The sequence below is a fragment of the Microtus oregoni genome, unplaced genomic scaffold (assembly GCF_018167655.1).
Source record: "Microtus oregoni isolate MIOR12 unplaced genomic scaffold, Mior012 000007F_ref0000211, whole genome shotgun sequence".
In the NCBI taxonomy this organism is placed as follows: Eukaryota; Metazoa; Chordata; class Mammalia; order Rodentia; family Cricetidae; genus Microtus; species Microtus oregoni.
The window spans coordinates 26,711,715-26,783,803 of NW_024543066.1; the positions used below are offsets into that span (position 1 = coordinate 26,711,715).

The 72,089-nt window shown below is 40.5% G+C and overlaps 1 protein-coding gene across 1 annotated transcript; it reads right to left on the minus strand.

The window, feature by feature from the left end:
* Positions 1-24,137: 24,137 nt before the first annotated feature.
* On the minus strand, positions 24,138-55,920 carry Lgsn (lengsin, lens protein with glutamine synthetase domain). Its single transcript, XM_041655927.1, has 5 exons — positions 55,708-55,920; positions 40,548-40,680; positions 39,684-39,845; positions 31,382-31,548; positions 24,138-25,331 (listed from the first exon to the last, which is right to left on the minus strand). Exons 1-5 carry the CDS (start codon positions 55,918-55,920, stop codon positions 24,138-24,140), a joined length of 1,869 nt encoding a protein of 622 aa, XP_041511861.1.
* Between the last annotated feature and the right edge of the window lie 16,169 nt (positions 55,921-72,089).

A 72,089-nucleotide genomic window follows, 5' to 3' on the forward strand; every position in this document is an offset into this window, starting at 1 on the left:
TAGCCTGTGGTCATTATTCATCACAGCAAACTTAGAAACCACTGGGTAAGCAGAACTGATGGCCAAGAGTTCTCACAGGCCAAGGACAAGCGACACTCAGCTGCCCTTCCGATCACCTTTCAATACTTTCAAAACCCTGATCCTGCTCAGACACTGGCCCAAATCAATCACTTCAGGATGTCTGGAGTGGCACCTGAGCCTCAGGACATTTTAAAAGCTCCCTGGGTAACCACATGTGCAGCTGGGGTTGAGAACCACTGCCTTAGTGATGGGAATAGGCCATCTGACTGTTTCATTTTTATCTCCTGGCTCACCTCTCTGTCCCTCCTTCTGTCTCTGGATGATGATTGCAGAGACATCACATGAATGTAACTATATGATTACCATATCCAGCTTGAACGTCTAAGTGACCTGTCTACTACTTAATTAAAGTATTTAAGCATACAAAGCTGAAGTATGGAAGAAAAATAATTTGCCTTAATAGCTTTTATTTACCTTAGTTGATACTTAAAGTGACTTTAAACATGAACTCACTTAAAGAAATTTGAATGACTTGCTATTCCTATTTCAAAATATTTTATTTTGCCGAGAGCAGCAGTGTACACCTTTAGTCGCAGCACTCAAGAGACAGAGGCAGGCAGCTCTTTATGTGTTCAAGGACAGCCTGGTCTACTTAGAGAGTGCTAGGACAGCCAGAGCTACATAGTGAGAACCTGCCTCGAAAAAAAATCAAAATAAAAAATGTATATACTTTTATTTGGAGAGGGACTGGAGAGATGGCTCAGTAGTTAAGAGCACTGGCTGTTCTTGCAACGGACTTGGGTTTGTTTTCCAGCATCCACATGGCAGCTTATAACTGTCTCTCACTCCAGTTCTAGAGGATTTCCTTCTGACTTCAGTGAGCACCAGGCACACATGTGGTGCACAGACATGGTGTGGGGGGTCCTTCTGTCTATGTGTTGCTTTTATTGGTTAATGAATAAAGAAACTGTCTTGGCCTGTTGGTAGGGCAGAACTTAGGTAGGCAGGGAAGATGGAACTGAATGCTGGGAGAAGGAGGGCAGGGTCAAAGGTGCCATGGAGCCACCAGAGTCAGACATGCTGAAATTTTGTCAGTAAGCCACTGCCACATGGCGATACACAGATTAATGGAGATAGGTTAAATTAAGATGTAACAGTTAGCCAATAAGAAGCTAGAGCTAATGGGCCAAGCAGTGTTTTAATGAATACAGTTTCTGTGTGATTATTTTGGTTTTGGGTAATCAGAACAAAAAAGTCGCCCCCTGAAACACAGATATCACATGAAGACTAAACAGCCCCCAGCTCTGGTTGTTTCTATCTGGGAAGAAAGAATCTTGCATTTTTTATTAGCTTTTAATGACTAAGCCATCTCTCCAGCCCAGGAAGAGAGAATCATAACTGAGAAAATATACCTCCATTGAGATTAGCTTGTAGATCAAAATGTAGGACAATTGCTTGATTAATGATTGATATGGGAGGGCCCCAACCACTGTGGGTGGCCCTATCCATGGGCAGATGATACTGAAGTACATAAGAAATCAGGCTGTGTGAGCTCTGAGGAGCACATAGTCAGAAGCAATGCTCCACAGCCTCTGCTTTAGTTCCTGCCTCCAGGTTCTTGCCTCAAGCTCTTACTCTAGCTTCTTTCAGTGATGGAGTGGAATCTGAAAGTTGTAAGCTGAGATAAACCTTTTCCTACCCAAGTTGCTCTTGGTCTGGGTGTTCTGTCACAGAAATGCAATCTATAACTAAGAAACTGCTCCCCGATTATGAGCTATTGCTGAGGCAGACCTAACCACAGTGTTGGGGGCAGGCATGTTTGTAACTTAGGGTGGGAAAAGCCAATGAGTGCTCAGAAATCAATAAACTAGTCGGTGGGAGCTTGGAAGATGAGGAAGCTGCCAGAAATGTAGACAGTGCAGGCCTATCTTGTGAGGGTCATTGGAATATAAAGACCAGAGCCAGGTGTGGTGGCACACATCTTTAATCCCCGCACTCAGGAAGCAGAGACATGGTGGGTCTCTGACTTTGAGGCCAGGCCTGGTTTACAGTCTGGTTTTCTTGAACAGTCAGAGCTATCTCAAAGAAGAAAAATGTCCACAACAAAAAAAATTACAAGTTGTTAGAGCGATATTTTAACTTAAGAATCTGTGGTTGTTGTCAGCTGGGACTGAAGAATCTATTGTGGTTAAGAAAAATTCAGCACTGTTTGTCATGGCCAGAACCGGAAAACAACCTAAATGCTCCTCGACTAAAGAATGGATAAGGAAATGTGGTACATTTACACAATGGAGTATTACACAGAGGAAAAAATAATGACATCTTGAATTTTGCAGGCAAATGGATGGAGCTAGAAAGCATCGTTTTGAGTGAGGTAACCCAGACCCAGAAAGACAATTATCATATGTACTCACTCATAAGTGGTTTTTGAACATAAAGCAAAGAAAACCAGCCAACAAATCACAATCCCAGAGAACCTAGACAACAATGAGGACCCTAAGAGAAACACACATAGATCTAATCTACATAGGAAGTAAAAAAAAAAAACAAGATCTCCCAAGTAAATTGGGAGCATGAGGACCTTGGGAGAGGGTTGAAGGGGAGGGGAGAGGCAGGGAGGGGAGCAGAGAAAAATGTAGAGCTCAATAAAAATCAATAAAATTTAAAAAGAAAAGAAAAGAAAAAGTCAGCATAGTTGAGGCAAAAGCTTACAGGAAGTATTTCCTCAGGTCTGGCACACAGAAGCTGTGGTCCAGATAGGGCTAACACTGTATGTACATTATGCTGGCAGCCAATATTGGTAATGTGTAAGAGGTTTCCAGGTGGTTCTGGTTTTGAAAGCATGACAGAGTCATAGAGAATAATGGAGGCTTGGAGCCACGTGAGGCCATTGGTTACAACCTCAGTTGCAATAGAAACCCCAAGACTAAGGGAGTAGCGGGGAGAAATTGAGGCTTTGCACCGCGTGGAAAAGCCAAAGTCCCTGTAGTTATTAGTGAAGCTGTAGCCCAGTTGCAAAAGAGACTTCAGAATTCTGGAGATGCCAGTGCTAAACCATGAACACTAAGTACTGCAGCAACTGTGGATTGGAGCCAGCCTGATGTGCAGTGTGTGTTGTGAATGGCAGACATAGAGGTGGAGCTGCTCCAAGACCCTGGAGATTGTGAGTACCGGAAGTCTTAGTCTGTGGGACTTTGGCTTTGGTTTGTTCTGATTGTAGCTGAACCCCCATGCTTCCTTTTTGAAATAAGTATGTAATTTATATTTTATTTCACAGGAGCCCACAGGTAAGAGTCTTTGGAGTTTTGGAGAGATTTTGAACATTTAGAGACTTTGGATGTTTTAAACAAACTGAACTCTTTTATTTACTTATTTATTTATACTTAAAAATTTCCACCTCCTCCCATTTCCCTTCCCCTCCCCCCATTCCCCTCTCCCTATCCTCTTCCCCCTCCCTCTCCAGTCCAAAGAGCAGTCAGGGTTCCCTGCCCTGTGGGAAGTCCAAGGACCTCCCCCCTCCATCCAGGTCTAGGAAAGTGAGCATCCAAACTGCCTAGGCTCCCATAAAGACAGTACATGCAGTAGGATCAAAACCCAGTGTCATTGTCCTTGGCTTCTCAGTCAGCCCTCCTTGTCCAATATGTTCAGAGAATCCGGTTTGATCATATGCTCCATCAGTCCCAGTCCAGCTTGCTTTGGTGAGCTCCCATTAGATCAGCCCCACCGTCTCAGTGTGTGGGCGCACCCCTCGTGGTCCTGACTTCCTTGCTCATGTTCTCCCTCCTTCTGCTCCTCATTGGGACCTTGGGAGCTCAGTCCAGTGTTCCAATGTGGGTCTCTGTCTCTAGCTTCATCCATCGCCAGATGAGGTTCTATGGTGATATGCAAGATATACATCAGTATGGCTATAGGATAGGGCCATTTCAGGCTCCCTCTCCAATTGAGCTCTACATTTTTCTCTACTCCTCTCCCTGCCTCTCCCCTCCCCTTCAACCCTCTCCCAAGGTCCCCATGAACAGACTAGACTTTTAAAGGGTTTGAATGTGTAAAGTCTCTGGGACTTTTAAAAGCTGGAGGGCCCTTGGAAACCAGTGGTGTCAGATGCCCCTAACCCTAGAGTCAGATGTGGGTCCAACAGCCGTGCGCACTTTACTGCTGAGCTCTGAGAGTTTCTATTTCTCACTTACTTAAACGCATCTACGTAAAAACTCTGAGACAGAGATGTGGAGTTTATGTAACCTTTATTAAAAGTCTTGCTTAATGACTTACTCCTTCCTAAAGCAGTTACCTCGTCTGTAATCTCGGCTGTAGAAGCAGCTGCTCTATGTTTCCGGTTTTAAAGACTGCATGGGCAAGACAGCAAGACTCCACTTCCAACACTTTGTTTTTTAATTCCTGTATGTCTTTCAGAACAAAATGGATGAAAAGAAAGCAAGGAAGAATTATTAGGAGCCCTAGGCTCCAAATAGCTTTGCCTGTTTTTGTTTGTGTGAGAGAGACTAGACATACCACAGAAGAAAAATCTCCAGTGTTATTGAAGATTGGAAGTAAAAGTACATGAGCTGGATATGGCCTGTTTACATCGAACTGCGCTGTTACTCCGCTTCCCAAAGGGCATTGTCGGTAAACTGAGGATGATTCGGGATCCTGAGAGAAGAGGGAAAGCCAGCCGCTAGCACTGACAGCAGAAAACATCCGGGTCAGGCAATCTGAGCTAATAAGGTGGTAACAGAATGAAGGGTCCCGTGTTGTCTGTCAGCACGGGCTGGCATCTTTTTTTTTTTCTTTCCTGGAACAGGTTTGAATACACTTTCTATCTAAAACCTACCCTCAGTCTTAAATTTTTTTCCTCTGAATGTGTTTGAATCTGGGCCAAGGTGCTCTCAAATCCTCTCAAGGGTTGAGCTGTTGACCCAAGTTTCTGTCACCAGAACATAAAATAGGAAGGCAGCAGTCTGGTGACCAGAGAGCAGAGAAAAATTGAAAATTATCTCCAGCTTATGTCTAAGTCAATTTAAGTCTGAAGACGGGCTCAAACTGAAGCAGGACAAGCTCACAGGTTTATGAGCCAATTCAAAGTGAGTTTTAAAACAAATTTAGAACCTAAAAGGCAATTTAATTCAAAATTCCTCTAGGCAGAAAACCAACGGGACTGTAAAACAGCAAAATGCAAATAACAGGGCAGAATCGGGGGCAAAAATACTTTTCAAGCTCCAATGACAAGACAAAAATTCTATTTAAATATCAGGTAGTGGGAAACTGCTGTTCTGTTGTGTAACATAAATATGGGTGTGTGTATACATATATATTTAATTTTTTAAGCAATGAACTAGGAATTAGCAGATTCTGAGAGAGTTGTAGGTCTGCCAATAACTCATCCCTAGGTAAGACAGGTTATTTCTGTGGAGATATATATCCTTTAAAAAAAAAAAGTGGTAAGTTGGTCTTTTGGTCACAAAGCAATTGGTTCTATATCTACGCACAGCCTTCAACTCCAGCCTGAAGTGAAAGACCTAAGCATTTCATTATCTCATAAGTAAATTGCTTTAAAATCAAACTTCTTCCTTATAATTTCCTGTTGCTATAACAGATGACAATCAGCCTGAGCTTGCCCTGGAGACCATATTTCACTGGATGTCATGTATTACCGGGTGTCAAGCATCACTGGATGTCCTATAGTACTGGATGGCAGTAATATAGCATGGGAAGGTGACATGTTTCAAAAGGTTGAAAAATGTTTCAAGGTTGGTAAAATATTCCCAAATTGTCTCTTCCTGAAGCCACATTCCTAATACTGTTCTAATTATAGTTTGTGAAACTAAGAAACTATCTCTGGCAAGGAAAAATAATTTTTCTAAGTGATAAATGGGAACATTTGCTAAGTAACGAGCACTCCACGTCTGCCCTCCTGCAATGCCCTTATTCTCCCTAACCCATTTCCCACCACCTCGCCTTCTAACTATAGGAGCTCCTTTCTTACCCCTCAGGTTTTTATGCGTTCATGATTTCTAGGATTTCTTGCCTTCCCAGTGTTGGGAGCAGGGAGACCCCAGATCCTAAATTTCTTGTAAACAACTTGTTTTCTCCTGATCTGAGTGCCAACAGCTGCTCTGAGCACGAGAACCTTCAGGAGTTCCTGATGGCAGGAGAGTGGTTTCTGGTGGGTTTGGCTGGGGCATGGCTATCTCTATACACCTAAACACCTGCCCCTGAACACAATAAAGGGGGCATTCTTGGGGGCTTTTGGTACCCGTGTTCGAAGGTCTGTGTGTCGGTCTGTCTCTGCGTCTGTATTCTCAACCTCCAGCCCCTTGCCCGAAGCTTGCCTACTGAGTAATAGCGCACCGAGCACAGACACGGGGGCACGGTGTGCAGCACCCAGTAATTTTTACTCCTTTCCTCTAATTGATGCTAATATTTGACTTTCCAGTGACCGTTTCAATTATTCGTGAAATGAATTTTGGTAGTGGAACTCAGTCTTATCCGAAATGATATACTTCCAGGTATATTGTCTAACTTCATGACAACTGCCCAGTTTAAAAGAGAGTCAAGACTGCTGATTTACCATACAATTCATGGAAGCTAAAAGGTGAATCCCATAGTGAGTCTTCATTGATCTAGAGTAAAACTCAGAGGAGCTTACCATGTAATTGTGCTGCAAACGCTATTGATTTACTGCATGATATATAGAGGCTCCTGTGGGGCTCAACTGTGAGACTCTAACTCGCAAGCAACAGCATGAAACAGAGTTACCTGATCTGAAACCCAGGCTTAATCTGCATCCCAGTGGATATTATTGTGGACCCAAACTTAAAGTTTTATTAATTCGTTGTGATTTTCTTGAGAAACCCTTCCATAGCATTAGGAAACTGAGCAACTTTATGTGCCCATGGATAAGGGCAAGCTGGTACTAAGAAATCCTGAGAAAGGACGCTTAGACGATTATGTACCAGCTTCTGGTGTGTGTGCTACAGATTTTCCCCTCATCAAAAAAAAAAAACCACTAAAAGACTAATGTTATGAAGGTAAGTATGCTAAATTGGAGAGGAAATAATGCCATGACCATCTGTAGTGTTTATTCATCTTAAAGTAAGATGAATTTTATAAGTACCTTGAGAATGCTTTTGAGGAGTTTGATTTTCCCACATCTTGTTTTCTATTTCAAAAAGTCTATGCATCACTATTTGATCTAAAAGCCTACATGTGGTAGTAAAAATAAATTCCTATTCTAGAGGTGTTTCATATTCGGTAGGAAATACATATCAACTTTGGCAGGATTTTCAAATCTGAAATTGTGTTGACAAAGCCTTAACATTATAAAATGTCTGAGATTTCTGGTTCTAAATAACATTATTAACTTCATGTTTTCATTCTAAATTTAATTATAGATACACTTCTTTAGGAGATGTTTTTATTTAGAAGGTTATCATAGTCTATTACGATTAGAAGAAGTTGACTTTACCAGAAATCTAATAAAATAAGTTTTTTTAGAAAATGTCTGTCAAACATAATTTTTCTATATGCCACATTTTTGTTCTCTGTATAAATTATTCAACTATGTCTTTTTTTTAACCTTGCATATTTCTCTTCCAAGATTTCAGCCTTCCCTATTGTTTAGGGAATGCATTGTGATTTAGTATGGTAGTGAGATTCATTTTAACTTTACAGGCAGATGAAACCCTATACTATGCAAGATTATTCTAGAGGGTTCTACTTGTGAATGCTGGCATCCTCTCTTATATTTGCAGAGCATAATTATAAATAATGATGTTTGAGGAAATACTTAAATCTCATTAATGTTGCATACACGATAAGTAATAAATTAACTCTTAAATCGCATGTGCTGGGATGGATGGTTACTGTTAAGATGGACAGCTGATGTTTTGATTCCCAGAATCTACTTAGTAGACAGAAAGAACTACAAGGTTTCCTCTGCCCTCCACACATGTGCCATGATATATATACTCACATATGTGCACACAAGCACACACAAATAAATAATATATGCAATGAACAAATAGATGTAAAAGTTTAAATAGCCTATACTAAAAGAACAACTGTTTCCTTATCCTGCCTAAAGTAAACAGTAGCTGTAAGGAGGACAGAAAAGTAGAAGTCTACATGACATAGGATTGAAAGACTACAATTGTCCTTGCTCTTGCTTTCTGTGCATTTTCCCCACTATGACCATCCACAAGGAAAGTTCTTTTTTAAACCATAATCTGCAACTGGGAAAATCCTAAACTATATAGACAAAGAAAAATTGCACATTGCCCACCTTGTCACAGAAATAAGTAATTCTGTGGTTCATTTGCAAACAGGTAATACATACTTTATAAATGCCAGGCACTATTCAAGTGACTTTTCACATCATGTCTAATCTTACCTGCTATGGCCTTATTATCATCATAAGTCCACTAATGCAGAGACTTAACATCATTTAAAACCCTTCCCAGCATCTCTGAGATAGTAAACTATCGTCCTGGGACTTAAACCAGACAGCTAATTTCAGAATCCATACTCTAGAACCCCCACCCTCAACTGTGCTTCCCCAGTAGACTTAATGACCAAACTCTTTTATTTTGCAAAAAAACTGTGCCTTATGTATGAGTTTTATGTAGTGATCTAAATCTACTATAGACCATATGTACTTTTTCCTCTCTTGAAAGAAAAAGGAGAGAGAGAGAGAGAGAGAGAGAGAGAGAGAGAGAGAGAGAACAGAACAGAGGCTAGAGGACAGAAATCTACTCTCTTTTGATCATGTGGTCTCAGGACAAACACTGCCTCTTTACCCTCTGAGCTGTCTTTTAGCCGCCCCCTCCCCCCCCCACACACACACACATCCTATTCCTAAAAACATTTCAAACTAAGTAAGTCAGAAGCTATTCCATCAGAGGCCTTTTTCATAGTGTCTTTCCAGACGAGAGTTTGTGACAAAGTAAGAACACTCCCATGTCAAGAAGCTTTTAATGCTCCAACTGCAAAGCTGATTAATAGTCAACACGGTGGACCTAATGGCACTGCAGATAACACACTCTTTCAAAGCCCGTCAAAAGCCACCCTCCTACATTAGGATCCTGGCTGTTAGAACAGCTGTGTGACTTCTGCTGCAGTTCAGAATGACAAACAAAAGCCCAGGGGCATAAAACATGGAAACATAGAAAAGGCTCTAGAGCAAGCAGAACCTTTGAGATTGTCTTTCCCTAGAATTTAAGCCTTGTGAAAGCCCCTGTGAACTGCTGGACAGGGCTTATTAGTGCTTCTTGGTCTTAGACAGGCAGAGGTACTGCCTGGTATACTTGTGAAATTGCACACATCTGGGCCTGAGGTTCTGCCTTTCTAAAGGATGCAGAGGTGATGCTGCGGCTCCTGCAAAGAGGCACTTGTTACGTTGAGCAGTGGCATTTTTGCAGTCCCTGTCATCTCTCGCCCTGCCTTGTTTCCTCGGTATTCGTTTCTTTCTTTCAAACACATGAGGCTGAGAAACAGCTCTGGAAATACAGAACATGCAAAAACAACCTTCTCCTAACCAAAGGGATCAGAAATATTCTCTTAGGTCTCTCTGTGCAACACAAAACTTACCTGACACAGGGCGTGAGCATGAAAAATGAAGTGTCCTTGATGCGCAGTGTTTTTAGTCTCATCTCCACAAGGCTCTACTGTAGTAGATAAACTTACCAGCTAAAGCTTTGATTGTTACACGATACTGATAGTATTAAAGACTTAATGCACTATGCATGAGGAACACAGTTCATATACACTGCAGACTTCAGCCAAAAGCTCCTTAGCCTCCACCTACCTTTAAGTTTCCATTAGTCTAATTCAGAGCAAAATTAGATTAAATAGGACTAATATCTAATGTGATGCTTTTAAAGGAATGTCCAAAGTAATGGTTCTCAACCTGTGGGTCACAACCTCTTTAGGGTCAGCTAAGACTATCAGGCTTAATGACAGCAGATGACCAAAAATTGGACACAGGGAATTCTAAAGAGAGGCCAACAAAAGGAAAGAATAGAAGAGGAGCAATGTGTAAATGTTTTAGCTTGAAAGAGGCCACAAATTACACACTGGATGTGTTGAGGACACAAAATCTTTGGAATATTCAAGTGGAGGTGTGTTTTTGAGAAACAAACCTAGCAATCATTTGCCTGGCATCATAAACTCAAGATATGGGACTGACCATTGGCACCTCCTGGCTCTTCATCTCACAAGGATTCCTCCTGCCTAGAGTATTCATTATAATGAAGATAGCCTTGTGGAATAAGAGTGTGAACATTTCCTAAGCTAAACCGAGAAATTTAGAGTATGTGAGTTCAACTTCATACACATGGCAAGTAATCATAAAGGATACATATTTGAGCTGCTATTTTTACACACGTTTTCTTTTTTTCATTTCTACCTTTTATTACAGAGAATAATTTTTCATTATTTATGTTACTTTACAGCAACTTTGCAATTAACTAATGTAATAAAATGAGCTACATTTTAATGCTAACTTCATCTATCAAGTGAAAATGTAGATCTTCTATTTTTTTATTTTTTTTAAATTTATTTATTTATTAAAGATTTCTGTCTCTTCCCCGCCACCGCCTCCCATTTCCCTCCCTCTCCCCCAATTAAGTCCCCGCCCCCAGCGCGAAAAGCAATCAGGGTTCCCTGTCCTTTGGGAAGTCCAAGGAACCCCCACCTCCATCCAGGTCTAGTAAGTTGAGCATCCAAACTGCCTAGGCTCCCACAAAGCCAGTGCGTACAGTAGGATCAGAAACCCATTGCCATTGTTCTTGAGTTCTCAGTAGTCCTCATTGTCCGCTATGTTCAGCAAGTCCGGTTTTATCCCAGGCTTTTTCAGACCCAGGCCAGCTGGCCTTGGTGAGTTCCCAGTAGAAGATCCCCATTGTCTCAGTGTGTGGGTGCACCCCTTGCGGTCCTGAGTTCCTTGCTCGTGCTCTCTCTCCTTCTGCTCCTGATTTGGACCTTGAGGTTTATGTCCGGTGCTCCAATGTGGGTCTCTGTCTCTGTCTCCTTTCATCGCCTGCTGAAGGTTAATATTCAGGAGGATGCCTATATGTTTTTCTTTGGGTTCTCCTTATTTAGCTTCTCTAGGATTCCTAATTATAGGCTCAATGTCCTTGGTTTATGGCTAGAAAACAAATATGAGTGAGTACATCCCATGTTCCTCTTTTTGGGTCTGGCTTACGTCACTCAGGATAGTGTCTTCTATTTCCATCCATATGTATGCAAATATCAAGAAGCCCTTGTTTTTTACTGCTGAGTAGTACTCGAATATGTATATATTCCATACTTTCTTCATCCATTCTTCCATTGAAGGGCATCTAGGTTGTTTCCAGGTTCTAGCTATCACAAACAATGCTGCTATGAACATCGTAGAGCATATACTTTTGTTGTATGATAAGGCCTCTCTTGGGTATATTCCCAAGAGTGGTATTGCTGGGTCCAGGGGTAAGTTGATCCCGAATTTCCTGAGAAACCGCCACACTGATTTCTAAAGTGGTTGCACAAGTTTGCATTCCCACCAGCAATGGATGAGTGTACCCCTTTCTCCACAACCTCTCCAGCAAAGGCTATCATTGGTGTTTTTTATTTTAGCCATTCTGACAGGTGTAAGATGGTATCTTAAAGTTGTCTTGATTTGCATTTCGCTGATCGCTAAGGAAGTTGAGCATGACCTTAAGTGTCTTCTGGCCATTTGAAGTTCTTCTGTTGAGAATTCTCTGTTCAGCTCATTACCCCATTTTATAATTGGGTTGATTAGCCTTTTATGGTCTAGTTTCTTGAGATCTTTATATATTTTGGAGATCAGACCTTTGTCAGTTGCGGGGTTGGTGAAGATCTTCTCCCAGTCAGTGGGTTGCCTTTTTGTCTTAGCGACAGTGTCCTTTGCTTTACAGAAGCTTCTCAGTCTCAGGAGGTCCCATTTATTCAATGAGGTCCTTAATGTCTGTGCTGCTGGGGTTATACGTAGGAAGTGGTCTCCAGTGCCCATGTGTTGTAGAGTACTTCCCACTTTCTCTTCTATCAGGTTCAGTGTGTTCGGACTGATATTGAGGTCTTTAATCCATTTGGACTTGAGTATTGTGCATGGTGATAGATAAGGATCTATTTTCATTCTTCTACAGGTTGACATCCAGTTTTGCCAGCACAATTTGTTGAAGATGCTCTCTTTTTTCCATTGTATACTTTTAGCTCCTTTATCGAAAATCAGGTGTTCATAGGTTTGTGGGTTAATGTCAGGGTCTTCTATCCGATTCCATTGGTCGACTTCTCTGTTTTTATGCCAATACCAAGCTGTTTTCAATACTGTAGCTCTGTAATAGTGTTTGAAGTCAGGGATGGTAATTCCTCCAGACGATCCTTTGTTGTATAAGATTGTTTTGGCTATCCTTGGTTTTTTGTTTTTCCATACAAAGTTGATGATTGTCTTCTCCAGATCTGTGAAGAATTTTGATGGGATTTTGAAGGGGATTGCATTGAATCTATAGATTGCTTTTGGTAGAATTGCCATTTTTACTATGTTGATCCTCCCAATCCAGAAGCAAGGGAGATCCTTCCATTTTCTGGTGTCCTCTTCAATTTCTTTCTTCAAAGACTTAAAGTTCTTGTCAAATAGATCTTTCACTTCCTTGGTTAGATTTACCCCAAGATATTTTATGCTGATTGTGGCTATCATGAAAGGTGCTTCTCTAATTTCCCTCTCTGTTTCCTTATCCTTAGTGTAAAGGAAGGCCACTGATTTTTTGGAGTTGATCTTGTATCCTGCCACATTACTAAAGGTGTTTATCAGCTGTAGGAGTTCTTTGGTAGAGTTTTTGGGGTCGCTTATGTATACTATCATATCATCTGCAAATAATGAGAGCTTAACTTCTTCTTTTCCGATACCCTTGGTCCCCTTATGTTGTCTTATTGCTATTGCTAGAACTTCAAGCACTATATTGAAGAGGTATGGAGAGAGTGGACAGCCTTGCTGTGTTCCTGATTTTAGTGGGATGGCTTTGAGTTTTTCTCCATTTAATTTAATGTTAGCTGTCGGCTTGCTGTAAATAGTTTTTATTATATTTAGGTACGACCCTTGTATCCCTAATCTCTCCAAGACTTTTATCATAAAGGGGTGTTGAATTTTGTCAAATGCTTTTTCAGCATCTAATGAAATGATCATATGGTTTTTTCTTTCAGTTTATTTATATGCTGGATTACATTGATAGATTTGCGTATGTTGAACCAGCCCTGCATCTCTGGGATGAAGCCTACTTGATCATGATGGATAATTTTTCTAATGTGTTCTTGGATTCGGTTTGACAGTATTTTATTGAGATTTTTTGTGTCGATATTCATGAGTGAGATAGGCCTGTAATTCTCTTTCTTGGTTGGGTCTTTTTGTGGTTTTGGTATCAGGGTAACTGTAGCTTCATAAAAGGAATTTGGCAATGACTCTTCTGTTTCTATATTGTGAAATACATTAAGGAGTATAGGTATTACCTCTTCTTGGAAGTTCTGGTAGAATTCTGCATTGAAACCATCTGGTCCTGGGCTTTTTTTGGAAGGGAGGTTTTTGATAATGGTTTCTAGTTCTTCGCAACTAACAGGTCTATTTAGATCGTTCACCTGGTCTTGGTTTAGCTTTGGTATGTGGTACTTATCTAAAAAAAATGTCCATTTCTTTTGCATTTTCTAGTTTTGTGGCATACAGGATTTGTAGTAAGATCTAATGAGTCTCTGAATTTCCTCTGTGTCTGTGGTTATGTCCCCCTTTTCATTTCTGATCTTATTTATTTGTGTGTTCTCTCTCTGTCGTTTAATTAGTTTGGATAGGGGTTTGTCGATCTTGTTGATTTTCTCCAAGAACCAACTTTTTGTTTCGTTGATTCTTTGGACTGTTTTCTGTGTTTCTATTTTGTTGATTTCAGCCCTCAGTTTGATTATTTCCAGTCTTCTACTCCTCCTGGGCGCGTCTGCTCCTTTTTTTTCTAAAGCTTTCAGGTGTGCTGTTAAGTCTCCGATGTATGCTTTCTCTGTTTTCTTTTAGTGGGCACTTAGTGCTATGAACTTTCCTCTTAGCACTGCTTTCATAGTGTCCCATAGGTTTGAGTATGTTGTCCCTTTATTTTCATTAAATTCAAGGAGGACTTTAATTTCTTTCTTGATTTCTTCCTTGACCCAGGTGTGGTTCAGTAGTTGACTGTTCAGTTTCCATGAGTTTGTCGGCTTTCTGGAGGTAGGATTGTTGTTGAATTCTAACTTTAATCCGTGGTGATCTGATAAGACACAGGTGGACACTGATTTTTTTTGTATCTGTGGAGGTTTCCTTTGTTTCCGAGTATGTGGTCAATTTTCGAGAAGGTTCCATGAGCAGCAGAGAAGAAGGTATATTCTTTCCTATTTGGGTGGAATGTTCTATAGATGTCTGTTAAGTCCATTTGCTTCATTACCTTCAGTAGTTCCCTTACTTCTCTATTAGGTTTCTGTCTGATTGACCTGTCCATTGCTGAGAGAGGTGTATTGAAGTCTCCTACTACTAGTGTGGGTGGTTTGATGTCTGCCTTGAGTTTTAGTAATATTTCTTTTACATAAGTGGGTGCTTTTATATTAGGGGCATAAATATTCAGGATTGAGACGTCATCCTGACAAATTGTTCCTGTTATGAGTATAAAGTGTCCATCTCGATCTCTTCTGATTGATTTTAGTTTGAAGTCAGTTTTGTTAGAAATTAATATGGCCACACCTGCTTTTTTCTTAGGACCATTTGCTTGAAAGACCTTTTCCCAACCCTTTACTCTGAGTAGATGCCTGTCTTTGTGGTTGAGATGTGTTTCTTGCAAACAGCAGAATGTTGGATCCTGTTTTCGTATCCAATCTCTTAGCCTGTGCCTTTTTATAGGTGAATTGAGACCATTAATATTAAGTGATATTAATGACCAGTGGTTGTTTACGCCGGATATTCTTATTGTTTTTGGAAGTAGAAATTGTGTGTCTCCCTTCTTTGAGTTGTGCTAGTGAAGGGTCACTAGATGCCTCAGTTATTGTAGGCAGTGTTGGCAATGTTGGATTCCTTGGGTTGCGGTTTTCCTTCTATTATTTTCTGTGGGGCTGGATTCGTGGCTACGTATTGTTTAAATTTGTTCTTATCCTGGAATGTCTTGTTTTCTCCATTTATAGTGAACGAAAGCTTGGCTGGGTATAGTAGTCTGGGCTTGCATCCATGGTCTCTTAGCTTCTGCAGTACTTCTATCCAGGACCTTATGGCTTTTATTGTTTCCATAGAGAAATCAGGTGTAAGTCTGATCGGTTTACCTTATAAGTTACTTGGCCTTTTTCCTTTGCAGCTCTTAGTATTCTTTCTTTAACCTGTATATTTTGTGTTTTGATTATTATATGGTGAGGGGATGTTTTTCTTTGATCCAGTCTGTTTGGTGTTCTGTATGCTTCTTGAATATTCAAAGGAATATCTTTCTTTATGTTGGGAAAGTTTTCTTCCATAATTTTGTTCAAAATATTTTCTGGGTCTTTGAGCTGTGACTCTTCTCCTTCTTCTATTCCTATTATTCTTAGGTTTGGTCTTTTTATTGTGTCCCATAATTCCTGAATGTTTTGTGATGAGAATTTGTTGGCTTTGCAGTTTTCTTTGATCAGAGCGTTTATTTTCTCTATGGTGTCCTCAGAATCTGAGATTCTTTCTTCTATTTCTTGTATTCTATTGATTATGCTTGTTTCTGTAGGCTCTGCCCGTTGACCTAAATTTTCCATATCCAGCTGGTCCTCAGTTTGTGTTTTCTTCATTGCTTCCATTTCAGTTTTCAATTCTTGAACTGTTTCCATTACCTGTTTGATCGTTCTTTCTTGGTTTCCCAGGGTATTATGTATGTATTTACTCATTTCTTCAAATTTTTTGTTATACTTCTCATCCATTTCTATAAGGGCATTTTTCACATATTGTTTAAGAGACTCTATTGCTTTCATAAAGTCAATTTTTTCCACTTCTTCTGTGTTAGGGTGTTGAAGACCTTCTGTTGTAAGATCATTGGGTTCTGGTGTTTTCATGCTGTTTTTCAGATTATTGGGTGAATTCTTGCCTTGGCGCCTGCCCATCTCCTCCTATCGATGCTATCTAAGGGGTCTGTTAAAACTGGTTCAGGTTTCCCTGCTGGCCAGGGGCTCCTTTTACAAAATGCCCTTGCTCTGTTTCCTGGTTCCTGCGGGGGGAGGGGGGGGGGCACGATCCCTCTCACCCCTCAGAAGGGTCTTCAGGAATAAGACCAGGCTCCTCCTTTGCCAGGGACCTCCCCAACCGAAGGCCTACCTCTTTGATTTAATTGTCGTGGGGCAATCTGCTCTCAGTGTTGCGTTTGGTCCCACGATGGTTCCCTCCGCCTGTGGCCTGTGTCCTCTGCTGCCGCTCCGGTCCCAGCCGGTCCCAGTCGGTCCCCGCTGACTGCGGAGGGTGTCAGTTCCGGCGGCCTCTGCTGTCCGGTGTTCCGGCCGCCTCCGCCTTCTGGTCGATCTTCTATTTTTGTATCCATCATGCTTTCTATTGCCAAGTTCTGAGTCTCCGAGCCTGAGGATGTTAGCACACATTTTCTATCATGCCGAGAAAGCAACAAACAGAACCAACATATACAAAACAAGAGACAGCATGATAGCGGCATAGAAATGAGCACAAGGAGAAAATTGTGCAAGGTTGCCTACCACGCTTCAGTCCCTGCTGAGATCAATGTCTTATTCTCCTGCATCTAAAGTCTAGGATCTTTCAATAACATTTAAAAAAAAATCCACAAATTTAATCAAGTCTAATTTGGTTTCTAGTCTAACCAAGAGTCTTGAACACTGAAAATTTGAAAATTAATGCAATTCATACTTACAAGAACACTTTTTTAAGTAAGAAGAGGACTAAAAGAGGAAGGATCCTAAACAGTAATCAACATTAAGTTTCAGAATAAAGAAAGGAAACAAAGGAAGATGAGAAAGGTAAACCTACACCATAGTAGTTTGCAAATCAAGAGAAAACCATGTCAATAAAGAGGCAGAAAGCAATCACGTGCAATTTTGCTGTCCTACTACTTATGAAACTGAGAAGAGGAGCTGTGGCCGGGGCTAACAGGAGCATGGTCACTATTAGCTTCAGGGGCAGTTGGTTTGCATTGGTAGAGAAAGAGCAAGAATATTTGGAGTCCATGTTGAGAAGCTGTAGGTAGTAATAGAATAGAGAGAACAAGATTGCATTAGCACAGGAGTAAATTTTAAAGAGAGGAAAATGGATAAGGTTGCATGAAACTGTAATAGACATGGATTTGAATGCAGGTGTTGGGGCAATGTGATACACATATTAGAAAGACGTCAAACTGCTAAACTGTAGGTAGATAAGGATATCAAGAGATGGACATACCACAGAGCAAGACATCTGATGCACAATTAATAAAAGCTCAGAAACAGATAGTGGCATTCAACCTAAAGGTCAGAAAAGCAAAGCAGCCAGTCACTGGCTCTTACCTCGACCTCAGTCTGAAATGGTGATCCTGCCTCCAGGAATCTCAGAATGAGACTGAGAGTGGGAGCTGTCTCCTCCTGTTTTATAATTCTCTCTAGTTCTGGCATTAAAGGTGTGCACCACTACTACCTGGTTTATCTGGCAAACTAGTATGGCTACTGGGATTAAAGGTATATGTCATTGCTGCCTGGTCTGTAAGGCTCGCCAGTGTGGCTGTTTTACTTTCCTGGTTCCCAGGCAAGCTTTATTTATTAAAATACAAACGAAGTGCCTCTATGGGCATCTGAGGAGCCAAGAGGGACTTGATGCTGAGTAGACCTGAGGAACATAGTGAGGCTGAGGGAAGATGGCAGCTCCATGGATGGGAAGGGAGGAAGCAGTTGCCTGGCTGCTACAGCCCTGCTCTTCCATCTTCAAGTCCACAAGTCATGGGCTTTGGTTGACCCCTGCCATCCAGGAGGAGATATGGTGGAGTCAGGGAAATCTATAACCCAGGAACGGCCTTGGTGTCATTTGATGGAAGATGCCTCTACACTGTTTTCTCTACCTTCTAACGTTTAAGCTCTGAGCTGTTTCAACATATCGGCTCATAATACAATTCATTTAAATGAAGCTCCAGCTAGGGAAAAGTAATATCCATGGTTTTCTATCATCTTTTCCACATCTTAGATGGGAAACATTAAATGATAAAATGTTTTTAGATTGGTAGAGTAAAAATGTTTAGTCCTTTCCGGACCTAGGTGCTCCAGATCCAGTGCAAATCCATCCAGAACTTAAGAAACCTGGGTTAACATCAAAACATCACGTAATTCAACTAGCATTTCTGTGGTTTCTTATTTTTAATATCTCTGGAATATGCCCTGAACCATCTCTGATACCATAGCCTTCAATTGCTACTGTTTCTTTCTCTTGTTGTACGTATTTAATATCTATTAAGCACAATGTATTCAGATGCGAGTCACGTGACTGGAAATTTCTTTCTGATGTTAGACCACCGAATACATTTTTCCATTTTCATTCATTAAAGCTTTGCTGCCCTCAATAGTTGTTTAACAGTGCCTTACTGCCCTCTAGCGGAAGTTTGAAAATTAGCGTGCAACCATTTGTTCAACTGGTTTTCGCCCAAGCCTCGTAAATGGATAACCATTGCTTTTTAACTGAATTACAACTTAGCACTTGCATAGAGCTGAATGTTTTGGGTTATGGATTAATGTCTTCTCTAGATAAAATTAACATGGTCAACTGAAAAATCTAAGAAAGAGAGCACCTCTCCTAGCCTCTTTTTTGAGTGAGTGGCAGCCACCCCCCAACACACACACACACTTTAATTAACATGTTCCCCCTTCCTTTAGGCTATGATTGAAATTTTGTGTCCTCTCCTAGCCTTTTGGTTGGGTTGTAGCCCCTCTTCCCCAATTCCTGATTTTAACACACTTTTCCTCTTCAATTAGGCTATTATCAAAATTCCGTGAATACTCTTTTTTTATTTTTTTTAATTTTTCACTTTTTTTTATTTGCTTGCTTGATTGTTTATTTTGGACGAGGACACCGGCACACATGTCCTGGCTCACATGGAAACCAGAGACTAGCCTAGCAGCTGTGACAGTCCATTTTCTCGTTCCTCCATGTGGGTTGTAAGGTCAAACTGATGCTCTCAACCTTGGCAGCAAATGCCTTCACTGGGCCATTTGGTTGGCCCCTTAGCAAATGACCTCATCTATCACTCCTTAAACAGTCAGACAGAAGATTTGGATCATTTATGCTCTCAATGAGTGCTGGGCATTTGCTTAAGATTATTTCTAATGATGAAGACACAATTGAAATTGAATCAAATCAAATTCTAAAAACTGTCAGAAATTTCAGCAAAGTAATTTTCTGTTCAAACATTTATAAAATTATTTGAGACATGAATTTCTATTCTTTGAGAGATGTCTGAAATGTTTCCATAGCATGTTGTCCCTCTGTGATGGGCTTTCTGTCCTAGAGGGTTACCTGGCAGAGAAGAACTTACTGGGCAGCTCCGTTTCTTTTAGAGTCTAGCATATTGGTGAAAGCTGGGGAACCCATGTTTAACTGGAGAGCGTATTAATAAGGAGAGGTTCAGCTAGTGGGTGGTGTTTAGAACCTCAAAATTGACATAAAACCCTCAGGATAATTTTTAGTACTGCTTGCACTATATAGTCAATGGCATTTGGAATACCATGAAGATCAAGAAAGAGACAGAATGAACATGAAAATTTAGTTCCAATGCTTCCAACCTCCCCTGAGCCTTACATTTTGACTTCAAACATATACACACACATTTCTCATAAAACTGTAGGGCCAATGAAGGAGAAAGCACTTAGATGGCAAATATTCTATCCTCAGAACTAATAGACCTTCATTTATTCTGAATCTTGAGTGAGCATTAAATTATTTCTTGTCTTCTGATTAATGAGCATCTTTTGCTTCTTGCAACTCCCTTTAGAAACTATGCTTCAGCATATATATTTAAGATACTTTAAATAGGAAGGAACATATTCTTTGAAATATTCAATAATTCAGTCGAATGGTGGTGGCGCGCGCTTTTAATCCCAGCACTTGGGAGGCAGAGGCAGGTGGAGCTCTGTGAGTTGGAGGCCAGCCTGATCTACCAGAGCTAGTTCCAGGACAGTCAAGACTATTACAAAGAGAAACTCTGTCTCAAAAGAAACAAAAAAAAACAATAATTCATAGAACATGAAAGGCCCAGAAATGCAGGTTTGGAAGCTATGTTTGATGTTGCAGAGAGATCCACAGAAACCATCACTGGCCAGTTGCACCACCTGATGTCAGCACCACAACTCGTTAACACTCTGATGCCTGTCACTCCTCCATCACCCAAGCCTACTAACTGTGGGGTTCACATAGGCTCCATGTCTGCCCCTGACATGGCAGTTTCATGCCCTGGCTGCAAAAGAAACTAAAAAGGTGGGATTCTGATATCTGTTCTGAGAGACAGAATCAACAGGGAGGCATTGCACAAAGTAAGGAAAACATTGAAAGGTTTCTTATGCCCACAATTATGACTATTCCCCTCCAACCATTTAATATAATCTCCATCCAGCTAATCAAATTTAGTTTCCTCTACAGTTTCTAGAAACAGAATGATTCTAGGGGGAAAAAATCTGTCTCAGGGACAATAAAATCATAAACAGAAGCTTCTCATAGTTGTGTCTGTGGCTGTTTCTTCATTGTCTCTGGACATATGAACATGTATACATTGTGTGGTTCCAGGACAGTAATGTGATATGGTTTTCTTCATGCTCTCATTGACTGACATCTCCAAGCCTAGAAACTCACTCAAGAAATAAGGTCTAGAAAGACAAATATGGAGAGATGTGTATTCTTCATCTGATCAGGAAATTCTATGTGAAGTCTGCTTCAAGCAACAGAAGAAGGAATCATTGTTAACATCTAAGATGTTTAGAGACAGATGTTCTAACACCCGGAACAGGAAACCCTCTGCTAATGATTCTGACCAATAACCCTGCATTATAAACATTGCTAATACTGCTCTGACTACCAAATGACTGAAGGGACATTATAAGATATAACTACTATGGGTTGCCAACACATTCAGTATTTACTGTGCGAACTTCAAGTTTTATTCAGACTGAAGTTTAGATCTTTCATTACATTCAAAATCACCATTTCGAGCTTCACTTTTTACTTTATATTCAGACAATATAAAATGAAATTTTAGATTATAAGATATCTTAGAAAATGTAATTTTTACTATGCTACTAATGTTTTAGGTTTTTACTCTTGAAGCATAGTTTTTAATTTAGATTCTTATGTATACTCATTTAATAACCAACTTTAAATTCAGTAATCACATTTTCCCCTAAGCTTTGATTAGAACAATTATGGTAAATGAAAATAAGAAAGTAATTTCTGTAAAGAGATTCAAAAGGCATCCTTTTTAAGCCATAATGCAGCCATATAAATAGGTTGTGTTGGTTTTTTTTTTTTATTGTATAGAGCTTATATTTTAAAAAAACTGTTCTCTTTAGGACATGTAGATCCCAAACTCTCTCATGGCCCACCTATTTTTTTTGCTTGTTTTTTATTTATTTATTAAAGATTTCTGTCTCTTCCCTGCCACCACCTCCCATTTCCCTCCCCCTCCCTCAATTAAGTCCCCCTCCCACATCAGCCCAAAGAGCAATCAGGGTTCCCTGCCCTGTGGGAAGTCCAAGGACCACCCACCTCCATCCAGGTCTAGTAAGGTGAGCATCCAAACTGCATGGCCCACCTATTATCTTTGTGCTAGTCTCCCCTAGGACTGTAGCCGGCTTATCACACAAAAGGACGGTCAGCACATGCTACTGCATGGATTTCTGGTCTCTCCCTGAAGACCAAGAACATAGAGGCTGCAGCAGAGCATCCCTTGTTCCACACGAGGAAACGTAGGCACAGATCAAAGAAATAGAAAAAGAGTTGGCTAAAAATTTACGTCTACCTGACCCAGTTTTTCTTCGTCCTAAGCTGTGTTGGCCAACCCTCACTTTTGACCTTTTTTAATGAACTAAAGAATACAACTCCACACAGCCAATGTGAGTCTCTAGAGAGGCTGCCATGCCAACACATGCTCTAAAACTGACTTGTAATGTGTTGTTGAATGTTTTCTGCTGACTGACTACCATCCACTTAGACTGATAACTTTCCCAATTACGTAGAGCCTTCACAATGAGACCTTACACACTGTACTTTTTAAATTATGCTGATATTGTTATAAAGACAATAAAATAAAGACTAAAAACACTGTGATTAGCAGAGTTTTTATAGCATCTTATAGACACAGTAGTAAAACCAAGAAAAACACCAGACAAGTTTCATTAAGGCCTGTGAACTTATAAAAACATTCTCTACAGCTCTATTAGAGTGACAAAACAATCTTTTGCTTGAGTGGATCCCACTAGTTAACTCAGATCCCCACCCTCAACCTCAGAAACGAAAAGTTTTCAGAAACTATCTTTCATTAGACCTTTTACCTTTATCCCCCAGTCCTTAACACCCACCCAAACACACACACACACACACACACACACATATATACACATATGTGTGTGTGTGTACCAACAAGGAACATGGTACCTTGTAAATTTTTCAACACTCTACATTCTAGAAGAGATTGGCTAGCCTCTTCTTCTAGGGGCCGGTCAGAAGAAAGGGTAAAAACAGAAAGGGAAGGCAAGGCACCTGCTGTTGTCCTCCACAGAACTTAGCTCCAGCTTCCATAGACTGCTTCGGTTTAGTCTCTGGCTGAATTTAATAACAGCAACACATGCAACAGAGAGGAGGCACAAATAACCACATTGATTTCCACTGTATCTTCCCACCTGATACCTTGAGCTTTAATTACCGAAAAAGGAGCTGTGTTCTGAACCTCACTTCCTTCTCACGGTGTGTTAGTTACCTCCAACCCTTATTCCATCTGTGGATTTTTATTATTTCCAAATACCTCTTCTACTGGGAGAGGAAAATAAGCTAACAGTGAAGGGCACACTGACTTCATTTACTAGATGCTAAGAAAGTTAACAAGAGGACTGGAGCTAAATTCTAGTGTTCTCCCTAAGTGTCTGCCGTCTGAAGTGAGACCACAGTCAGTTTTAATTGAACATAAAATCTCCAATTTGATCCTAAGCGGCAGAAGCGCTTTCATTTGCAAGTAAGTAGATATTGAACCTGCTCCCAAAAGATGCTAAATTTCGGTGATAAGTTGCAATATTATCACAATCAAAGAAAGACCTGGAACATTTTCTGCTCCCTGGAGAAACACCAGCCTCTGTGGCGATGTAATTAGTAATTTAAGTATGCGTTGCAGCTGCAGTCAGAGCCCAAGCTACGCAGGCAGTCATTCTCCCTCTCTGCAGAGCAAAGATGTTTCAAAGGGATGTCTGCTTTGGAAGAGTGGAGCGAAGCTGGCAGAGCAATCCAGGCCCCTTCCATCCTTTCTTCATCACGCGGTGTTTAGAGAAAGGCCTCTACCACCTTCAAGTCTGACCTCAGGGTTACCTGTTTCTTTACCCTGTGGTTTGATTCTAGGGAACATTACAGCCTTGGGACCCCTGAGCCTTTAAAGAGGTGATGGAGAAGTGTGAAAAGCAAAGGAAGAACTTCTGGGCTTGTCATGTACTACATTGTGCAACTTGACATCTTTAAAACCCTCATAGTGATGCAAAGCCCACCTCAAGGTGTTTTCATTAATAAGATTTTGGTCACATATCTGTCTCCCAGATACGAAAAGCCTATGTCTGTACATTATATTGTTTCTTCCTCTCACCCCAGTCTTCGTAATGTTTACCTCTTTCTTTAATATATGATTATGTGGCAGTCCCCCAAACACCATCCAGGCTAACAACACAGAGGAAATGATAGACTGTCAAGCAGAGTAAGTTTGAGAATGCTGCTTCACCTCAAATTTATTGTTTATGTCTGAGATCAGAATCTCAACAGTCCCATTTCATCTCCCAATGATTGGGGGGATGGGAAGACAAATGCCTATCTAGTATGGTTAATTACAAAGGCTCAATCTTTTCTTTCTAATAGGTTAGCTACTTGTCACAATGTCATCTCTAAAGCCAAGAGTCCCATCCTATATAAAATACTCCAGGAATTTATTTCCCTCTGCATCTGCTTCTTCATTTTCCAATTCGTACTTCTTCATGGCAACAAAATAGCGAATGAAAGTCTCTCCTAGGGCCTGCTTGAGACACTGGTCTTGCTCCAGGGCTGTGAGGGCATCTTCCATCTTCAAAGGGATCTCAGAAGGTTCTGGTCGATAGAGATCCTGGCTCTCATCGGAACTAGCACTATCACTGCTCCGAAGTCCATCCATGCCTGCAGCCACAGTGGCGGCCAACACCAGGTAAGGGTTGGCGGTGGCTGAACCTAGTTTATTTTCTATCTGGGTGCCTTTTTCACCGTGACACTTGATGTTCAAGGCACAGCTGTTGTCGTTGTATCCCCACGTGGTGGGCACACTGTCCTTCAGGTCTCTGCTGTCCTTGCCGTAGCGCTTGCGGCAGCTGACGGCAGGGGCCATTAGGCAGCTGAGGGCAGCTGAATGCTTCAGGAGACCAGCCAACCACTTCTTCCCGGTGAGTGTGAGCCGCTCCACCCCAGAAGCACTGCAGAACATGTTTGTCTTTCCGCCGACATCCCAGACACTGTGAGATAAAATTCCTGAATTGCAGAATCCGGTCTCCATCACAAGGCTCGTTACATAGTTATACCTCCTGGCCACTTCCTTGACACCCGTTCTGAGGGTAAATGCATTATCGGCTGAGCTAATGCCAAATTCAGGGAGAAAACAGATCTCCATCTGCCCAGGTTTGGTAGAAGATGAGAAGCTCTCCACATTGGCCCCGGTGTGATAAAGGCCGTCAACCAGCTCCTGCATGAAGGGCTGATCATGGTTACTCAGTAATGTCGAAGCAGGAAAGGATATGGCCTTAGAATTAATCACTTCGGGCACACCAAAAATACAGAAATCATAGATGAAGGCAGACAGCAGGGAGAAGCCAGCATCCTGCAGCTGGCGCAACTGCCTCTTGGCGATGTACCTGGGGGAAGTCAGCAGAGGTTCGCCCATCACTGTGAAGGTGTCACAGATCACCCGAGCGGTCCTCTCTGCCCATGGCAAGACTCTGAAGGTCGACAGCTCTGGCAGGAGGACGATGTCACTATTGAAGCACGTGGCTCTTATGTGATTCACCTCATTGTCCTTAGGGCTCGGCATCAGTTCCAGATAACCACGGGGCATGAAAACACCGTGGATCACTTTTTCCTGAAGAAGGAAAAGATAAATGAACTAGGTACTGAAACATGAAGACAAAACAGGGGAGAAAATCTTGGTAATAAGAAACGTAAGCTTAATAACTGTTAGTATCAGATAAACTTTTTGGAAGATTCAAAATAAATATCCAAAAATTCAACATTGAAAGAGCTATTATTTCATAAAGACATTTTTACAATTTTTAATATTTTAATACAAGCTTTGATATGCTCTTAAATGTGGGAAATAGCAATAATAAATGCTTCACATAGCTGTAAATAAATGCTTTAACGATGAAGAATGGGACAATATAGCTAAAGACAAGGGTTTATAACATTATGGAAATATTTAAAATTATTACAATCAAAAATACTTTTACAATGCATTTTATTTTATAGTACAGTTTCTAAGACTCGGGTAAGGCATTTCTTTGACTTGTTTTACAGGATTTTATTATTTACATATTTTAATTTTACTTTATATTTAAGGCGTATATTGTGATCATCTCATATATGTAAACAATGTTTACTGATCACATGCTTTTCATTGCCTCAGATTGCTGATGATAAGATATATAACAGTCATTATAAACTATGCTCACTACGTACACTGTGTCAGAAAAGTAAAAGTTGCAACTCCTGTGTTTTCATACTCATTAACCAGTCTTCCTCCATCTTCTCTTCCTTCCACTTTCCCAGCCTCTTGGAATCACCGTCCTATTTAGATCAACATTCTAGCATTCACATGTGAAAGGGAACATGCGGTATTTGTTTCTGTGTCTGACTTACTTAATTTAATATGTATGCTCCAGTTTCATGCATTCTGCAGCAGACTGCAGGGCTAATTCTTTTTATGTCCAAGAAATGCACAGTTTATATTTATTTCTCCACCTTTCATCCATCAGTACTAATCTAGGTTGTTTCTATATCTAATCATTGTGAATAATGCAGTGACAAGTAGATCCACTATGTGATCCTGCTCTCTCGCTTCTAGGTGAATATCAAAAAATTATATCAGTCTATAAGTAAAGCCTCTGTTGTGTTTTATTCTGTTGTAACCTCCAGCTGACTCTCAGAATTCTGCAGAAGGAATCCTACATCTTTGTTGCAGAGGAGGCTTGGGTCAGACCAACAGGTCACAAGACAGCTGTCTCAGACCCTAAGAGCCAGGACTTCTGGGAGATCTACTCATCTCTTCACTTGTACAACCCACGTAAGAATTATCCTCTTGATTGTCTCACAGAGCCCTAGAAAATGTTTCTGGGTTTGTGAACCTCTACCTCCAAAGTTACAGTTTCCAAATGTAGTGTTCAGGTCCGTGGGATCTGGGTGTCAGCAGATCAGATCACTAGATTCAGCTCTTTTATTAATAGTTAGAATAGTTGAACAAGTTTCTGGATGGTATGAGCCAGTATCCATGTCCAGCAACTAGATGATCTCTGAGGCCCTTTCCAGTAATTTAACTCTTAGACCCAACAGACTTAATATTTACCTTGACTATGTATCAGGCAACAGAGAAGGCATGAGATTACAAAGTAGGAGAGAAGCGTTTGAAAAAAATTAGAAATTGTGGAAGAATCTCAATGAGGTTTTACATGAGTGGAGAAAAGCCCCTGACTATCAAAAGTAGTTTTCATAAACTCAGTGAGTATTGTGGGGTTAATGCAAACATCCCAACTCTTCACAAGTGACATTAGTTTGTTCACATCATCTGCAGAAACCAAAAAGACAGGTCACTGTCCAGGACCCACAAATCTGCAAGACCATATGGGCCGGCTCCTTCATGGCCTGTCACCTTTACATACACTCTCAAGGGCCACTTTGGCCTTACTGATATAAGTCTGTGTTTTTCCCCTACTCTTATTTTTTTTTTATTTCTTTTTTTGTTGTTGTTGGTGGTGGTGGTTGAGACAAGATCTCACCCAAGCCCAGGCTTGCCTTGAATGCACTGTGCTAGTCTAGAAATACATAGTCCCATTGCCTCTGCCTCCCGAGTGCTGAGATTACAGGTGTTCACCTCCATATCCAGCCCCCAAATTTGCTTTTATCAACAATAAAGAAGGGACTCACACACTTTTTTTGTAGTTCTACATGTAAATTTTATGCATATCCAAATTCCTGTGCATACAGGCTCACAACTTCCACCTTGTGAGATTTCTGTATGGAATATTTTAGTACTAAATTTCATTAAAAAAATAATGTTATTTCCCTATTTGATTATTATTAGTTCAAAATCTATATGGTAGTTGTGTGTATCTAAAATGAAGGGTAATGTATTTTATTCCTGAAACCTCTGAGAGATCACACAATCCAAATCTGTATTGTGTTCCCTTTGCTGTGAACCGTGGGAAGCAGCTGCTCACCACTGGACTCCAGCAGTCCTTTGCAAACTAGAAGAATAGTAAAAAGTCACGCTTTGTTCTTTAGGCTATTTAATCGTGAGGTTCAGAACACTCTTTTTAATATACATACATTCTCTTTTCTTTTTTTTTAATTTATTTATTTATTAAGGATTTCTGCCTCGTCCCCACCACCGCTTCCCATTTCCCTCCCCCTCCCCCGATCAAGTCCCCCTCCCTCATCTGCTCGAAGAGCAATCAGGGTTCCCTGACCTGTGGGAAGCCCAAGGACTGCCCACCTCTATCCAGGTCTCGTAAGGTGAGCATTCAAACTGCCTAGGCTCCCACAAAGCCAGTACACATTCTCTTTTCTTTATGCATTTTTGGACATGTATCAGAATTTAAACCATTCTCCATTAGCTGTGGGATATATTAAAGTATGAATAGCTTTGTCCAATACAGTAAATTATCTTAAATTATATATATGGTACTGAAGCACTGAAATGGCTACATACTTCAAGATGGATCTCTCTGAACTTGATAGAAATTCTTGCAGATTGAGTTAAAAGCCTATGACAACTCTTATTTGGAGCACGATGAAGGCTACCTTTTGGAACAACTGACAAATTGGTTATGAGATCTATAGTAATATTTCATATTTATATTAAATCTAGGATAGAACCCACATTATCCACATATAATTTAAACCAAATCAGCCCTTTGATAGATCAAGACTCTGTAAGTTTGTTGAAAGGTTGAAGGTGCTAAGGTCTGTTGGGCATTTTGTTCAGTGTCAGACACATGGGGACCTTTCTAACCAGTGGAGATGCCCTCGAATCATAGGTCATCTCTTTGACCTCTTCCAGCGGTATACCAGCCTTTTCCTCAGTTTTCAGAAGATGATCTGGATTTTTGTTTTTATAAAATCAATGCTTGCATTTAAAATAGGAAGAAACACTTAGTTCAGATAAAGGATAACAGGAGGATTAAAGCTGTGCTGGAGGCAGTAGATACAGAAAAAAAATGGCATCACTGAACTGCTAAGTGATGGGTCCCAGGCTCATGTCTCAGCAACCTCAGGCACTGAGCCTGCCTGGCTGATTTAGTTTGAGAAAAAATTTCTCTATATTATTCCACAAATAAAGACAGATTATGTTGTCGCCACTAGTCATTCACAGTCTAGCTTAATAATTTCAATTTAGCACTTTATTTACACAAATAAAAATGATTTAAATGTATACTTAAAATCCCAGTGCTGCGAAGGGGATGTGTACATCCCTAACCAAGACGTTATCTGAAATTGACACCCACTTGCAAAGAAAAAATTAGTTTTTTCAATTGCATCTCTCTAAGTATATTACCCATGCGTCAGGGTAGACTCCACCTTAAGCACTATATGCCCAAGAAAAAAGAACTCAAGGAGACTTTTGTCTCCAATTTCTTTATTTGGGAGGGTTTTTTTCCCTTGTCTGACTGGTCTTTTGCTTGTGTTTCTTGGTTTTCATTTTTGGTGTGTGTATGAGAAAGAGAGGGTTTCTTGTTTTCTTGGTTTAGTTTTCTTTGCTTATTTATTTTGTTCTTTAAAGAGGGGTAGAAAAGGCTTGGAGAGGGGAGGGGGATCTGGAAGGTGTTGGAGGAGGAGTGAAGGATGATCAGAACAGATTATATGAAAAATTTGATAAAAAATTTGTTACTATTTTTATAAAGCCACATATAAGCTATTGATTTCATATTTTTGCCAAAGAAATTTCTCATACATAATTTTATTTATATATGTATAAATTTATATGTGTGTGTTTAGATATATATGAAATTATATGCATAGTTCAGATTAACTTATAGAAATGAACTTATATGTTCACAATAACATATCCAAAATATATTATCTAGACTTAGATCATTAATATTTGTGATAAAAGTACTCATGGTTTATACCTTCAAAAGTTCCAACATCATTTTAAAGAGTGTTATTTCACAATACATGCTCTATGATTATAAAATTAGAATAAAAGAACAATGAACTAAGGCTATAATAAACAGAATTTGTGAAAATGGAGGCTAAGAATAAGCAAACCAATGAAAAGGAGGTGTGTTGACTTGCATCAAATTCTCAGGGTAAAACAGTTTTTTCCAAGACAAGGCAGGAAGAAAAAGTCTTTCAATATGTGGAATATTGAAGAAGAAAATTAACGCTTTCAACCGCAGTTTCAAATGCAGACATTTTCTTCTATGTCAATGAAATCAATCTTCAGCAAATGTAAACGGAAGGATCAGCTCTATTTGGGGGAAGGGTGTTTCACGGAAGCACTAGAGTAGTGTTCTAAGTATTTAGTTTCCTAAAATCACTAGTGAAATAGATGATTAGAATTTGGTGAAACCAGAATAGCAAACAGGTTTATGTTCAGGCCAGTGTCTAAAATGCCAATTGTGTTTTATCCCCGGTTAAAGAAAATTCACGTGAATGATTGAATTATCTTCTGATCCTGCCCATAGTAATTTCACACTTTCTTATAAGAATTAACTAACATGTAGAGTTCTTAATTGAATGTAGAAGAAACACTATAGGCTATTTACAAACAAGATCATTGATTGGTTAATTGATTGATTGATTGATTGATCAGTTGATTGATCATGTGTGTATTGTGCAAGCATATGAGTGAAGGGTTGCTCAGAGGACAACCTGTGAGAATCAGTTCTCTACTTCCACCGTGCAGTTTTGAAAGATAGAACTAGGGTTTTTAGTGGCAAGTACCTTTACCTTTTAACCTGTCTTGCTGACTCCCAAAGAACTTTTGAAGAAAGAAATTTAAACTGTTCAAATTTTCAAAAACAACTTTGAAAATAAACAACACCAAGAAAGTATACAATTTGGTACTAAAGCAAAAAGATATGACATATTATAGAAATAACTGTAAAGCCCAGCGGCATGAGTCTGTAATCTAAACTACCTGGAAAGATGAGACAAGCGGATCATGAGGGCTAGGTGAGTCAGGACTGTACAAAAGGATCCTTTATTTCTATATGTATATAAATGTGTGTAAATAAACAAATAAATATAATTCCAGGATGCTTTAATTTTTTATTTTCTTAAATATTGGTACTGGCTGATATCCCTTCCTGATAAACTTGATGTTTAATAATCCCAACAAATCAGTCACCAGAATAAACACATGCTATAAGCTAAACGAAACAATGCTAGAAAAATCCTTAAAGGTATCCACAAATGCAATTTTTCTTGATATCACTATTTTCAAGACCTAATATTCATTAAGTCATCTAAGGACAATTGGGGATTTTCATATCTGAATTACTGCTGAATGGATACGATTCTTATCTAGCAAATCATTTCTACTTAATCATATCTACCTTTCATGTTTGCTCTTGGGTCTTGGGTTGCAATTTCCTCATGTCAAATATAAAATAATCTTTATAATTGCAATATGAAAAGAAAAGAGAGTTCTGTAGAGTAAAATTATTCAAGGCAGAAGTGCTGAAATAACCAGCCTTAATTAGTTTCCTATTTCTATTGGATATTAGAATTGCTACTGTGTGCTCATCTCCTTGGGGAGCAGTAATGTGGGGAGGGACAAGGAAAATAGCAAAACAAATTATTGCTTTTCAGCTCAAATTACTGTGTAGATTACAAGAAAATGCAGATGAGTCATAAAGAGTGTTTGCTTGCAAATGGTCATGAAATCACACTCCTCACCACTGGAAAACTCACTTGAAAAAACTGTGCAGGGATGCTCTTTGATCTGGAGACGCCGTGCAAGTCCGTTGCTTCAAAGCGTACAAACTGGAGGTGATTTTTGGCCATTTCTTGTTTAATATGTTTCATTCTCGAAGAAAGTTGAGGCGGGGTCGTGATCTGAGCACTGTCCCTGGTGTTGTCTGTGGAGTAATAATCTGAAGTCACTAGATCAGGATGGACCGAAACAACAGGATAGATATGGTGCGTAGTCACACAGTTACAAACAAGAGAAACATATGCAGGTCACGTGGATCGTAGCTTCACACAGAGATCTCACCTGTCTTTTACCTGCCTTAGAGTAATCCCAAGAGCACTGTCTAAGTGTCCAAGGACTCTCAAAAAGTGTGCATCAGTTAGGACGTGTCAGCCTAAGAAGATGAGGATGTCTTAGTGCTTGCTGAAAACAATTACTCATGGAAAACAGCAAGAAAAGACCGGAAAACAAAACAAAATAAAAAAAAAGCAACCTTTGCTTATGAAGACAATGGACATCCTGACAGCATTGGAGACATATGAGTTGCCTGTAGGTGCCTGTCCATTAAAACTCTGGGGCTTCTTGGATTAACCTGTAATATCTAAACTGTAAGTCCCCTATGTACATGGAAGTAAAATCGCATGTTTACTTCCTGATGTGTTGGCTCCTTTTTCCTTTCCTTTACTCTTTTCCTTCTCTTTCCTTTTGTTTTCCAGTAGTTACCTTCTGTCTTTGTAATGGCATGTGAGTCTTGGAGGTGCACCGCTCTGTCAAATTTTACAATTATTTAAACAAAGAAAGATATCAAGAATAGAAAGTGGAGATGAAAACTTGGGACGACATGGTCAATTTTTAAGTCAGAAATACAATAAAATGAATTTAAGATAGTCTGAAAATTCTAAAACTGTAAAGCTAGGAAAGACTTTGGAGACAAAGTTAGTGTAGTCAATCCATCAGCCTGAGTCCCAGAGAGACATACAAAGCCAACTAAGTCTCTCCCCCTTCTCTCTCTCTCTCTCTCTCTCTCTCTCTCTCACACACACACACACACACACACACACACACACACACACACACACTACATGCACACACAGACACACACAACACTGTCAAAACGGAGGCTAGAATCTAGTTTTCTGGGTTCCCGGTAGGTGTTGTTAACAGGGCATGAATGGACGATAGCCCACAGATGGAATGGCTGGGCCCACAGTATGCATTATAAATGCCACCATCAGGATTTTGGGGGAGGGTGACAGAACACAGAGACCCAGCACAAATCAAGACCCCCCACATCCTTCCTTTGAGGCCTGGCAACCTTCCCACCCTCTCCGTGTCTCTGCTTCTCCACTGTTAAAATGTTACTGACTTTGTGGGCTTGTTATGAGGATTAAACAAGGTATTTAACAGTACTGTGAGACAATAAGCACCACGTAAGTGCTACTTAAACACACAAGGTATGAGCCTAATTACACCAACTCCAGTAAATAGTCCCGTGATCGTGCCCACATTTGAACACCCATCAATCTGTCACACCACTTACATCAAACAGCTATAATTTTTAAGTGATAACTGGGTATCAGTTTTCAAGATATAATTAGGCTTTAAAATAAGCATAAAGATTGACAGTGGAAAAACACAGATTGAACAGATTTTAAATACATGAAGCATGAGGAAAACAAATTACTGGTTCTGCCTATGCACATCTATTAGATAAAATGTCCTGTCACGGATACGACTGACTACTCTGGGACTCATGAGGGTTTGTAACTGCCTTCCATTTAATACAAACAATTAAGCTGTAGCAATTAGAATGCTATAGGCTTAATTAGCAGTTGGTGTGTTCTCACCTTACTCTGAAACATTGGGTGTTTAGCCAAAGTTAAATAAAGCTGCTTATATAAAACTCATAAGCAATTTGCAATATGAAGGTGTTCAAATAACCAGTATTGCAGACCTCATAAACTCTATATATGCTGTCAACCAGACTCTTCTCTTCTGCAAGAGAAAAGAGGTCATTCTATTGTGGCACCAGTGATGGGATGGCAGGAAGCCTTACTGGCTATTCGCCTTATCTGTATCTTCTATATGTCCTAAAATAACGTATTGCTTTATATGTTTTCCTTGACTTTTGTTTTTAATTTCTAAGCATACAAGCTAACAGGTTTCATTGTGACTTTTTTTCTTTAGACAGGGTTTCTCTATACAGCCCTGGTTATCCTGGCAAGACTGGCCTTGAACTCAGAGATCCAACTGCCTCTACCTCCCAAACACTGGCATTAAAAGTGTAGGCCACCACTGCCTAGCTCATTGTGGCATTTTTTTAGTCATACGTGCCATTGTCCTTTGCTCTGTTCACTGACTTCTTCCTCTGTCTGCCTAATCCCCTTCCTTCCCTCTAAACGGTCCCACTTTTTTTTTTTCGAGACAGGGTTTCTCTGTAGCTTTGGTGCCCGTCCCAGAACTAGCTCTTGTAGACCAGGCTGGCCTCGAACTCCCAGAGATCTGCCTGCCTCTGCCTCCCGAGTGCTGGGATTAAAGGCGTGTGCCACCACCACCCAGCCCCACTTTTATTTTACAATGAAAAAATATTCATCCACTTACAGGCAGCCACTCAAGGTAGGTATTTCATCACCACCTACTTCTCAAACTGGTTCTATATCGAAGAAGTAGTCAGAAAGAGCCCTGCCCTTAAAAATACCTTAAATTACAATATGGGGAAACTATAGGCATTAAACATGCCATCAGAGAGAAAGGTGAGGTAGCTTGGTGAGATGAGGAACTGCAAAGACTAACGCATAGTCATCTGGAATAGTCATGAAACATGACCGCACTGTAGACAGGTCAACCCCAGATTCATGGGGAGCCCATTCATGCCGAGCGGAGGCTGAACAATGACCACATGCCTTCATGTTCTAGGGCAGTCATAACTGGTGCTTAAGATGAAGTGGCTTAATAGAAATCTATATCGTTTCACCTGAAGACTAGAAGTCCCAGATCAAAGATAATTGGGGGATGTTTCTTCGGAGGCTTCTCTCTGTGACCTTGAGTTGATTATCGACTTCAAAATCTCCCAGTGATCTTCTCTGTTCGAGTCCCTGCCTTAACATCTCCTTATGAGCACAGCAGTGACACTGGGTACATTGTACCTCAATCGCCTTTTTAAAGATCCTGACTCCAAATGCAGTCTAAGGTGCTGAGGGTTAGACCTACGAGAATTTTAGAGAGGTATATTCCAGCTAAGTGTATTACCCCTTTCCATATTCTTTAGCACCCTTCTTGCCATGTTTCAGAGTCTCCTGTTTCCTGTCTAGATGTTATTCTTCTGCATATCTCCCACGCGAGCGGGACATAGTTCCGCCTGCTTCCTCAGCTTCGGTACCTATAGAGATGTCAGCCACAACAGGCATTGAGTAAATATGCCTTTAGTGGCTGAGCATACGCATGAATGAATAAATTAATAAATACATCCTGTATGAGACGACCTTGTATAATTATTAAGTAAAAACTGACATCATATATTTTAGAATGTATAGCGTTAGTAGCAATTTTTTTTTCATTTAAAAGGTCACTTCTTTCACAAAAGAGGAGAGCCTGATCTAACCTAATTTTATTTTCAAAGCCACAACTCATCTTGCTGCATGCTAGTCTGAATTTCTTCCCTTCAAATAAATCACATGTGTTACTTCCAATTAAGCCTTTCGGTCAGTCTTTCTCGCTGTGTATGATGAATAGCGGGCAGATAATTACCGGTTCAGGGGCTCATTTGTTTTTCTTCCAGTGTGATTTCTGGAAGGTGTTCTCCTATCCTATCCCCTCAGAGGACTAATAAATTACATCAATGTACTTTTATAGAGGAAGTTTTAGTGCTTTGTTTAGAGGAGAAATACAAAAAGAAAATTAAAGAAAGGAAACCTCAAAGCTCAAGAGCATCTCGAAGGCCTTGGAGAAGTGTCATCTGCATTCTGAGATGATGAGGACATAGCCACTTCCCAAGAAAGCTACCGTGGCTTATAAGAGGGCTTCCAGAAATACCAGATTCCGGGATGGCTCGGCGGGTAAAGGTGCTTGCAGTACAGCATGATGTTAGGAGTTTGATCCCTCTACCCCAGGATGGAAGGAAAGAACTGACTCCCAAAAGCTGTCCTCTGACCTCCACATGTGTTCCATGAACATACGTGAACACACATATCATATAACACACACTAATAGTAATATAGCAAGAAAAATAATTATTATTTATTTAAACAAAACAGAAATACAAATTCAGAAATGGGGACAAATGCCTATAAAATGCACTCTGTAACAAGGACAGTTTGTTCCTGGGATTCTGCCCACCCTACCTGGAGCCCATGGGCCTTCAGTCATGGGGATACCACGTGCATGACTACCATGAGAATACCTAGTTAGGGTGATGAAGCCCCGTCCTCCAGGCACAGTGGCAGCCGCAAACAGTGCTGCAGAGTCCAGGTAGCACACTAACCAGGTTCATGCCATAGAAAAGGCGAGGAGATAAACAGACGGCCAAACAACATGGGAGCGAAGAAGCTAGTCTTTAAAAACTGAGTTATTTTTGGAAAAAATCTCAAAGCAGTTGAAAAAAATGACTTATCAAAATTGCCTGTACTTATTTGAGGGAATGGTTTTCACATTTATTTTTATGTGCTATACTGGTGGTTTGTTTGGAATTACAGGCTGTAAAAGCTTAATCCATCCTGTTCAATAATGGTGCCCACACTCCTAGTCACAGCTACGTACAGAGAGAGTGAGAAGCACAGAGGGTTTCGGTTTAAGATTCAAATGGCTAAATTCCATCTTTATTTCTCTGTCTGAAACTACAGCATAAAAATCAAAATATGCAAAAACATATAAATCATGCGTCATATAGGCAACATGGTCAACATGCTTTATTAGTCTTCCCAACAAAAACAGTCATAGGCAACACTTATTTGCAAAAAGCATCCATTAAGCCGAATCTGGCCAATGAGCTATAATTTGTTGCACACCTCATGTTCTTACTCCAGCTCTCCACTCTGTCATTGGTGTTATCTGTTCCTAGTATGCAAAGATGGCAAAATGAATTTTCTTCGCTCCATAGAGTGCACAAAACAAGGCACAGGGAACATGAGGGGTGAGAAATGCCATGACAAAGAGTTGTTGTCCTTAAAACGGGGAAGTATATTTAGCACTATCAAGGCAAGCTGTTAGAAGCTTGAGAACTTTCTCCAGCTGGAGGTAAATTAGATGGTAAATTGGACGTGGGAACAAAGGGAAACTCAGACCAATTCCAAACAGAAGAAGCATCCAGGCCATTGCTGCTCCCTCAGATGTAAAACCAGAGAAACTCTTCTGAGAGGAAGGAACCCCATTTTACAGGGAAGCAACCTAACAAGGACCTGTGTTCTTTCCACATCTTAAATGAAATTGGATGTGAATCTGTGGTTTTTATAATGCTGTTTGTGATCATGAGTGATGCTAACAAAAGGTAACTAATACAGATGGACCCTCATCGTGCTCATTTCCTCTTGGGTTCTGTGTGCAATAAAGATGGGAGATGGGAGGGGTGAAGAGCAGTCTGAACTGTGTGCTTGTACCCCAGGAGCTCACTTCACTCCACAGTTCATAGAAGGATCCACCTATCATTAATTTATGTATTTATCTATAAGTTGTTTGTGTTTCATGCCAGGAAGTCAAACAGCGTCATTTGTGATGATGACTTTGTACACAGTCCAATTTAACCTTCAGAAGGACTGGAAACAGAGTTCAGTCGCATGGCGGGTACACCATGTTCCAGTAAAGTCCCTGGATATCGATACTAAAATGAGTTTCCCTAGTCATCCAAACACATTGGCCAGTATATATGTGACCCCCAAAACTCTACTAGGGAACTTCTACAGCTCCCACTGGGAGAGAACAAACCAATAGCCCTGTTTAGCACCTAGAGTTTATCTCACAGATGGTTTTAGTCCTTTGTGTTATAAAAGTTTTTATGTTATTAAAAAAGTATGGCTATGAATATAACAGTTTTCATGGCTTCTATTTGTCCTCTTAGTAAATAAGCTTAGAGAACCCTAATATTAATCATGAAAAGCTCGTCCACTGGTAATTGTCATCAGAAGTGAGACCAATATGTTACACCCCATTTCTCTAACTTCATACCCCATTATATTCCTACTTCTCCAAACTCTATTTCTTTAACCTTTTCTTTACAGGTTTTCTCACACAAGAAATACCTCTTTTTAACCAGTTTCTATCTCTTGTATCCAAGAGGCCGTTAAACAACACACTCATGCACCAGAATAATTATCCAGAAATTCAGAGACTTTGAATGACAGAATTTCAAGTTTAAAGAAGACTTGAGTGCTCTCCTGTGACAATCCCCTAATTTTCTGGATCTGTAGCATAAAGACAATGAAGCTGCAGAGAGGTTTATAAACTCAGATGTAGAAATCCTCTTGTCTTGTATCCTGCCACATTACTGAATGTATTTATCAGCTGTAGAAGTTCCCTAGTAGCGTTTTGGGGTTCACATATATACTATAATATCATTTGCAAATAATGAAAATTTGACTTCTTCCTTTCCAATTTGAATCCCCTTGATCTCTTTTGTTGTCTTATTGTTCTAGCCAGAACGTCAAGAACTATGTTGGATAGATATGAAGAGAGTGAACATCCTTGACTTGTTCCAGATTTTAGTGGGATCACTTTGAATTTCTCTCTATTTAATTTGATGTTGGCTGTCAGCTTGCCGCATATTGCTTTTATTACGCTTACATATATCCCTTATATCCCTGATCTCTCCAAGACCTTTATCATAAAGGGGTGTTGGATTTTTCAGCAGTAGAAAACAATAACATCTTGAAATTTTCATGCAAGTGATTGGAACTAGAAAAAAACATCCCGAGAGAGGTAACCCAGACCCAGAAAGATGGACATGGTATGTACTCACTCATAAGTGGATACTATGGTAAAGCAAAAGATAACGAGCCTATAGTTCATGATCCTAGAGAAGCTAAGTAGCAAAGTGAACCCTAAGGAAAACATACATGGATTCACCTGGAAAGAAGGAACAGGCAAGATTGCCTGACAGAAACATGGAGGTATGGAGTAGGAGTAGGAAGGACAGAAGAGGAAGAGGAGGAGAAAGGGAGGGAGGAGGAGAATTTGAGAGAACAGGATAGTAGAGATGGAAAAAGGACAGAGATGGAGAGCAAGGAAAAAGATATTTTGATTGAGGGAGCCATTGTGGGGCTAGCAAAAAAACCTGGCACTAGAAAAATTCCCAGTAATCCACAAGGATGACCCCAGCTAAGACCCTAAGCAATAGAGGAGAGGGTGACTGAACTGGCCTTGCCCTGTAGTCAGACTGATGAATATCTTAAGTATCACCATAGAACCTTCATACAGCAACTGATAGAAACAGAGGCACTGTGCTGAGCTCCTGAAGTCCAATTGAAGAGTGGGAGGAATGAAAATATGAGCAAAAAAGTCAAGACCATGATGGGTACACCCACTGAAACAGTCTACCTGAGCTAATGGGAGCTGAGCTAATGTCCACCTTCAGCTGGACAGGGAAGGAAACAGTATAGGTCCAAACTAGTCCCTCTAAATGTGGGTGACAGTTGTACGGCTGGGGCAGACTGCGGCTCTACTGGTAGTGGCACCAGGATTTATCCCTACTGCTTGTACTGGCTTTTTTGGAACCTGTTCTCTTTGGATGGATACCTTGCTCTGCCTAGATATAGTAGGGAGGGCTTGGAATCTTCCCTAAAGAAATGTTCCTTATCCTCTCTAAGGAGTGGATGGAAGGGTCAGGTGGGGAGGTAAGTGGAGAAACTTGGGAGGAGGGGAGGAAGTGAGAACTGGGATTGGTGTGTAAAGTGAAAAAAAAAAAGATAGTTTGTTTTCTTTTAACCACAGGGCAGGGAACCCTGACTGCTCTTTGGACTGGAGAGGGAGGGGGAGAGGAGTGGGAGGAGGGGGAGAAGGATGGGAGGAGGGGGAGAAGGGTGGGAGGAGGGGGAGAAGGATGGGAGGAGGGGGAGAAGGGTGGGAGGAGGGGGAGGGAAATGGGAGGCTGGGAGGTGGTGGAAACTTGTTTTTTTTTTCTTCCTTTTCTCAATAAAAAAAAAATAAAATAAAAATAAATAAAATAAAACTTTAAAAAAAGAAATCCTCTTTTCCTGACTCTGGGGCTGGCATTTTCACCCTCAGCACACCATCTTGACTGCAAAGGTAGACTTGGAAACAGTGGCTAGAAACCCTTCCCTGCTCCCTCCAGAATCCTTCCAGGTAATGGCTTACCAGCATTGGAGTTGAACTCGGCATCAGGAACACTGGCTGGGGTGCTGACAAGTGATGATTTTACCACTGGCATCTGATCCGGGGCATCTTTGTCATTGTGGGAGGGACAAGACTCAGAAGAGCCAGGTTTGCTGAGGTCTGATGTTTGGTTTCCAGACCTTTCTATGGTGATAATGGGAAATGTCAAAACATGTTAGAATTGTTTTCAACTGTCTTTAACACAGCTTGGAAAGAAATGTTAGAAAAAAATGCCATTTCCTACACAGTGACATGCCAAACAAGGACACTAGGTGTGGTCTGTCCTAGATGCAGGCTGTAAGGAAGTACACGGCCTGAAATTTAAAAAAATTAAAACAATAATAAAACCTCTTAAAGTCTGCTTTTTATTGTTACCATGAGCTAATAATTCCTTTTGCCTCTTCTTTGAAACACCAGGAGTGACCTTGTTTATACTGACCTCCATTTTGCACTATTTCAGATCTAGTAGAGTATTGTTGGAATTTCAGCCTGTAGATAGAAACTCTCCAGACTTTTTCTGTAGATAGAAACTCTCTAGACCTTTCCTGTGGTCTCGCAAGTCCTTAGCCATAATCTTCACATTCCTTCTCAGTGCAGAAGAAAGCTTCTCTCCCACTCTGCTTTGCATCTCCCACCCTACACCCCTCTCTTGGATTCTAAATACTTTGATTGGCTATTTCTATGCAGTTAACATAAGCTACATTTACCATCCTTCATGTAGCAATACTTCGCATCTTGCTGTCCTCTTCCTTCTCCTGAAGACGAGAAATGTTTTATAGAAATGAGCATGAAATAGAAACTGGCCACTGGCCACACCACTCATGGAAGGTCACAGTAGACACATACCGTTGAAACTGGCCATGGTGATTTCTCCCCCATCCGCTGGGCAAAAATGTGGCTTGGTGACTCTTTTCCTTGTCCTTCTCAACTTGTTCATCCTGCTGCCTTCAGTTTCATTACCTTCATCTTTTGCTGTGTCCTGTCGTAATTAGTAAATAGAGACCCACATAGCATTCCTTGCAAGCAAGCAGCTGAACCGCATGTGTGTGTGCCAGTTGGACAGTTGGGTTTAAATTGAGCACAAGACATTCTTTAGAGGAAGTAAACTGTCACTTCCTTATCCCTTCCAGTGAATCAAAGAGACTGAATTGTCTCTACTGCCTTTGAAAATCATTAAATTAGGTTCTTGTCTAACTATTCAGTATTTCTTATTTATACTTCAAAATGTTTTCAATTGTTTAGTCCTTAATAACTGATTTAAAAACCTATTTTTTTAAAGTCTTATATTTATTAACTTTATGTTTTCTAATCTTTGGAGAGGTTTTTTTTGCCAAAAGAACAGGACCTGAAATCTTTGGATTCTCCTCCTTTCCCTCACCCTCCTTTGCCCTCCCTCATCCTTCCTCCATCTTCCCTCATCCTCTCTCATCCTCCCTCACTCTCCCTCACTCTCCCTCACCCTCCCTTACCCTCCCTCATCCTTCCTCATCATCCCTCATCCTCTCTCATCCTCCCTCACCTTCCCTCACTCTCCCTCACCCTCCTTTGCCCTCCATCACTCTCTCATCCTCCCTCATCCTCCTTGCATCACTATTTACTTTGATTTAAGAAGGAGTTTCATTCACTTATGCCTTTTTTTTTTTTTTTGGTTTTTCGAGACAGGGTTTCTCTGTGGCTTTGGAGCCTGTCCTGGAACTAGCTCTGTAGACCAGGCTGGTCTCAAACTCACAGAGATCCGCCTGCCTCTGCCTCCTGAGTGCTGGGATTAAAGGCGTGCGCCACCACCGCCCGGCTTTATGCCTTTTTTGAAACTTGATTTTTTAAACATTTTTCATTAGCACATGCAAGTGAGCTTCACCGTGACATTCTCATACATGTACTAATACACCTTGTCCAGGTGCCCCCGTGACATTCTCATACATGTACTAATACACCTTGTCCAGGTGCCACCATGACATTCTCATACATGTATGTAGTACACCTTGTCCAGGTGCCACAGTGACATTCTCATACATGTATGTAATACACCTTGTCCAGGTGCCACCATGACATTCTCATACATGTATGTAATACACCTTGTCCAGATGCCACCGTGACGTTCTCATACATGTACACAATACACCTTGTCCAGGTTCCACCATGACATTCTCATACATGTACACAATACACCTTGTCCAGGTGCCACCATGACATTCTCATACATGTACTAATACACCTTGTCCAGGTGCCACCATGACATTCTCATACATGTACTAATAATACACCTTGTCCAGGTGCCACCGTGACATTCTCATACATGTACTAATACACCTTGTCCAGGTGCCACCGTGACATTCTCATACATGTACACAATACACCTTGTCCAGGTGCCACCGTGACATTCTCATACATGTACACAATACACCTTGTCCAGGTGCTACCATGACATTCTCATACATGTACACAATACACCTTGTCCAGGTGCCACAGTGACATTCTCATACATGTACACAATACACCTTGTCCAGGTGCCACAGTGACATTCTCATACATGTACACAATACACCTTGTCCAGGTGCCCCTGTGACATTCTCATACATGTACACAATACACCTTGTCCAGGTGCCACCATGACATTCTCATACATGTACAAAATACACCTTGTCCAGGTGCCACCGTGACATTCTCATACATGTACTAATACACCTTGTCCAGGTGCCACCATGACATTCTCATACATGTATGTAATACACCTTGTCCAGGTGCCACAGTGACATTCTCATACATGTATGTAATACACCTTGTCCAGGTGCCACCGTGAAATTCTCATACATGTATGTAATACACCTTGTCCAGATGCCACCGTGACATTCTCATACATGTATGTAATACACCTTGTCCAGATGCCACCGTGACATTCTCATACATGTATGTAGTACACCTTGTCCAGGTGCCACCATGAAATTCTCATACATGTACACAATACACCTTGTCCAGGTGCCCCTGTGACATTCTCATACATGTACTAATACACCTTGTCCAGGTGCCACCATGACATTCTCATACATGTACAAAATACACCTTGTCCAGGTGCCACCGTGACATTCTCATACATGTACTAATACACCTTGTCCAGGTGCCACAGTGACATTCTCATACATGTACTAATACACCTTGTCCAGGTGCCACCGTGACATTCTCATACATGTACACAGTACACCTTGTCCAGGTGCCACCGTGACATTCTCATACATGTACTAATACACCTTGTCCAGGTGCCACCATGACATTCTCATACATGTATGTAATACACCTTGTCCAGGTGCCACAGTGAAATTCTCATACATGTATGTAATACACCTTGTCCAGGTGCCACCATGACATTCTCATACATGTATGTAATACACCTTGTCCAGGTGCCACAGTGACATTCTCATACATGTATGTAATACACCTTGTCCAGGTGCCACCGTGACATTCTCATACATGTACTAATACACCTTGTCCAGGTGCCACAGTGACATTCTCATACATGTACTAATACACCTTGTCCAGGTGCCACCGTGACATTCTCATACATGTACACAGTACACCTTGTCCAGGTGCCACCGTGACATTCTCATACATGTACTAATACACCTTGTCCAGGTGCCACCATGACATTCTCATACATGTATGTAATACACCTTGTCCAGGTGCCACAGTGACATTCTCATACATGTATGTAATACACCTTGTCCAGGTGCCACCATGACATTCTCATACATGTATGTAATACACCTTGTCCAGGTGCCACAGTGACATTCTCATACATGTATGTAATACACCTTGTCCAGGTGCCACCGTGACATTCTCATACATGTATGTAATACACCTTGTCCAGATGCCACCGTGACATTCTCATACATGTATGTAATACACCTTGTCCAGATGCCACCGTGACATTCTCATACATGTATGTAGTACACCTTGTCCAGGTGCCACCATGAAATTCTCATACATGTACACAATACACCTTGTCCAGGTGCCCCTGTGACATTCTCATACATGTACTAATACACCTTGTCCAGGTGCCACCATGACATTCTCATACATGTATGTAGTACACCTTGTCCAGGTGCCACCATGACATTCTCATACATGTATGTAATACACCTTGTCCAGGTGCCACCATGACATTCTCATACATGTACTAATAATACACCTTGTCCAGGTGCCACCATGACATTCTCATACATGTACACAATACACCTTGTCCAGTTGCCACCATGACATTCTCATACATGTACACAATACACCTTCTCCAGGTGCCACCATGACATTCTCATACATGTACACAATACACCTTGTCCAGGTGCCACCGTGACATTCTCATACATGTACTAATACACCTTGTCCAGGTGCACCCCCCTGCTGCCCCTCTTGGCTTCTGTTCCTCTGCTCTTGGGATTGATTTTAAATGTATTAGAAAGTCTCACTCAAGTTACTTCAAAGCTGGATAAAAATCTAAAATACGTCAAAGGGAAAACAGCCAAAAATAATCTAATTATAGCTGTTAACAAGAATTTTCAGGCAGGGAGTTAGGCAGTGAGCAAGATTGGGGAGTACACCCCATTGCTCGCAGTAGAAACAATCACCCCCTTCAAGCATGGGATACAAAAACGGTCACTGAAAAAGAAATTTTAATCTAGTGTTTTGTTTTAGGGTGTGTGTGTGTTTGCACACTTCAAATTTTGGCTTGAAGGGCGAGGAAAGTGACAAAATCAAAGCAAAGGCTATTCTACATGTTTTGAGCCATTGTCTCTTTAGAGAGCAGGCTCGGAAGGGCTCATATCTGGGGGAATGTCGTATGAATACGTATCCAGAGCAGTTGCAGGCAGAGCTGTGCCAATTTATCATAAAACCAATTCAGTCTCTGAAAACAAAAGAGGAGTTTTCTCTGGTGGAATGTAACTATGATGCATTGTGATTATTGTTATCGGGTGAGATATACTTCCTGAAACAGTCTTTTTACTTTATTAATTTTCAGGTTAGCATACAAAGAAATGAGTTTTATAGATCATGTTTTCTTGTAATTATATGACATCAGAAAACTGTAGTCTTTTCACTTCAGATTGTCTTATATTTGATTGTATAGGACTTATTAGGATAATTTATTTTTCCTAATACTTTAGGATGTTATTCAAATATTTACATAAATTTCCCAGTATGTTTTTGATAAGATCAAGCAGTAATATTGGACATGCGCTTATTTCCAAAATTGGGTAACAAGAGATATACTATTCTGGTTTTGAATGTCTTCACATGGACATATCTCAGATATTTACAGAAATGCTGTTTCTAATAGTACGCATGTATCACTGGATTTTGACCTGGCTGACATTTGCCTTAGTCTGAGCTTCTCAGGAATTCTTTCAATTTATAGATTGAAGGAATTATGCAAAGCGAAGGTTAAGACACCTCCAGCTCCAAACAATGATGTTAACTGAATAAACACAAGTGTCACAGCAAGCTAGGTTATACATATTGTCACACAAATTTCTGGGCATAACCCTTGAGATAAGGATTCTTCGGTTTAAAAATGAACAAGGCCACAATAGTCCATGGAAGGTGACGTTCTCATAAAAGTATTCTTGTTTTTCCAGATTCCATTTTTCTTCAGAACCAAAGGATCCAGTCAATTCTCTGCCCTTACATGAGCCAACCAAGAGGAAAGTTCTTGTGACAAAAGCAGGAATAATTAATGAGGTACCAACTTGAGAAATCCAGCAGTAAGAGTCCCAAACACTGAAGTGCAGGCATCATACTTAAGAAGCTTCTTTTTTTAAAGGGGAGGAGTTGGTCCTAATAAAAAATACACTTTGTTCTCTCTTTTGTTTTTTTTTAATATTTTTTTTAATTTATTTATTGAAGATTTCTGCCTCCTCCCCGCCACCGCCTCCCATTTCCCTCCCCCTCCCCCGATCTAGTCCCCCTCCCTCATCAGCTCGAAGAGCAATCAGGGTTCCCTGACCTGTGGGAAGTCCAAGGACCACCCACCTCCATCCAGGTCTAGTAAGGTGAGCATCCAAACTGCCTAGGCTCCCCCAAAGCCAATACGTGCAGTAGGATCAAAAACCCCATTGCCATTTGAGTTTTCTCTTCTACTCTAGGTAGATTGACCATTGCCATAATAACTGAAACAAATGTACTAGGCCCCCTGGCTGTCCCACTATAGTACAATATTTTTATTCTTAATCTTGGATTTGTACTCCGCTACAGTATGAATGATGACTTGATGAAAAAAAACCTACCAAAACACAGTCCTTACAATATGACCAGGAGAACATCAGTTATTATATTTATCACAAGAACACAAGGATTAGGTGATTTTTCTCAAGGTCATTGTGATAGACAAGTAAGAATTCAAACCTAAGCCACTCTATTTGGGGTGCTTTCCTCAATGTCACAGTCAAACATATGACCTAAATCAAATTCCATTCCTATTATATAATATTACCTATTGAATTCATTAAAAAATGCTTTATTTGTTTATTATATATTCTCTTCCAGTAATATTTTAAAGTACTTTTTCCTGTGAAATGGTTGAAACCTCCTTATTAATTCTTGTCACTAGAAACTCTGAAGAGCAGCAACTCAGCCTGCCATGAATAAGGCAAAATCAAAGATGTAAAAATGAAACATTATTCACAAAGACTCTTGCAGTGCAGTTCAGGCATTAAAATGTTTTCATAGAGCAGATGAAGTCATTTATTATATGTATAATGAGGTATTCTTAGGTCACCATAGGTCAGGGACAGCAAACTCTAACGCCACAATAACAGACAGAACCAGTGGACCGGGACTGAACAAAAGCAGATGCTCCCTCTAGGAAGGAGCTGACACTGGCTCTGTCTGCCCAATGCCTGTCAAAGTATTGTCCCAGAACTGTCAATCCTACACATTGCCAAAGCATTCCAAAGACAAGAGTTCAGTTAGTATTTTTATCTAGTATAGAAAACACTCAGTTTTGTCCTGATGTTTTAATGTATATATAGCTTTGTACTGTGCTCATATTCACCCTTACTTCCTTCCCCATCTCTCCTGCCCCCATCTTGCAGAAAAACATGGATTTCTTTCCATTATACTTTACATGATTTCTAAATGTTGGGAATTAATTTAACATAAAAGACAAGGGATGAAGAAGAAAAGTTTCTCAACTCTCTCACAACTGGAAAATGTATGACTGACTCTCCTGGGCTTCTGGGTACAACTGGACGGTGGTACCTCTGTCTCTCTCTCTCTCTCTCTCTCTCTCTCTCTCTCTCTCTCTCTCCCTCTCTCTCTCTCCCAGAAGCTTTACTTAGTTTGACACTGAAGGACAACAAGACTCAAATACCTCATAAACGCATGGGTGATAACAGTTTAGGAACACATTACAGGGCTGGAGGAGTTGGTTCAGCAATTAAGAGAACTCAAAAAGACTAGACATCAAAAAAATCCAATTAAAAATGGAGTACATATCTGAACAGATATTTCTCAATAAAATAATCTCAAATGGCAGAGAAACACATAAAGAAATGTTTACCCTCCTTAGCCATCAGGCAAACGCAAATCAAAACAACTCTGAGATTCCATCTTACACCTGTCAAAATGGCTAAAATCAAAACACAAAATAACAACTTCTGCTGGGAAGGATGTAGAGGAAGAAGAAACACTCCTTCATTGCTGATGGAACTGCAAACTTATACAGTCACTTTGTAAATAAATATGGAGGTTTCCCAGAAAACTGGGAATCATTGGACCACAAGACCCAGCTATACCATTCTTGGGTATGTACGCAAAGGATGCTCAATCATACCACAAGGACATTTGCTCAACTATGTTCATAGCAGCATTATTCAAAATAGCCAGAGCCTGGAAACAACCTATATGCCCCTCAGTTGAACAATGCATAAAGAAAATGTGGTATATTTTCACAATGTAGTATTATTCAGCTGTTAAAAACAATGACATCAGAATGGGAAAAGATCTTCACCAACCCCACATCAGAGGACTGATCTCCAAAATATACAAAGTATTCAAGAAATTGTTCATCAAAAGAACAAATAATCCAGTAAAAAAAAATGAAGTACAAACCTAAACAGAGAACTCTCAACAGAGGAATCTAAAATGGCTGAAAGACACTTAAGGAAATGTTCAACATCCTTACTCATCAGAGAAATGCAAATCAAAACAACTCTGAGATTCCATCTTACATCTGAAAGAATGGCCAAGATCAAAAACACTGATGACAACTTATGCTGGAGAGTTTGTGGGGGAAAAGGAACACTTCTGCATTGCTTGTGGGAGTGCAAGCTGGTATAGCCCCTTTGGATATCATTATGGCAGTTTCTCAGAAAATTAGGAAACAACCCTCCTCAAGACCCAGCAATACCACTTTTAGGCATATACCCAAAGGATGTTCAATCATGCCACAAGGACTTGTGCCCAGCTATGTTCATAGTAACATTGTTTGTCATAGCCAGAACCTGGAAACAACCTAAATGTCCCTCAACTGAAGAATGGATAAGAAAAATGTAGTACATTTGCACAATGGAGTACTACACAGCAGAAAAATATAATGACATCTTGAAACTTTCAGGAAAATGGATGGATCTAGAAAACATCATATTGAGTGAGGTAACCCAGACACAGAAAGACAATTATCGTATGTACTCACCATAAGTGGTTTTTAAACATAAAACAAAGAAAACCAGCCCTCAAATCACAATTCCAGAGAACCTAGACAACAATGAGACCCGTAAAAGAGACATATATGGATCTAATCTACATTGGAAGTAGAAAAAGACAATCTCTTGAGTAAATTGAGAGCATGGGAAGCTTAAGAGAGGGTTGAAGGGGAGGAGAGAGGCAAGTAGGGGAGCAGAGAAAAATGTAGAGCTCAATAAAATCAATTTAAAAATTTTTTAATGGAAAATTAGAAAGTATTGGATAGAAGTAGAAAAATAATCATCCTGAGTGAGGTAACCCAGACCCAGAAAGACAAACATGGTATGTACACACTCATAAGTGGATATTAGCTATAAAGTAAAGGATAGCCATGCTATAATCCACAGACCAGAGAGGGTAGGAAACAAGGAGGGCCCAAAGAGAGACAAATGGACCTCCCTGCGATGGGGATATAGAAGAGATCTCCTGGGTGGACTGGGAGCATGTGGACATGGGAATTTGAGGGATCTGGTTGGGAGATGGATGTGAAGGAAGAGAATTGAAAGGAATGGGGGGATATTCAGCATTAGGTAGAAAACATATGTGAAGGATCCTCCCATATATCTACAAGAATGACCTCAGCCAAGACTCCTAGCAATTGTGGATTCCTATCCTGAACTGTCCATCTTCTGTGATCATATTGGTAACCATCCCAATTGTCATCAAAGAGCCTTCATCCAACTACTGATGGAAATAGACACAGACACTCAGCTAATTAGACTGAGTGCAGGAAATCATGCTGAAAAGAGAGAGGAAGAATTGTAGGATCCAGAGAGGTCAAAGACATCACAAGAAAACCCACAGAAATAACTAACCTGGCTCATAGGAACCCACAAAATCTGAACCATCATACCAAAGAGCTTGCATGGGACTAACCAAAGCCCTCTACATGTATGTGACAGTTGTGTGGCTCGGTCTATTTATGGGACTCCTAACAATGGGATCAAGAACTGTCCCTAATGCTTTGAAAGGCTCTTGGGAACCTATTTCTCATACTGGGTTGCCTTGCCCAGCCTAAATACAAAGGAAGGTGCTTAGTCTTATAGCAACTTGATACACCATGCTTTGCTGATACCCATAATAGGCCTGCCCCTGTCTGAACAAAAATAGAAAAGGAGGAGTGGATTGAGGGGGAAGAAGGGAAATGGGGGAGAGAACAGAAGAATAAAGAGGGGGAAATGCAGTTGGGGTGAAAAAATAATTAGCTAATTGATTGATTTTTAAAAGAGAAACAGAAAGAAAAGAGTGTATGCTGTACTTGAAGAGGACTTGAGTTCGATTTTTAGTACCCACTTCAGGTGGCTCACAATCACATGTATCTCCAGTTTCAACTAATTTGACACCCACTTCTGCTCTGCACAGGCATCAAAACACACATGTGTGCACACATATATTTTATACGCATACATCTAAATAAAAATAAAATCTTTAAAAAGGAAGAACATATACCAACTATATGCCAGTTCAGAGAAAGATAAGATTAGCCCCAAGTCTTTTACCTTTTAAATGTTGATACCAAGATGTGGACCCAACTAGTAGAATGCAGGGTATCAAATATTTAACTGAAAGTAAATGAACTCTGTTCATGAGAACACGAATCGTCACTGTGGGAGTCCAGGATGCTGAGAAGCTGAAACTAGATACTAGAGGGTCTTCTACAAAGTTACTCTAGTTAATGAGTGATTGGGAGTTCCCAAAAGCCCCAGGGGACCAGAAGAACAATTGAGAAAGATTTTCAACTTTGCTTTATTTTCCTAAGAGAAGAGCCATCTCAGCTGTTCTCAGCCCAGTCCATTTAGAAGTATGTTCCTCTTATCAAGTAGTTAACTACGTAGTTTTCATTGATTGTGCCATTGTGTTAGACAATCAGTGACCGGTGTACATTAACTGTTGAAGAGAGGGTGGCCATGGTTATCATTACCCAGATACTCTGTGTCTCCAAGGCTCTTCCTTAGGAAAGTGCTTCATTCTGTGTTACCTCGGGGGCCAACCTCAGGATGGCCTTCAGTGTTCTATCTGAGCATCTCCAGGTTCTCAACACAATAAGCCAACAGACCCTCTCAGGAAGGTGAGGGCATTAAAAGCAGTGTTAGGATTCTCAGAGGGATTAACATGGCCAGCATACTCTTGTATGGACTCTAAAGTAGTTTTGTCTTTAGTTAATGGGACTAAAGACATATCCCAATGGTAGAACATTTTTTTCAATCATAAAAAAGGCCCTAGGTTCCATCTCTATCATCAAAACATGAAATGAGCAGATATACTATTTTATTAGTTCAGTCATTACTCAGCAAGAGAACCTAGACTAAGCTTGTAGAAATCTAAGCTCATTTGCGCTGACAATAAAGTATGAGGAAAAGCAGATTGCAATGGCTGAACATAAGCACAGGAATGCAATTGTGTTGATTAATTGGCACAAATAGACAATTCTAATTCGTCTAAATTCAGACAGTCTCAAAATTCCACAACAACAGGTTGATATGATCTGGGACATTTCCAGAAGAGCAGCCTTTCCCACCTCTGAAGTCTCTCTGATCTGGTCGTCAGTCATTTCTTCATCCCCAACATCCATATGGAACACTCTGTATCTCAAGTCATTCATATGGGGCCTTATTTTACTCATCACTGTGTCCCTTTTGAACCTCATTCCTGTGGCTTAATATAAGTCTGTCATTGTGAATTTCAGCTTGCTGCCTTGATCAAATTAAAGAGCCTTAACCTAAAGAAATTCTGTCAAGCATTAAATTCAAACCCTAATTGAACCTAAAAGTTTCCCTTCCAATATAGTAACTGGTGTTATTTAGGGTCTAAATATCACTGGTTTTATTCATCGACTTTAATTTTCTTTAATGGTTACATTTTTAATGCCAATCCTCTAAAAATCCTTCTTTAAGTCCCCTGTGTAACCATCCATGGTTTGAGATAAAAATCATCAATTTACCAAGCACTCTAATTATACTGATGGGAAGTTCATGAAAAGAAAAGCAAGTTTTAAAAAAAAATGACTGTCAGCAAGTTGTAACCTCTGCTACAAATACTGGACTCAAAGATCTATAGTCATCAAAGAATATAAGAATATATCACAGAGAAAAGAAAAAGATATACCTCTAGTCACCTTAAAATGTGTTACTCAAGGAAAAGGAAAGGGAAATAGTGAAAATATTGACTGAAGACATATTGGCAGGAACACACCATACACTTCTATCAGATGATCTAAATGTGTGTTATTGGCCCAAGGTTTCTACTCTACTGACTTGGTCTAAAAACCTCCCCATGGAGAGTAAGTGAGTCCAGTGACAGTCTACCAGTGGAATCTTGAGAGCAGCCTAGAGCAAAACACAGTTACTGTATCATGGAGATTCTTTTCAGTGAGTTCACTATTTAGAAACAAATGCTTCTGCTGGACTTGGTGGTGGTATGTGCCTTTCATCCCAGCACTGGGGAGGCAGAGGTGGGTGAAACTCTCGTGAACTGAAAGGTAGCCTGGTCTACACAGTGAATTCCAGGTCAGCCTAGACTGCTTAGTGAGACCCCATCAGTAGTAGTAGTAGTAGTAGTAGTAGTAGTAGTAGTAGTAGTAGTAGTAATATAGCAAAATTACTAAAGAAAAAGTGTTCCTGTTACTCATCCTTTGTCACCTTGAGGCCCCACAGTCTCTCCTCCCTGTCCCTGCAGCCAACATTGCCTTCTCCTATGACAGCTACCTCCATAAATCACAATGATAATCACACTCCTGCTTTGCTGAGGCTTCATCCATCATTCTCTATCATCTCCATCATTTTTAGAAAAGTTCAGATTACTGTTCTCTGAGGCCTGGGACAATCCAGCTTCAGCCATTTTTCCAGCTTCTACATTGGGTCCTTTCCTATGCAAACCCCATCTCCATCTATTCCACTAGCTTTATCCTTCCTTATGTCCATATTTCCTTCTTCCCTAGGACCCTATTGGCTACCCAGCTACCCCCATTGAGGAATTGAACTGTTCTGGCCACATCTAAACACTAATACTGTAGGTGGATTGCTATGGCTCCTCTCTGAGGTAGTTAGAACTGATCAGCTTGAAATACTTTACTTTCTGTGTATCTCCCTTTCTCTGACACCAGCCCTGATCGTCAGCCTGCTTGCCCTTACCCCAAGTGTCTCAGTTTCGCTGATCTCCATTCTCCCTATGTGTAGGCTGTATTTCTTTTTTAAAAAATTATTTATTATTATATATACAATATTCTGACTGTGTGTATGCCTGCAGACCAGAAGAGGGCACCAGACTCCATTACAGATGGTTGTGAGCCACCATGTGGTTGCTGGGAATTGAACTTAGGACCCTTGGAAGAACAGGCAATGCTCTTAACCTCTGAGCCATCTCTCCAGCCCCCACAGGCTGTATTTCTAAGCTTTCTTAACCTCTAACTCAGAAAAAAAATCACCCTTTTTTTCTCCTTTCAGCCATCTCCCCACCCCTGGTATACCTCCACCTGACTGTTCATTGTTCTCTCTGTTATTTTCACTCAGACTTCAATAAAATTTGTGCCCAAGTCTTCTTCTGAGTCTGCTTTTCAAGTAAAATAATTGAATTATTAAAAGTAAATTATCTATAAGACTAAGGACCTGTATTCCCTGGTGACAACACTACTCGAGGATTATTAATGTGTTTATTTGGAAGGAAGGCATTACAAAAGATTGTCTTCATGTCTTCTTATGAATCTTTATTTAACATAACAAGTAAAATTGTATGTTGTCACCATCTACAACATAATCCTTTGATATATGCATACATTGGAAAATGACTAAATCAAGCCATTTAACTCAGTATTATCCAATATATACTTTGTTTTTAGACCACTTAAAAATCTACTCTGTTATTAGTCTTCAAACATGCAATTGTTTTTATTAACTATAGCCATCACAGTGTACAATAGGCCTCTTGAACTTATCCCTCTTGTCTATCTGAGTAGTTGTGTCTTCTGACGGGTGTTTCTGAGTTCCTTTACATCCCAAACACTAGTATCTACCATTTCAATCCCCATTCATGTAATTTCAAAAATTTAACCTCACATATAAATGCCATTTGTCTTTCTGTACTTGACTTCTTACATTTACTATAATATCCTGCAGGTTTATCTTTGTTGTAACAAGTGACATGATTTCCTTTTCTTTAAGGCTAAGTGGTATTTCATATGTGTGTGTGCATGTGTGTACATTTTATTTATAGTCACATATACATATGTGTGTATAAATACATTATCCATGTGTGTGTTATATGCATATATATACATTTTCTTTGTACACTTACTCATTGATAAGTCTTAGATTGATTCCATATTTTGGCATTGATTAACATGCTGCGTTGTGAGTCATATGAAAAATAATAATAATACCACTGTGGTAGTCTGTATGAGAATGGCCCCCATAGGCTCATATACTTAGATGTCTGGACCACATTTGGTGAAACTGTTTGGGAAGGATTGGGAGGTGTGGTCTTTGCTGGAGGAAGTGTGTCACTCAGGTGAGATTTGAGGTTTCAAAAGAACAGGCCATTCTCTGTTAGCGTTTTCTCTCTCTCTCTCTCTCTCTCTCTCTCTCTCTCCCCCCCCCCCCACTTCATTCTTTCTGCCTTGTGTCTACTGATCAGGATGCAAGCTCTCAGCTACTGTTCCAACATATTGCCTGCCTGCCTGCCTGTTGCCATGCTCCCAACTGTGGTGGTCATGGAATCTAACAGTCTAGAGTCATGAGACCCCAAATTAAACACTTTCTCTTTTAAGTTGTCTTGGTGATGGCTTTTGTTGTGGCAACAGAAAGGTAACTAAGATAGCCATGATGAGCACAGAATTGTGCTCATCCCTTCTGCACAGATGCCATATGTTTGATTGTAAAACCCAGTAGTGGAATCACTCACTATATTATTTAAGAAGCCCTATTTGAACAGGAGGTTACCATCTATTATTCGCTTTGTGACCTACTCATAAAACTCACAACTGCTAATTTCTTCATTTCAACTGATAAACCATGTAATACCCCCTTTGGAATTCTTATCCAAGTTTATTTACTAATTCTCGATATCATTAAAGCAGCTCTCTTCAATCTACATGTTGGTCTACCCAAACTTAACGGCCATGATTAGTTCTGCCAACAAGCTGGTAATCAGACCATGGCATCTCTGAGAATAAAGCAAATAAAATCTCCAACAGAAAATTCTGTGCTAGGACCCTGCACCTAAATATCAACTTCAACAAAGGAAAAGAAGAATTTCTAAAGGTCTGGACACTCTTCTGATTTCTTATAATATGAAGGCAAATGGCAAAGGAAGGAAAGTAATAATGACAGCAAGGAATTCAACTAATTCCCTATACCTTTGCTGTTTTTAAAATGGTATAAGTGAAGTGAAACTTACCAAAGAAATCAAGATTTCTATAACTATGACTATATATAGTCATATATATATATATATATATATATATATATATATATATGAAAGGTAAGTGAAGTAAAGGTTTGATGGATGAACAAAAGACAGCATATAATTTTCCACCAAACATATTTCAAAAAGCAAGAAAAGGGATCTGGAGAGAGTGCTGAGTGATTAAGAGCCCTGACTGCTGTTCCAGAGGGCAGGTTTGATTCTCAGCCCCCACAGGGTGACTCACAATCATCTGCAAATCCAATTATAGGGACCTCTTCTGGTTTCCTAGGACACCAGGCACATATATGGTATACAAACATATGTGCAGGTGAAAGTTAAGAAATAATGTATAGCCAGTTGTGGTGGCGCACGCTGATAGGATTTGCTGAAGGAGGCAGAGGCAGGAGGATCACGAATTCGAGGCCAGCCTGGGCTACACATTTTTAAAAGAAAAAGAAATAAATAATGTATAAAATGTAAATATGTGTGCAGTGTGTGATACATATGTGATTCTGTAAGGGAGGTTGAAGAAAGAGCGAAGACTGTTATACAACGTCGGGGAGATATCAGATAACAAACATGGGGCCTAATCAACAGAAACGTTAAAAATGTTACATGAGAAGACACTCTGGTCTATAAAATAAAAGCATACTACGTACATAACTGAATTATTGTTTTTAATGATTAAAAATAGACACGTGTTTATGCAAAGGTATGGACACACAAAGAAATGAAAATGTGTTTTGGGTATTTTTTCCTGGTAATGCTGCTGAGAATTTGGTGGATACGTGGCTTCCTGGCATCAAAACTAAGACTATTGGCAATTTAAGTCACTGAAGATCCTGGCAGAATGTGTTGAGGACGAAGAAGGACCCACCCTTGGGGTTTTCTTAGCTTTCCCCATCTGCCCATCCAAACTGGTGGAACCTTTGTTCAGTGATTGGTACCCAGAGCCCAGGTCGGGCAGAGAAAGCTTCCAAGCTAAGTGGGGCTCCCGCTCACTATGTCTGTGCTTAGGCTTCGTGCTCTGGACGCTTTGGGGTTTCTCTCCTGTCTCTTTGTTCACGAGTCTCAGCGGCTCACATAGCATAGAGACTCCTGAAGTACTGGAGGTGTGGGAAGAAGTATTTGGAGGGCACAGTGCTGAACTCCTCGCCCTCAGAGTCCTTTTCCTTTTTCTCCTTGAGGGTGGGGGTCGGGGCGGGTGTAGAATGCGACAGAGTGAGGTTTGAGAATTGCAGAGACCATTTCTTCAGCAGTAACCAAAATTTGAATAAAACCTTACAGCATTCTTATTCGTCTAAAGCCTGGTGCCTGACAAAGTCATTTCAAGTGATTGCTCAAACCAAGCAAAACTGGCTGGGTGAAAATTCCGAGCTGTTCAGCTATTAGAAACTGTGGAACAGAAGAGCGCTATTTCGCAAACTTCTCGAAAGCAGGCCTACAGCACGCCACAGTGCCCTCATCCCCAGCCATGCGGAAATTTACACCGTCATCAAACCTTCGCTGTCAATATTTTGGCAAATAATGTTTTGATTATTAGCGTCCTACCTCCTGTGGAAGGTCCCCTTCATCCTTCATGTCACACTTTTTGGGTAAATCGGCTGTGGAAATCGCGCTCCCTTCAGCGATGGCTTAGGAGGACGTTTATATGTATAGCTCCAACAAAGGCAGCACATGACAATCCCGCGGAGATTCTTTCCAGGGGGATCCAGCAGGTAATAAAAGATAAACATCCCAGTGTGTGGAAAATGCTCTGGAATCGCCTGATGGCAAAGGCTCACAGATGCCTGAATCCCTGCAAACAAAGGGACACAAAGCTTAAAATCGTGCTGGTTGACTTTTGTGCCCGTTCCAACCCAGTGGATTGTGTTATACAACAGTTGTATTCTGGGATGAAATCCATTGTTATAATCAGACGGTGAAACATTTTTTAGACAGCTATGCTATCAAAGCCCAGACAAAAATTCACATGGAAAAACGCGGCTGTAAGTGACCTAGATTCGTACCAAAGGCAAAGACGGTCTCCTTTGTATTTCACGCACTGGTTTTCCATTGTGGGAACCTTCCTGCCTCCAGCGTATGCTGGCTCTTCATTCTGCCTCCACAGCTATCTTTCTTTTGCCTTTCTGACATACCCCAGGCCATCCTCATGTCCTCACCTGCCCCACGGAACCCTGGAAGCAACCCTAACTCCAGCAGAATTAATGAGGAGTGCTTTCTCTGTAGGACTCAAGAGGATAGTGCTTCCTTCCATCTGTATTTACAACTGCAAATATAGGTGTGACTTGCTAGGGCGAACACAGGATGTGTCTTCTGAATCAAACCAAATGCACTAAGGCGCATACAGTCTGAGCACTGCTGTCCCGGTCTTCTGAGCTTGGCAAAGCCCCATTCAGCCCATCCAGAATATGACTTAAAAGCCCCCTTTCATGAGAACAAGAACCACTGTTCTTGCTTGCTCTGCATGGCCCTGCTCTTGCCTGCTGGCAATGCCTTTGTTCTGTGTTGGCAGCTCTGCACTTGGTTTTGCTTTAGGTCTAGCTTTGATACCCGAACCAGCGTCCTGTCCTGAACGTCCTCCCCTAACACATCTCCCCAGGAAAAGCATTCCCACCTCCTATGCTATGTTTGACTTGCTTGATTTGCCTTTCTCTCCTCCTCACCTGGAGGGTTTCATTTTCACCCAGGCTTCTTGTCAATTCTCTCCTCTTAGAACTATTCTCCCAAGACCCAAAGTAGACGACATTATTGCATGGGAAAATGTCTGTGAAATTTCTACAATGCTTCTTTATGTCAGAGAAAACAGCTGGTGAAGGGGGTTACATATTAGGGCAATCTTTTTAATATTTATCTGCTTGCTTCTGGGGATACTCATGGCTCAGGGCACATGTGGTGTTCAGAGAACAGCTTCTCTGCAGGTCCCAGGGATTGAACTCAGGACCCCCCGGACTTGGTGGCTTTATTCACTGAGTCATCTCACAAGCTCATATCTCCTTATAAGGATACTTGAGGGCCCAAGCCTTTCTTTATAGCAGTGTGCTATTTCTCCAGGGAGTTTGTTATCTTTTTTGCCATCTTTATCATATTTTAGTAATCCTATCTCTCCACTGTGGATTTATGAGGTGTTTTTTTTTCCTAGCCTTTCCTGAGCTCTTAATTTTAAATCAATTGCCTAATATCATTTATGTCCATTTTTCAAAACTTAAATCCTAGTTTAAACAAGTTTGCATGTGATATTTTATGGATACCCAGAACTGGATTTGTGTTTGACAACATTTCCTTATAATTGTGCAGTCATTATTTTATTTTCCTAATATCAACTCTGCTTTTTCTCTTATTTCTTTGTCTTTCCATTAGCTTATCAATTTCTTTATTGTCAATGCTATGAATTTCTGTATCTTCTCATTTTACCAACTGTCTTCTTTCCCTGTCCCTTTCCAGTGCTGTGTCTCCAATCAAACAGTAAGGGCCAATGAGATGGCTCTGTGACAAAGGCACTTGCCACCAAGCATGAGTTTGAACCCTGGGACCCACATGGTGGAAGGGGAGAACTGACTCCCACAGGTTGTCCTCTGACCTCCACAAGAATGTTGTGACACAGACAAACACACACATACACACACAATGGAAATGTAATAAAAATTTTAGTTCAACAATAACTTAAAATTTAAACATACAATTTATAATAGATCTATTCTTATCTTCAAAACTAGATATTGGGAAAGTTTTTTGTGTTTTTTTTTTTCATAAAGTTTAAAGAACTAAGTCATGCTTGTTTACTCACTGGCTTGCATTTTTTCTTATTTCATTTAAATTCTAATAGTTATTCTCTTTATAAATTTTATTTTTTAGCATTATATTCGTGTATTCACTGTGTGTGTTCACACAGGTACACATGTGTGTTGGAGCATATATAAGAGTCAGGAGGAAGCTTGAGAAAGTTTGTTTTCTTACCATATGAATCCTGGGGATAAAGCATAGAGCAGTAGCCTTGGCAGCAAATGCCTTTATCCACTATCTTTCCAGCCTTTCTATTAGATTTTAGTAACTTACTTAGTTTAGAGAATTGAGATGAAATAAAAATTCATATGCAATGCTACTAGATATTTATTTAAATTAAAATTATTTAAAACACCACAGTCTAAATGCCTCTACTTCTATCCATAACCAGATCTTTTTCTTTAATCCTCCAAACAATATTCTAGTTTGGAATTTCTAGTATTCAAGACAGTAGACTTTATATAAGACACCGAGCTTATGTACTCTAGCCAATAAAGCACATAAGCACAGAGTTTGCTACATTGCTTCTTTATTCCTTACAAGAACTTTCAGGCCACACGCAGAGAGCACTTGTCACTGCACATGTGACTCCACAATCACACATCACAAGTTAGAGAGGTCTTAGCTCAGCGGTTCCCACGGCCAGTTGCAGCATCCTCCCTGGTCAAGCAGGCTTCATCACTTCTACCCACCTGTCGTCTTCAGTCTACTGCTGGTTATACGCAGACCTGCCCTTCACTCTGCATCGCAGATTATTTTAATAGCAACCCCCTCCATGTTCACTCCATGTCCATTTCCACTAGATAAGCCGTATAACTCCTAAAAGCAAATTGTCTTTTTCAAAATTATTGATCTCAATTGCAGCTGTTATTCTAATGGGCAGTCAAATGAAAACTTTTTGTGGCAATGCACTATGGTAAAAATAGTTATTGCATTCTGAGGAACTGGAACTTCTGCTGGACTCTCATAACCAGAGTTAATAATATGCCCTGAAGTCACGTGAGACTAAAGACTGCATCCTAGTATGTACTCAGCTACTTGTTTAACATGCCTTTAAGAGAATAATCTGACAACTAGTTGTACTTACCGTGGACCTCCCAAGCAATCAGCTTTTGCAGCATGAGCTAATCCATGTTGTAATCTTAAGGGATGATCTCCCATGCCCCTGAGCCAGGCTAACACAGTCCTCTTATAATAATTATTTACTGAAAACAGCAAAAATAGAGATTGAAATCAGTATCCTAAAATTAATACCCACACAAATATTGCACACAACATTTGGGCATCAGTATTATCATTTGTAGTATTGTTTATTGTCTAGGTCAGTCAGAATTGGTGATTCAACGCCTTTTAAAACTCTACTAAAGATTTCTGTAAAGTATCCCACTCCTTCCTCGTGGGATGCTTTCTGTGATGTTCAATAAGGACAGGGCAAATCCCAGAGCCCTTTGTTAGGGACAGACACATGTAGGGACAGATTCACAAGACAGCCTTCAGACAGGCACAGTTTCAGACTCATACAACTGACAGACAGAGGATGGAAGATGCAGGGACCAACCATTAAGCCACAAATTCAAGTCTGGACTCACTCTTGGTTGTTGGGAGCAGTGAGCCCCCAGATCCTGAATTTCTTGTAATCCCCTGATCTGAGTGCCTACAGCTGCTCTGAGCAAGAGACCTTCAGGAGTTCCTGATGGCAGGAGAGTGATTTCTGGAGGGTTTGGCTGGGGCATGGCTATCTCTATATAATCTGCCCCTGAACACAATAAAGGGGGCATTCTTGGGGAAATCAAGGATGACCCATGTCGCTGTCTCTCTGTCTGTGTGTCTGTGTATTTTAACCTCCAGCCCCCTTGTCCGAAGCTCGCGAACTGGGTGCCAACACACAGAGCGCAGACACAGGGGCGCGGTGCGCAGCACTTGGTTACATGACACCAAGGGGAAAATGTTTTGATTTAATTCCTTAATTTGACACATTATTGTTGCCTCAGAGTTAATCACAAATGTGCTTAATCCACACATTTTTTCAAGTGATATTATTTCTTCGAAACTAAGCTCAATGTCTTAGAAGAACTGAAAATTGTGCATGCCTAATATTCTTTGTAATATAATTTGGATGAGGCTACTATGAAGAACTATGAAAAGTTATTAAAAAGTTATTAAAACAGGATTATCTTAAAATAATCTTTAAGAAAAAAATAATAATCTTTAAGATCCTGTTTCCAAAAAAAGGTGACTTTTAGTGCACTATAGTAGTAGATTTTACAACAAAGACAACTGGGATTCAGGTCAGTGGGTGTGGGGGTTTCTGCAAACACCACACTGTCAATCGGGGTGAGACTAGAAGGTATCCCAAGGTATCCCAGTCCACAGGACTCGGTAACCAATGTTGATTCAAACTCCAAGAGTCTGACATGGAGTAGCCATTTATTTCAGGCGTATTTAAGCGCAGCACAGTTGAGGGAGGCGGTTCTTGGTGATAATTAATTCAATCCATGTGCACAGCAAAGGTCAACACATGATTACATGGAAATTCTTATAAAGTACAATGACACAGAGGTCACCAAGCTATTAACCACATTCATTCCCACCCTTCTGGGCAGAAAACAGGCTATACATCTCTCCCTTTGAAGAGACGTCTCTGAATGTTTAACATTCCTGGTTTCCCGGGTGCTTATCTGTGAGCACAAGGACTTCCGCGCCTCCTACAAATGGATGGACGTGAATCAGCCAATTGCCTTCTAACCACTAGGGTAAAATAAGAAAGAATTCAGGTTTTAAAATTCAGCATCAGGGCAGCAGAGATAATTTAGCAGTTAAGAGCCCCTGCTGCTCGTGCAAGAAGAATAGAGTTTGGTTCCTAGCACCTGTCAGCAGCTCAGAGCCACTCCAGCTCCAGGGGATCCAGCATCCTCCTCCGGCTTCTGAGGGCACTGCACTCACATGCGCAAACCCACACTCAGACACATAATCAAACCAAAATGCACCATGTAAGAATATGTGGATTCGGATAGAGTGGAGACTTCCACTAATCCTTGTGCCTTAGCCCTCTGAGAGCCTAGAAAGTGGCACAGGGATTTTAAAACACTTTTCATTGCCCTGCATTGTCCGAGCTGAATGAAGAACATGCATGGCCACTTGCAGCAAAATTGTCCATCTCCTGTAGGAGGGCACAGATGATTTCAAGTTTTCAAGCTCTGGGATTTATACTGCAGAATTAGCATTGCTAAATACTGAAGACATCTAGTGCTAGTCTGTGTGAGAAATTAGATGGCTGTTTACTCAGTAGGGAGCGAGTGACAGTTGTGGGCTTGAGGGTGGAGGAAATGTTAGCTGGGGGCGCAAACAGAAATCTGTGGGGAAAGTGCATCCCACGCAGTGCTGTCTCTTCTCTCCCAGACACCGCTCCGTTCACACTTTCCTCAATTTTCAAGGAGGGGGAAAAAAAGTCATCTAAAGAAATACTTAAGACAAATATTGGAGGACAGCTTGCAACCTGAACTCCTAGTCAAGAAAGAGGCAGCGACCTTTGTCTGGAAAGGCCAGTAGAAGTATTGTGCATTTCATGGTCATAGTATCTCCATTTGAAGAACCCGCCCCATCACAGTTGAGGAAGGCAGTCACAGGCAGCAGGTGAGCACATGACAGCTTCACCGAAACTCCTTCGTTACAAAAGCCAAGTGGAGACTACGCAGAGGCCACTAAACTTACCCCAACAAAGAGGATTCGGTCGACAAGTGCACATGCTTACACTGTGTTGTCTTCCTCAAAGGATCTCTTTGTCAGTGTTGAGGAGACCCCAGGCTCTGCACATGCTAGGCAAGGGCTCTAATGCAGAGTGACACCCCCAGCCCTATTTACTGCACATATAAATGGAAAAATACATGGTCAGATGTCTCATACATACTACTTAATACTTGAAGACAAAGGTAAAGCATTTAAAGAAGTCAAACAAATAAAGAACTTACTTTTTAAAAATCTTTCATTGCCTAGCATGGTGGCACCTGCCTTTAATTCCAACATTCGGGAGGCAGAGACAGGAGGATCTCTGTGAGTCTGACGCCAGCCTGATCTACAGAGATTCCCAGGACAGGCACCAAAGCTACACAAAGAAACCCTACCTGGAAAAAAAATAAAACAAAACAAAAATCTCCATCTAAGTCCACATGTCATTATTTACCTGTGTGTCATATATTCTCATGAGGGTCAACAAAAGAAGGAATAAATTATGTCTCTTTAAAGCAGTTTGCTTCTTTCTGATAGTCTTTGAGTGTTTAATAAGGTAAGTGCACATTTCCATAAATTATTTATAATTTTGTCTTTAAAAATACAGATTAAGAATCCAGCAAATAAGGCTGGAGAGATGGTTCAGCACTTAAGAGCACTGGATGCTCTTCCAAAGGACAAGGATCAATTGCCAGCACCCACATGGCAGCTCACAACTGTCTGTCACTCCAATTCCAGGGGATCCAACACCGTCACACAGACATACATGCGGGCAAAGCACCAATGCACATAAAAATAAATAAATAATCCAGTAAACCAAGCTAATATTTTAGTGCAACTGTAATTTGAAACATAGAATTCTACTATGTGAGGTATTTATGGGACTGGAAAAATGGCTCAGTGATTGAGAGCACTTGCTGCTCCTATAAAGACCCTAGGTTTGGTTCCCAGTACCTATGTAGTGGTCCATAAATGTGCTCTCCTGAACTCCTAGACATAAGGCATGCACGGGATGTACAAACACATATGTGGAGGTAGAGCACTCATGTACATAAAATAGAAAAACAAATCTTTCAGAAAGTTAACAAAAGAAAAGACTGTATCTGCTGTGAGAATTTGTACAGGTCCAGGCCTGTAATCCCAGATACTTTGGAATTCTCATGCACCAATATCACAAATTCAAGACCTGCCTGGCTTATAGAGTAAGTTCAGGGCCAACCTGAGAAATTTAATGAGCCTGCATCTCAAAATTTAAAAAAAAGAAAAATGGAATTCGGGATGTGTCTGTGCACACTACTAATCCCATGTTTTAGGAGACAGAGGAAAGTGGATTTAGATCTCTGTGAGTTCTGTATCAAAGTAGTCAACATCCTAAAACCCTACTACCAAAAGTTAAATAAATAGAAAATAAGAAGGACTGAGGAGATCGGTCCTTATTTCAAATTCCTAAACTAAATATTGTAAAATATTAAACTTTGTTCTTAAACTTGAAATTATTGAAATAAAAGTAAATTTTATCAAAAACAAGATCAATTTACAAATATTTATGTATGTATATTTTATGCCATTAGAAAGTGGTCCTTCAATATTTCATTAATTCATTCTTTTATGCATAGCTGAAGACATGACTAAAAGCCACACTATTGGCCACCTATGAAGGTAGTTACTGAAACCATCTGTTGTACCTTCCTGGGTATAAGGTATACAGCCAAATCCATGATGGCAGCATGCTGTGGTTTAAGAGTCTTCCTTTGACTTAAAATTAGTTTCCAAAAACAGAGCAAATCTTAGTAAGTGGTTTGAGATATACATAAAAGTAACAAATTGTCAATAAATCTACTTTCAGAATTTTTCGTTCACCAATATTTTTTTGGCACCTCTTAACATTCAGAGAGCTAAAACAGTCAATTTCAGCCACTGAATCGGTACATGGAACAATCAAATTTTCCCCTACCCCTCTTCTGAGACAGCATATGGGAAGACTGTTCAACTCAAGGGCTTCTCTTGCCCAAGCCTTGTAATCTAATAGAATGGATCCAAAGAAGAGTGATTGAAATGATTAAAGATATTATGGAATTTGTTTTAGGAGAACAGATTGCAGCAGCTGAAGTTCACCAAGTGCCAACAAGGGGAAACAGTATGTTGTTTACTACAAAGTTACTGCCTTCTGATGAATTATTAAACAGGATTGGAGGGGCAAAGGATGTAAATTAGGTTACAGTATGTAAATTACAGGCTTCAATTTAGCCTTTCATTGCAGTGAGTATGGGAAAATTGCAGTGGTTCTGGGGGTTTCCTGTTTGTGTGCGCATTACCGTGTTGACAGAGATTTCTGTCCCGCCTAATTCCACAGCCATTCAATCCCAAAGAAACACACAGAGATCTATGTTAATTATAAACTGGTTGGCCTCGTAGCTCAGGCTTCTTATTAACTCTTACAACTTACATTAACCCCTAATTCTTTTCTGTGTTAGCCATGTGGCTTGGTAACTTTTATCAGTGAGACATTTTCATCTTGCTTCCTCTGTGTCTGGGTTACGATGCAGACTGTGCCTTTTCTCTCCCAGAATTCTCCTGTTCTCGTTGTCCTGTCTATACTTCCTGCTTGACTACTGACCAATCAGCATTTTATTAAAGCAATACAACTGACAAATCTTTACAGGTTACAAGACCATTGTCCCACAGTATTAGGGTATAATGTACAAAACACAAAGACCAAATCTTCTTGGCAGTGACTGCTAAAGAAATCACATAATGGCAGTCCTGATAAGACAAAGGGGATAGTTGCTTCATAGGACGAATCTACAGAAGAGAATAGTTTTACCCTCAGTTACAAAACCGTGTTTAGTCCATCATACGGCTATGATAACAGTGAGAGGACTTCAACCTGATCTTTCTCCGGGTTTATTTACAATCACAACTAACTTAGCATTGTAGGGGACTTGGGCATATTCATAGGTATTGTTGCATTTATCACAAATGTGCATAATGTAACTGAAGCCTGCTATGCATATAGAAACATGACCTTCTTAATTCTAAGGCATATAATGAACTTACAACCAAATATAATTACTTTAAAATTATTTTAAACTTTTTAAGTATTTTAAAAAAAATTCAAGCTATTTTAGAAAACAAAAATGCCACCAAAACCCTTTTTCAAATGCCTTTTTATAATGCTTAATTTAATAAGACCATCATGTGGAAGGAAAAAAGTAACTCTGACATATAGGTACTACAACATATGTGTATCCACTGCCCCCAACACACACCGAGCACATCCACTGATCAATCTATGCAGAAGATGAGAAAGAAGAAGAGAGAGATATATGTCTCTGGTCAACTGTCTTTCATTTGTTCAGTCCAGGACACCAACAACAGGCTGGAGGTATGTCTTGGCATCTCAATTAACCTAATCTAGATACTCCCTCACAGACATTCTCTGAGGCTTACCTAGCCTGTGTAATTCTTCACAGGCACACCCAGAGGCTTGTCTCTCAAATGATTCCAGGTCCTGTCAAGTTGACGGTACTAACCATTGAACAGACCCTCAAACAAGCCTAACACTAAGTCAACATCCTGAGAACAGCATAGTCATTTGAAACCAAAAGAAAAAGTAAATAACAATCAGATATCTTGGAATACGATGAAAGACTCTGCAAAAGGATCCAGGTACTGGTGCTGGTAAACTCATTGGAAGAGAGGCAGAGGCAAGAGGTTCCTGGGAGCTCACTGGCTAGCCAACCTAGCTAAACTGATTAACACTTTTAGAGTCACATCTCACTTGTAATAACATGAGTTTTGAGTTTCTTTAATACTTATTCTTTTATTTGTTTTATGAAGAGGGTCCTGCCAGGAGCCATCCCCCATGGTGGACAGATCCCAGCAGAGGATGTAAGGAGTTGACAAGGGAGGGGAGGAGCCAGGCCATGGTGGTCCAGAGAATCTTTCAGCCTGACTGACTGGCAGCCAGAGGTCATTTTTTCTTACAGTTTTTTTTCTAAAAGCCCAACCCCAAATCAAAACTTCAACTTTGGCCATAAAAGAGGAGAATCCAGAAAATTAATAACAATCTCTGTGTGGTAGAATTTTTTTATGTGTAAGTGACTATGTGGAGATGTCCCTGTGTATTTGTGGAGGTCTGAGAACAACTTTGTGGGGTTGGTTCTTGCTTTCCACCTTTATGTGTGTTTCAGAAATAAAACTGAGATTCTTAGGCCGCACAGAAAGACCTTCACCTGCTGAGTCATCCTCAGAAATGGAATTATGAAATAATAAATAGGTGTGATTTGTTTTGCTAAATTACTGGCAAATTTCTTTCTTTCTTTCTTTCATTTCTTTGTTTTTGTTTTGTTTGTTTGTCGAGACAGGGTTTCTCTGTAGCTTTGGAGCCTGTCCTGGAACTCACTCTGTAGACCAAGCTGGTCTTGAACTCACAGAGATCTGCTTATCTCTGTCTCCCGAACTCTGGCAAATTTCTTATTCCAACATAGAAAACAAATATAATTCTAAAGGATTATAAATGCAATGCCAAAGTGACTTGAACATCTCAGCAGTAAAACTAAAATCTAGAAGGAAACCAATGTCAAATCCAAAACCACCTCCTGCAACTATCAAGCAAGAATGAAGCTATAGTGATAGTCCAGAGACCCAGAAGCCTGTCGATCTGAAATTAGTCACATAGCCACTTAGCTGCAAGAAATGCTGGGAAGTAATTGTCTCCATTGTGGTCAACTGTACATCTTACCGAAAGTCATGGGCTCCAAAACTAAGGAAGAATCAATGATGAGTCTTTGTAGCAATCTCAGGCACAATAATTTTCCCTGAACAGGTTTCCCTATTTACTGAAAGAAGATGCTTCCATAAACTAAGTTTACGAAGTGAAAGTTTTTTTTTTCTGAAATCCTTATTCCATTTCCTCAATCCATTTGTTGATTATTATGCTAGCTCTCATTCTACTGCTGCTATTTTAAGCATATTTAATGACACTGCAACTTAACCAGAAATACATATTAATTATCTGCCTGGCCTTGAAACAGAGTTCCTCACACCCTAGCAATGTTCTGAGCAAAAAGTGTGCTAGAGGAACATTTGGTCCTCTCATTTGACCTTGACCCCAGTTGTCGATGGAGCACCCAGGTCCTTAGAGTTTCCTGGTTGATGGGATTGTCTTCATTGTTGCCTCAGTGATGTGGGAGTTCATCACCAGAAAGACCAACTCACAATGACGTGTTCAGAGTTCTTAATCAGCACCTCCTACAGCAGGGAGAAGCTAGAAGGTGAGCTAATAATTGATAGAGTCCCTATTGCATGAGCAGATTGTTCAGGCAGGTCACCATTGCAGACCAGAGGGTTTGTAGATGAGCTGTTGTTTACCTTTCTTCTCTGGTAGCATGCAGAGTACATTCCAGTACCATGAACGATAGCAGTGAAAGTTCTAGATAGATACAGTCTACTTCTGCATGTTTAATAAAATAGGTAGGTGTTGTCTTCAGCAGTGGGGCTTTAGCATCAGTTTGTGGCAAAAGCTTGAGTTGTTTGGGGTTTCCATGGGGTCTTCTTTGGTCAACAATTCAATTAGATGTAACTCGTTCCTGGAACTGGTAGTTTCAGTTGCTGGGGAAAGATGTCTACTTGTGGCATTGTCTCTCTATTATATTCTATTTTTCTGGTCTTTGCTTATTTATTGTGGTTTTCAATTTTGTATTTTTATTGTATTGTGTGTGTATGCACGCATGAGTGTGTGTGTTTCTTGTGCTTTTTCGTTCTTTCTTTATTCTGGTTTTTTGTCTTTTTTTTTTTTAATTTGCCTGTTTGACTTTTAGAGAAAGAGAAAGAAATCCTGTATTGGATGGGTGGGTAGGTGGGAGACTCTTAGAGTCAATGCAGGAGGGTAAACTATGATCAGAATATATTAAATGAATTTTTAATGAATTTATATAATAATTGATAGAGACTACCAGAAGACTGTGAGCTGCATTTCCTGAACACAGAGGACATGGAGGTAATATATGGGTGTACACTCCAGATAGGTCATGGAGAAGGCTCCAAAACCCTTCTTGTAACTTACTTTATGCTCATTTGTACCCTCTGCTACATCCTTTCTAATAAACTGCTAAGCCTGAGTAAAAGGTCCTCCAAGATCTAGGAGTCACTCTGGCAGATGGCAGAGCACAGGCAGTCGACATTGATGTGTGGGGAGAAACAAGTCTAACATCTGGTGTCTACGTAAGGGATTCAGAGTGCAGACAGGAATAAAGAAAAAGGCCTTTAGTAAAAACAAAACCGCTTTCATTGTCCCCTTTCTCAACTCCCTAATACAGGAATTTTGAACGTGGTATCTTTAAAACAAATACGCCATAAAACCATGCTGTCATTCTGAATTTGCATCAATCTGTAGGCTACCTGGGGGGAATTAGCTTCTTTACAATTTGTAGTGGTATTATAATGATATTGTTCTCCGTTTATTTGTGTTTTCTGTGTTCCTTAGTTAAGCTGAATGGTTTTATTTGTTGATCAGATATACAATTTTAAGGCCGTTTCTAGAGCTGGTGAGCTGGCTCAGCTGGTGAAAGTGCTTGCCACATAACCCCAACAACTTTGATTTGATTTATAGCACTAATGGAAAATAGCCAGATGTCGTGCTTCCTGCTTCTAATCCCAGCCCTTTTACTCATACGGTAAGATGGGAAAGAGAAACAAGAAAATGGTCCAGAAGCAATAGCAAGAGTAACCCTGCTCCAAAACCAAGGTAGGAGGGGAAGAGAACCAACTCTTGAAAAGTTGCCCTCTGACCTCTAGGTGTGTGTCTGCCAACAGCCTTGGCACACACACCTGCACACCCACCTCCCCACCTCACCCCCTACACCCACTAAATAAAAATAAATCTTAAAGCCATCTTTTTCTGCTTCCATTTCATCTCCATTCCTTCATCCCAGGCTCATGTCCTCCTTCCTTCATTCCTTCATTCATTTTTTTTCCTGGATGGATTTTTCCAATGGGATATGAACTCTAGGAAAGTCTCTAGATAAAAAGATGTTTTCCACAGTTGATGGCATGTGATTTATGACAGTGAGATAACTGATGCTCAAGTTCTTTGAAAATTTGGAAAGTTACAAAGTAAATTTGTGTTTGCATGTTCAATTAGTCAGGAGCTGAAAACGGGCAAGCTGCGTGACTAACGGTGTTTGGGAAGCCTCTTCAATCAATGGTAACTCATTAAAAATCTGAAATACTTGCCGAGTCATAAGTGACTCACATAGCATGGCCCATTACTCAGGAGTGACTTGGGCAGAGCTATTCCTAGTATTAGAAAAATGTTAACTATGGAAATGAAAAATAAGATGGAAGACTCGGCCTCTAGTCCTTGACACCTCCAAAAACCAAAGCAGAACCCTTCTTCTTCCGCTACCAAAAATCAAACAAAGCCATTCATTCATAATGGAAGATAATAAATGACTCAATCGTTCAGTATGAGGCAAGAGCCAAGGAATTTAATCAAACTTAAAGATTTAGGAGAATGATGAGCTTGAAAAACAGTGGCCACATAAGAAAGAAGAAAGACTGCCAGCCAGATGCAAACAATGAGGGACTGTCTATAAACTCTTGGCTTATAGAACATTCTGATTTGTTTTCTTTTTTAGTTAATAAAGAAATCTCACTGGGCTGTGGTGGCACACGCCTTTAACCCCAGCACTTAGGAGGCAGAGGCAGGTTGATCTCAATGAGTTTGAGACCAGCTTGGTTTTTTGAGTTCAAGGACAGTCGGGACTGTTACACAAAGAAACCCTGTCTCAAAAAAAAAAAAAAAAGAAGAAGAAAGAAAGAAAGAAAGAGAAAAAACAAAAGAAGAGAAGGAGGAGGAGGAAGAGGAGGAGGAGGAGGAGGAGGAGGAGGAGGAGGAGGAGGAGGAGAAGGAAGGAAGGAAGGCAGGAAGGAAGGAAGGAAGGAAGGAAGGAAGGAAGGAAAATCTAGAAAACGTCACATCTTTAAGGCACCCCCAGGCTTGTAGAGGGACAAAGATAAACTATGCAATTCTAAGAAGATGAATGAACTCCTTGGGTGGAGTAGCGAAGCCTCTTTGAGGACTAATGACAATAGAAGCATAGATTCAAAAAGAAAAAAAAAGGCTATCAAAGGGTAGAGGTTAATGCAAAGCTCCTTGGGGGCGTGGTTTACATCGGTCTGCGGCCTCGAAACAAATGCTGTTTGTATTCCTGGAGATAATGCCCTGCCAGAGAAGCCAAAGCACTGAGCAAACAAGGGGAGCACTCAAGGGTGCATTAAGGAAGGCAAAGAGCAGGAGAGGTTCAAGCCGTTCCCAAGACCTTATTACCTGCCAGGAAGGCCTTCTATCCTTGGATTGTTACTGAGGTAGGGCAGATTTTTTTTTTTCAGATTTTTAATTTAATTAGAACTGCACTTTAGAAAGATGCCTTGAGGAGCCCCACTGGAATATGAAATGGGAGCGTTAAGGGGAAAACTGGGAAATGGGGCCGAATTACAGAAGACTTGCAACGCAGACGAGACAACAGCAACATTCTACAAAGACCCTAGATTTCCAGGCTACAGACACCTTTTTTTATTTGCATGTATTGGGGTGGTGTGCAAGCGCCATGATGGGTGTATGGAGGTTTAACGACCTCTTCTTTTTTGGGGGGGTGGGGGGTGTGGGAGTGGGTATGGAGTTCCAGGCTTGCTCTCAGTTTGATAGGTTTTTTCCTTTTTTTTTTTTATTGATTTTTATTGAGCTCTACATTTTTCTCTCTGCTCCTCTCAGCAAGGGCGTTTTTTAACCTGCTGAGTGGTCTCACCAACCCTGTACATCCTGTTTGTTATTCAATCACACACTACCTGAAACTCTCCTATGGACTTTATGGTGCGCTTCAGGTCTTACATCCGTAAAGGTGAATAACTACCAGGAAGAGCCTGCCCTCATCGTGAGTCCCAAACTCTGTCTAGAGGCGCACAACAGAAGTCAGAGAGAGCCTAAGCACGAAAGGAATGCCACACCTCCGGGGAGTTTGCCTCCGGCTCAGTGAAAGTGGCCTCTGAAATTTGAGCCGTGGGAGCGGAAAGCCAGGGGAGGACTTCGAAGGACTTCAGTCACACTTTAGACTACGTCCTCCTGGGCTTCCACAGCTCCAGCGGGTCTGATGTCCAGGTGTGACACGGTTAAATTCTGGGCTTAACATGGAGACCTGTGAAGGCCAGTCTTGCATGGAGACTCCGTGGAACGTTGTACTTACAAACACATCCAGGAAGTGAAAGTAGAAAAGGAATGAGTACCTAACACACAAATTAATTACGCTAACTCATAACTTTGGAGTTAAGGAAACTAAATGTACCTGGCAGTGGTGGCATATATCTTTAATCCCAGCGCTCAGGAGGCAGAAGTCTCCTCTGGGAGTTTTAAGGCCAGTTTGCTCTACATAGTGAGTTCCAAAATATCCAGAGCTGTTACGCAGAGAAACCTTGTCTCGAAAAACCACAAGAAAGAAACAAACAAGAGAACCAAATAACAAGGTTATTTGGGGTAGATGATGGACATTTATGCGTCAACACAAGTACTTCAATTTCTGTGTCCAACTTCCCATATCTGTAATATAAAAACAGTTACTTCACGAATTACCTACGAGTCTACTAAGATACTCAAAGCGTTGCTGACTATACAATATTTTATATATTTTACTTAACCCTAGCACTAGTCCGGTCATAACCATCCATCTGTAAGCCAGGTATTATCTCTGAGCA

Excerpts from the sequence above, each read along its gene's own strand:
- Lgsn (XM_041655927.1), bottom strand. The coding sequence starts at position 55,920 with ATGCTATGTGAGCCGCTGAGACTCGTGAACAAAGAGACAGGAGAGAAA. Across the intron at positions 40,681-55,707 it reads AAGCTAAGAAAACCCCAAGG|GACACAGCAAAAGATGAAGG; the intron begins GTGGGTCCTTCT and ends TAATTACGACAG. Across the intron at positions 31,549-39,683 it reads CGAGTTCAACTCCAATGCTG|ACAACACCAGGGACAGTGCT; the intron begins GTAAGCCATTAC and ends ATTACTCCACAG.